General features: G+C 36.2%; 1 long non-coding RNA gene across 1 annotated transcript; it reads left to right on the forward strand.

The window, feature by feature from the left end:
- Positions 1–3,044: 3,044 nt before the first annotated feature.
- Positions 3,045–27,644, forward strand: LOC110742896. The gene is made up of 3 exons (XR_002521152.2): positions 3,045–3,078; positions 7,376–7,460; positions 27,038–27,644. It is a non-coding gene; the product is annotated as an uncharacterized LOC110742896 (long non-coding RNA).
- The last annotated feature ends 44,445 nt before the right edge of the window (positions 27,645–72,089 follow it).

Below are 72,089 nucleotides of genomic sequence, written 5' to 3' on the forward strand. Positions count from 1 at the left end.
CAAATAACCTCATGCTGCAAGTAACAACTTACGATGTAAATAACCACCTAAAGCTTCATTTCTGCTTTGTTTACTTCAGAAAACTATACTGCCTTTGTCTACCACATGCATTCCTAAGCAAGTCTAATTACCGTTCTTCAGGAAAAAATGTTTTTAAGAGACAAGCCAAAAAAAAAAAAAAACCAAGGAGGTGGACTCACTGCCGTATGCAAACGAACTAAAGTGATTAGGATCCTTGGGACTAAAAAATAAATATACTAAGTGCTGTGAATAATTCATGTACCAAATTCCTAAGCAGTTAGCAATGATCATATGAATTAAAACGAAGAACTAAGTTTTGGATGTAAAATAGCCTGCTCTAAGTTCTACAGTATATAGTCAACTTTAGAAAATGATCACAATAAGCAATACAAGTTGGGATTTTTCTGTTTCTTAAAAAATCTGTATTCAGTTTCTGTTGCTGTGTAACAAATCACAACAAACTTGGTGGCTTAAAGCAATACCCATTTATTGTTCTCATTTCTGTGAGTCAGAAGTCCAAGAGCAGCTTAGCTGGACTCACCACTTAGAAGTTCACACTCAAGGCATCAGCCAGACTGTGATTTTATCTGGAGGCTCTGGAGACTAATCCTCTTCCTAGCTCACTCAGGATGTTGGCAAAATCCAGTTCCTAGTGGTTGCAGGACTGAGCTCCCCACCGTCTTGCTGACTGTAGCCTAGCAGTTGCTCTAGGGTCCTGGGTCATTCCCCGCCATGTAGGCCCCTCCAGTCTCAGAGCCAACCACAGAGAATATCCCTTGCATCAAATCATTCTCATGCGTCCAATTTCTTTCCAGAAAGAGCCCACTCCCTTTTAAGGGCTGGCGTTATTACGACCACTAATTAAAATCTCCCTCTCTTAAGAACATCTTAATATTTTGAGACTTAATTACATCTGAAAAATCACTTCACGTGAGCACCTAGGTTCATTTCATTGCATAACTGGAAGAAGATGCACATACCGCAGGTGGAGACCATCCTAGGGGTTATTTTAGAATTCCATCCACCACAAAATCCTCATACACATCTCAGAAAGTTGGGGTTTTGTCAATGTTTCTAATCTTTGAGATTAATATCTAGTAAGAATAACCTTTTTACTAATCATAACATGGCCCTTTGTGTCTGTGTTAAAAACAAAACTGGGGCTGGAGAGGGCACAGTGGGAAGGATTGTTTATGTTCTCAAATTTCCTCCTAACTCTAATAACTTTTCTTCACATTTTTCTTAATGGCTTGATCAGCTTTACCAATAATTGATGTCTCTTCCTTTTTGTATTATTTTCTCCCCTGGTTTAATTAGTAATCAAACTTAATTGACCAAAATCCATATGGATAGCTCTCTAACACAAATAAGCATTGGGAAGAGACATTTTCAAACAAAATAAAGTGTAGGATATCCTCGTGAAGTTAGAGCTGTAGTAGGCAGTGAGGAAGATGCATTCAGAAATTAGAGTGACAAGTAGACTGCTCTCAGGGAGGACAACTCAACTATTCTTCTTAGTTTCAGAGAGGAGCTTTAGGTACCAGGTTTTGACAAAATTATAGAGTAATATTAGAGAAATGCCCAAGTACCGATTTTCTCCAATCTAATTATTTTGACAAGCACTTAAAACAAAACAGTAATTTTAATTTTTCAACTAGGTCATGACATGTATATTTTCTAGCTATGTCAGATAGATTTGTGCCTTCACTGTAAAGCAACAGCAAGGACACATCAAGAGTTCAGGTCTTTAGTCTCTTTAATTTCATCACCTTTAAATCTTCAGTAAAGACTAAAACATTCAGCACAGTTTGACTCACCAGGAAGCCTATTCTTTTTACCTAACTTTAAATTGGTCAGTCAAAAATTAAGTTGAGTGGTTCGCCCATGGTCTAATATTCGATGTCTACCCCACCATAACAAATGTATAAAACTATGACTTATCTATGTACCTGTGGACTTGAGTGCAAGTGAAGTCTAACAAATTATTTTCTATGTTAATTAAAAAATATATGCCATATAGATAAATTCTCACATGCCATAGCAAGACCTAAAGCAGAGTTTGCTGCCAAATTTTAAACTCTTGAAGGTAGGCTCCTTTGATAGAATCTAGGACACAGAGTACCATTTTGTTCTGTGTCTTCCCTTTTAATTCAATGTCCACAGCAAAAACTTCAAAAAGGACACTTTCTCCTAGAACAGGTCATGTTCTGCAAAGGAAAGCAGAGCAAAAATCAAGTTTCAGTGATTTTCATGCAGAAGTACAGATATGCAAAAGCAGTAGTAGAGTCGACCCAATTATTTTAAAGATTAGCAGAAGAAACTCAATGCTGACAAACTAGCTTTCTACAGCTTTCATTAAGGAACATGGACTGCAGGGCCAGATATTCCAACCACTGACAGGGATCAGTTTACTTAAATTTAATCTGTAAAATGGAAATAATACCTCTTATGTATTAATGTTGTAAAACTAAATAAAATATGAAAAATTCTTCACCGCAGTTTGTGGTACAGTGTAACTGCTAAATAAATATTACCATCCTTATGTCATCAGTAAAGAAAATGTCCTTAACAAATTGACACACAAGTTGCAACATTTTGTGGGGCAGCTAAATTTAACTATATTGCTATGTAGTGACCTGTAGTTTGTAAGCAGGTCAGCTGCCATTTTTCCTGAGCTTGTGTTTTCACTTCTAACTCTACATGAACCTGCTGACAATTTATGTGCTGATCATTTACTATGAGCTGTAATGTCAAGTCAATAATTCAATAGGGGAAAAGTGGATCTGCAAAGGTTAATGTTGAAGTAGCTGTTTTAGTTTACCCATTTAATGTGCTGGGCAGTGTGGAATGATCATCTCTATTAAGAAGTTTTGGTACTTTATCCTTAATTCTGTCCCAGTTTAGAACTTCAACCTCTGGTTCCCTTTATTCATTTCCTAGTGCTGCTATAATAAATTACTACAAACCAGGAGGCTAAAACAACACAATTTTATTATCTTGCAGTTCTTAATGTCAGCAGTCTGGCATGGCTCTCAGCAAGCTAAAATCAAGATGTTGGTAAGGCTGTCTTTTTCTGTTTTTGTTATTCTAATATTAGAATTATTTTCTTTCTATAAGCAAATATCAGCAAACAGGGGCTGGAGAAGAAGTAGAAATGCTTCCCAAACTTTAGAAAAAGACATACGTGTAGACTAAGCATTTATTAAGATGGTTGTTCATCTCTCCACGGGCAAGGGCTCACCATCATATCATTTCAGTGGAAGAAATTAGTAACTGTCTTTGCGCCTGAGAGTAACATACTTGAACTAGAATCATGATCTCTGAAGACTGCTATTTTTTTCTTCATTTACAAAAAGAGGTTTCTGTACCTTTCGCCTTAGACTCTTTCTTCTCAGCTATAGCTGAAGTGTGGCTTCATGTGTGGACACTGCATGTTAAAGACATAAACAAAACCAAACTTTTGCAGCAGAGTGTTAGTAGGGACAGGAAGAGACTCAGAACAAAATTGTATCTGGAGAAGTTGGAGAAATTTTGAATATTTAACCAAGAAAAAAAGTACTTAATGAGTCTGGAAAGCAAGAGAATGAAAATAACAACTTTTAATTGTTTCAGTATAAACATTATAGGTGCTTACTATGAGCTTGGGATGCTGCCTTGGCCGTGAGAATACTGCAGTACTTAAGACTCAAAATCCTCTCTCTTGTAGAAATGGAGACATAATTAGATAATTTTAAAACAACATAGTAAGACCTGATTTCAAGTTATGTTTATGATAGTTGCTTTTGAAGTTTACATTCAGGCTGTCACGAAGGTGTAAGATTCACTGGCTTAGTGCCATTATAATTTTATGATCTCTAACCTCAAAAGGATCTTTCCACCAGTTCTCTAAAACCCTTCTTTTTTTCTCTTTGGACATGAATCACCTTTGATCCTTCCATCTCAGCATAATCTTTACCATCAACATGTGAACACGTTCAAGTCCCACCCTTCTTAAAACAAAATCCTTTCTGAATTCATGTTCCTCTAACTTATTGTCATTCTCACTCCCTTCTACTTTATACGCCAAATGCTCCAAAGCATATTCTACACTCCATGTGTCTATTTTTCACCTCTGATTCTCTCCTCAACCCATCACATTCCAGCTCCCAACCTCAGCAGTTTCTACAAGAAATTGAGCCATTACCAGACTCATTAATAATTATCTCATTGCAAAATGCCATGATTAAGTCTTAATTTTTACTGTAGTTGACCTCTTTGCAGTAGTTGACACAATTATCTACTCCTTCCTTTATAAAAACAAAACAAAACCAAAAAACTCTTTTCCCCTTTATTGCATGACATCACCCTACATGGAGCTTCCCCCACCTCAGTAGCAGGATCTTTTCTTAGTATTCCTTTCCATCTCTTAAATTGGGTGTCCTGGCCCTCCATTTTTCTCACTCTATAAAGTATCCCAGAAAATGCCCATATATTCTTATATCTTTCATTATTATCTACATGCGGAAATTGCCAAACTCAAAGCTAATGCCAAGAAAAATTATATGAGCTCCAGACTCGTATATCCATCCCATTACCTTTGATATCCCATAGAGAGCTTGAAATGAGTATGTTCGAAACTGGACACATTATCTTCTTCCCACTTAATACCATATCTGCTCCTGTTCTCCCTAACTCAGTGAGCAGGATGACCATCTACCCAGTCACTCAAACCAGAAACCAGAGTATTATCTCTGAGGGCCCACTCCGTGGCTTGCTTGTGGCTATGCAAGGACAGTCTCTCCAGCTGTGCAGTACACAATCTGCCTTCCATTCCCACAACCCCATATATCCTCAGACTGTCCTATTGATTGTCCTCCCAAGTATCTTCCACTTTCCTTGCATCCCATTACCACTGCTCTGGTATTATTTTCCATCATTTTTGGGCTGTACCACAATTAATCATAATTGGTTATTCTCCTTCCTTTTTTGCACTCAACTAAATTTTCCACTGAAATAAGTTTGTTTCTAAAATGTAAATATGGGCCGGGCGCGGTGGCTCAAGCCTGTAATCCCAGCACTTTGGGAGGCTGAGACAGGCGGATTACGAGGTCAGGAGATTGAGACCATCCTGGCGAACACGGTGAAACCCCGTCTCTACTAAAAAATACAAAAAATTAGCCGGGCGAGGTGGCGGGCGCCTGTAGTCCCACCTACTCGGGAGGCTGAGGCAGGAGAATGGCGTAAACCCGGGAGGCGGAGCTTGCAGTGAGCTGAGATCCGGCCACTGCACTCCAGCCCGGTCGACAGAGTGAGACTCCGTCTCAAAAAAAAAAAAAAAAGTAAATATGATTATGTCCTCTTCTTAGTGATATTCTCCTTTAAGTTGATCCTTATTTTCATAAAAATATAGTCTGAAATCCATCAAGACCTACCTCTCTTTGCTTCTCTGGTCCCCAACTCACATATTCAGCTATGATGAACTATTATTAGTTCACCATACTTTCTTTTCTCTGGACCTTTGCATATTTTCTTCCATTTCATCTGTCTGCGATACTTTCATTTGCTTAGCTATTACTGCCTTCAAAGAGCTGAAAGGACACTCCCTATGATTAACCTTATATTATTACTATTAGACTCTGTGAGGGCAGGAAATTTGTCTGTCCATTGCAATATTGTGTCTCCAGTGTTTAGCATAGCCCCTGGAATTTAATATATGTTTTGTGTATATGTGTGTGTGTGTGTATATATATATATATATATACTGATTTTAAATAAATTTTTTAAATTAAAAAAGATGAACCCAATAAGTGAAACAAAGTACATGTTTATATTATGACAGACATTCACTGGCTTAATATAAGAGAATTGGATTCTCTTGAACAACTCGATTGTCCAATACTGGCATAAATAAATAAATGGATAAGAGATAATGTATTCAGTACTTTAACTGTTGCTGCACACTTGAGGATCACCTGGGGGAAATAGGGGCCTGGAGAAACCTCTTTCTTCTATGAATCAGTCTTTCTAAGTTAAAAGGTTTACTAGCTGAATGAATGTATTTTAAAACTTTATAGTCTACCTTTAATTATAAATTATAAATATGTAATTATAAATTTCCAGAGAGTAACTGAAAATCAAATGGGCCCTGTGTAGTAATTAAATTTATGACATGGTTAGTAAGCATTTTAATGCAGAAAATGTGTTTAATGCACTTTAAAACTGGCCCCTAGAACCCACAAATAAGAGAACATATAAAATTTGTCTTTCTGTGTCTGGCTTATTTCACTTAACATAATGACCTCCAATTCAGTCCATGAAACATAGACAACTATAAATGAAATTGTTTAAGTTCTAAATTCTCACTGTTGAGAATAAGTCTTTTAAAATAGTTTTTACAAGGTAGAGATAAAAGTTAAGGTAGCCTCTGTCCCCTCGTAATAATAAAAATTGCTCTATTGCTTCCTAATATTTGTATTAGTAACTGAGATATTTTCATAAAGATGACAATTAGATAGGAGTCAGACCTGGAGGTAACATGTGAACATGCTCTGCATTATCCTAAAAAAAAAGGTTTATGCTTGTTTAGCAGCAACTACTGTAATTTATAATATATGGTTTCAAAAGAGCCTTTGCAATTTTTCCTCTGTATGATCTCTGTTGAGTAATTATTTACGTGCATTAAAATGGTCAGAGGATAACACAAGCTAACAACTAACTTGCAGTGATAAAAAAAGAAGTGGAGAGCTGACAAAAATAAGATTTTCAGGTAGAAAATATCATCTTTTTTTTCCTTTCTCAACAAAACATGGTACAGATCACCCCACTGTCACTGTACAAAAAATTAATGTATTGACTTAATTCTTTTCAAGCAAAGGATGTTCTGTGCATAAACAAGTGACTTGAGCATTTTTATTTTTAAGAGTCAAAATGACATGCCTTTAGCAACTTTACAGATTTAGATATATATAATCATTTGCAAAGATAGAGATAATTTTTCACTAGTTCAAATTTTTTGTTCAATGAAAATGAGTGAACTTTGCTTTCAGAGAAACAATATCTTTGGGGGAATCAGGTGGGGGCTTAAACAATAGTCCACCTTCTCACTGGCTTTGCAGGCAGAGATCTTCAGTCTGATTCTGGCAGAGGGTAGGCCTAGAGGTCCCAGCAAAGGGTGAAGGGATGCTGATGTTTACTTCCTGTAGATGTTGATACCTAGAGAAGCAAGAGAAAACTTGAATATTGATCCTGAAGGTCCTTTAGAAGGCAAATTCAGGAATCAAACAAAAGTAAATGAATCAGAGAACCAGCCAAAGATTTGGAGATTCCTTAGAAGGATCATAGAAAGACTTCTGAATTGTAACTATTGCCTACATAGATAGCATACTGTGGAAGGCTGCTATTGAGGATGAAGATGCAAAGAATGAAGAGAAGTAACGCCGAAACTTCAAGACCAACTAGAAGTAAGTATACAAAGATGAATTAAAGATGCCTGGCTTAAACAATGGTGCAGGTCACAGCAGGATACAGAAAAATGAAGAGAAACAAATAAGGCAAAAAAAGGAAGTGAGTTTAGTTTGGTTAAATAAAGCTTATGTTTCCTCTAAGACAGGCAGGTAAATTCCTAAGGGATGATAAAATTTTAGGGTCAGTAGGGGCAATAACAGATACTAAAATTGTTAAGAAAGGTAAGGTAGGCATAGGATACTAGAGTCTCATTAGAGAAACCATATGAAAAAGTTTGTCCAATGCAGCAAAGGACGATTGGCAGGTTTCAGATTATAAGAGGTCAACTAAATTGACATAGGCTGATCTCTGGTGACTTGTGAGAGCAGTGACAGGACAGTGATGAGTGGCAGTCAATCATACTGTGGTGAAGAGCAAAGAAGGAGCTGAAAAGTAGAGGCAAAGGGTGCACATTGTCCATTAAGATGATTGACAGGAAGAAGTGCCTTGGTAGCTTGAGATATTGACAAAATTAAGAACATATCTCTGAAAATTGACAAAATTTCTTGAGCAGGTTTTATCTTAAAGTTTGAGAAAAAGAATAGGTAGAAAAAAATTAAGGTACAAGAATATGATTGACAAGTCTCAGAGAAGTATAGAGATTGGTAACAAGAATCTAGCAAATGAGGTCAAGATAGAATAAGAATAGGAGAAGCTCCTGCCCTGAGACCAAAATAAATGTTATGGAAATATACATAAATGTAGGATCAGCCTCTAGTTCTTTACAATGATTTGTCAGTGATAAAGAATATCTACAATGTTTAATTGATTTAACCCTTTTATTTTTTCCTTTATTAACTAACAGTTAAGACATACTATGTTTTATTTCAGTTTAAACAATGAACATATTAATAGATGTATGATTTTATAATGGTTGCCATAGGTTAATTTCCCAAAATAAACAACCATTCTGGAACCTTTGAAGTTATTTTAATCTCAATAGTTCAAGGCTTTTAGAATAATTTACCAGCTATACCTTAAATACAGTTTTTTTTCTGTTAATGTAATAGAATTTTAAAATAAAGAGAAGAATAGCTTCACTTCCGTAAAGATTGCAAAACTAATTTCCTCATTACTTATTGCCATTGAAAACTCTCATTCTCTTATTCCTTAAGTTAACAATTTTTTTCCAATAAAAATACAGATAATGAGCAAGACTTTATTACAAAGTACAAATACCAGGAAAACAACCTAATGCTGAACTCTACTCAGTGCTGCGTGAATTTATTCAGGCCTGGCTAATTAACGGATGGATTTTTCTATATTCAATGTTTGTTATACTATTCTGTGTGCTAAAATGCATCAATATTATACCTGCTATTCCAACTAGAAATATAACCAAAAAGTAAAAATTCACTTAATTTATAGTTAACTAAAATTCCACACAAACACTAGCTTTCTCATTTTTAAGAGTAAATGAACATTTTAAAGTCTGTATGGATTAAAATTAGCATATTTCCCATGTGTGTTTTATACACGTTCGTTTCATGAGAAAGCTCTTAGATGAAATACTACATAAATCAGATTCTAGAAAATATTTTTAAATTGCCAGGCACTTTACTCATTAACTCACTTACTCTTCATAAAAAACCACCTGAGGGAGAGCCTATTACTATCTCCATTTTACAGATGAAAAAGTGAGAAAATAAGTTAACTTCACCAAAGTCACACACAGCTGGGTGGAAGAGGAAAGATCTGAAGCCAGGCTATCTGGCTCCCAAGTCCAGCATCAGAACCACCTTGCTATTCTGTCTTCACTGGTTTTGACTAAGGGTGGAGGTTTCTGGCTTAAGTTATTCTCAAATACCATCAAAACAATGCATTAAAATTGAATATTTAAATAATAAAACAATCTGGTCTACATAATTTCAAACAACCTGTTTGAGTCGAATTACCATATACTCTGAAATTGTGTAGACAAGACTTTTTCTAGACCACAACTACTCAAGGAAAGCTTCCCATTTCAGTAATTTTATGTCCCTGTGAGAATTGCATTCACTCCTTCAAAACCTAAGGAGTATCATTTAATAGGTGAACACACACTTCCCTGACTTTTTAATGATCACCATTCTAACTGGCATGAAATGGTATCTCATTGTGGTTTTGATCTGCATTTTCTAATGACCACTGATTGTGAGCTTTTTTTCTTATGTTCGTTGGCTGCATAAATGTCTTCTTTTGAGAAGTGTCTGTTCATATCCTTTGCCCACTTTTGATAGGGTTGTTTTTTTTCTTGTAAATTTGTTTAGGTTCTTTGTAGATTCTGGATATTAGCCCTCTGTCAGATGAACAGGTTGCCAATTTATTCTCCCATTGTGCAGGTTGCCTGTTCTCTCTGTTGATAGTTTCTTTTGCTGTGCAGAAGCCCCTAAGTTTAATTAGATCCCATTGGTCAATTTTGGCTTTTGTTGACATTGCTTTTGATGCTTTAGTCATGAAGTCTTTGCCCATGCTTATGTCCTGAATGGCATTGTCTAGGTTTTCTTCTAGGGTTTTTATGGTTTTAGGTCTTGCATTTAAGTCTTTAAACCATTTTGAGTAACTTTTTGTATAAGGTGGAAGGATGGGATCCAGTTTCAGTTTTATGCATATGGCTAGCCAATTTCCCAACACCATTTATTAAATAGGGAATCCTGTCCCCATTGCTTGTTTTTGTCAGGTTTGTCAAAAATGGCAATCATTAAAAAGTCAGGAAGCAACAGACACTGGAGAGGATGTGGAGAAATAGGAATGCATTTACAATGTTGGTGGGAGTGTAAATTAGTTCAACTATTTTGTAAGACAGTGTAGTAATTCCTCAAGGATCTAGAACCAGCAATACCAGCTGACCCAGCAATCCCATTACTGGGTATATACCCAAAGGATTATAAATCATTCTACTATAAAGACACAGGAACACATATGTTTGTTGCGGCACTGTTCACAATAGCAAAGGCTTGGAGCCAACTCAAATACCAGTCAATGATAGACTGGATAAAGAAAATGTGGCACATATACACCATGGAATACTATGCAGCCACAAAAAAAGTATGAGTTCATGTCCTTTGCAGGGACGTGGATGAAGCTGGAAACCGTCATTCTCAGCAACCTAACACAAGAGCAGAAAACCAAACACTGTATGTTCCCTCTCATAAGTGGGAGTTGAACAATGTGAACACATGGATGCAGGGAGGGGAACATCACACACTGGGGCCTGTCACGGGGGAGGGTGACTAAGGGAGGGACAGCATTAGGAGAAATACCTAATGTAGATGACAGGTTGATGGGTACAGCAAACCACCATGGCACATGTATACCTATGTAACAAACCTGCACATTCTGCACATGTACCCCAGAACTTAAAGTATAATTTTAAAAAATTACCTTCCCTGTCCTCAGGAGTATTTGAACAGAAAATCTAAAACCTGGTTCATTGTATATCCACACCATTGTAACTCCTTTCTAGGGAGAAGCTTTCGAAACTCTCAAACACTATCAACTTTCAATGGCAGAATTTTTTTTTTTAATGTACTCAAAGAAAGATCCCAGCTCACTGTTGCCCTGGTAACCATGGACCCCAATGTAACATATTCTTGAGGAGAAAGCGCAGTACTCTGTGGCATTTTCTTTAGCTGGGATAGTGCTGCACTCTCCGAGCAAGTTGATTCCCCTTTACATGTGGTCTTAAGAACATGAACAACCAAACTCTCTTAAGAATTTCCCACCAAACAGCTGTATCTCAGGTCTCTATTAGTCCTGCACATGTGTCCTATTATTCAATTTTCCAAGAGTCCTGAACAAGGTCATTGTTATTTAATCTTTTCTCCAGTTGTTTAAGGAACATGAAAAGAGCTGCCATGTGTCTCTAGCTCTGAACCATTTGATTGAATTTCCCAGATCTTTTTCTCTTATCTTCACCATTTATGGTCTCATATTGACAGCACTACCATCACTTCAACTAATACTGTTTAATACAACAGAAATGCTATTAGGTTGGTGCAAAACAATTGCAGTTTTGCCATCAAAAGTAACGGCAAAAACCACAATTACTTTTACACTAGCCTAATATTTAAATCTATGAATTTGCCTGTAGTAATTCTCTCTGTTGTGGGAGATAATTTAACTCATATTAATGGCATAAAATCTCTATATAGTCCTTTCTCTTTATAGAGACAAATCGGAAAGAAAGAAAATATGGGACTCCAGGCTAAAAAGCTGATGTTGAGCAAAGCATTTCACCAAATCTGAATATAGAAAAAGAGGTCAAAACTGAGCTTGAAGACTGGGGGTTAAGGGTTCTGTGTTACTCTGATAAGAATAAATGAGGCTAGATAATAAGTTGGCAAAAAAAAAAAAAGACTGCTTTTTTTTAAAAATAGAAATGTCTGGTACTCGATTACAAGTTCCAAGCCCTGTGGTTTAAAACCCTTTCCACCTCTTCAAAATGTCAGTGTTCACTCTCTACATCTGAAAACCTCATCTAAAGAAAATATGTCAATGTATGTGTGTAATGTAAGGAAAGGGCTGAATATCTTTCTGGGCATGTCATACAGCAAAAAAAGGAAAGCATATGTGAGATTTCAAATAATCCAGAACAGAGTAATCCATTAAGAAAAAGATCTTACAGCCAGAGATGTCTAAGAAAAAGATGAACAGTCCCTTTGAGATTCGGGCACATTAAATTTGGATTTTCAAGACCAGATCCTCTTGGAAGTTATCTAAGTGACCTCACAAAATTCTATGTTTATAGCGTTACTCTCACCTGCTACAAATTCGAACTATAAAAATACTTGTGTGACCAACAGCAGTATGACAAACAGGTATATTATATTTGTATTAATCAATTCTGATTGTCTATATTCTTAAAAGAATATAGAGCCACATTATATAAGAATAAAAATATAAAGTTATATTACATTCATTTTAAAATCCATTTTAAAATGGATTTTATTTCTCTAGCCTTTAATATTACTTCTTTCTTTCATATAGAGTTTTGGAAATCAGAAACAAATAATTAATCCTAAGTTGTATAATTTAGCTATTTTTAGACAAATTAAACACATTCCTTCTGAAGCCTCAGCTTAATTCACATATATTTATGAACCATGTATTGAAAAGTAAAGCTTGGAGTGACCTAAGCACTAGTAGTCCCTTCCCCTAGTTTTATTTTTTTAATTTTATTGTAGAAATACTCATTAACTACAAACTATATGTCAGGAAGATTATACATCACTGTAAAATAGATCCAGAATTGGTTATCACTGCATGTAACCAAGACAGAACTTACCTCCCTCTCACAATCTTGACCCTACCTGACTCCACCAAGGTGGACCTCACACCTCCTGTACATTTATCTCACGTTATCTTAGGTTTCTACAAAAATCTCTCTAAAAAAGTGTAGTGTAAATGTCTTAAACTACCTTTCCCACCCCCTTTGCTTAATAACTATGATAAAGATTTAATACTTTTGTGTTTAATCTTTATGAAAATGTACCCTTCTTATGGCCTTGATTTCATTTGGTTCCCAAAATCATTGAATTATTTTAGTACCTACTTTCAGATATCATTTCAAAACTGAACAGTGACAATAGAATAATTACATGTTTCTATAAGAGAGCCATTTAAAACTGTGGACTATTTTACTTCTAGGTAAAGGAAAAAGTAAAACTCTTTAATCGTGTTCGGCCGAAGGTCGTTATTACAGATGCTGCAATGAGTTGCCACAGTGGCAGAGACATCGTCAAGGTTTCTGAAAATACCAATTACCAGATATAGTTGGATCATTTAAAAATGTTGTTTGAAACATTTTCAGAGGGCTGAATGTTTTTTCTGGTTCATATAATTACCCAAGGCAAGTGCTTCCTTTAGTGGTCAGTCAGGTGAGCACAATCCTGCCCACACGAACAGGGTGGTTCGTGTGTATAGAACTCCATTAAGACAGAAAAAAAGTCAATATTTTACAAAACCGAAATTACACTCATTTCTTTCCCTCTGGAAGTAGTCAGCCTGTGCAAGTGCCTTTTGCTTCTAGTCACTGTGTAAAAAAAGTGACAAACTATTCCTTTATGATATGCAAGGCCTGGAATATGCTAACATAATTATGTCTTTTTCCCCTAATCTTATTCATCAAGATTGATTTAAATAAAATTGCTTTTGCCTCAAGTTGTTACTACAATGGTCTCAGAAAAAGGAAAGAAGAAAGGTTTTTACATTTTGACTACTGTTTTTGACATATCAGTGGTGATTATTTGAAATAAAAGTTTCCCTCTTAAATTTAGTGTTATGCATGGACACATAGTGGTGAATAACACACACTGGGGACTACTGAAGGGTAGAGGGTGGGAGGAGGGAGAGAATCAGGAAAAAATAATTAATGGGCACTAAGCTTAATACCTGGGTGATAAAATAATCTGTACAACAAACCCTCATGACATGCTTACCTATATAACAAACTTGCACACTTACCCCAGAACTTAAAAGTTAAAAAACATAAAAATACTAAAAAATAAAAAATTAGTTATCTTTTGTAAACATACATTTTTATTACCATTGTGGTAGACAGAGTAATGGCCTCCAAAGATGACCGCATCATAATCCCAAGAATAGGTGAATATCTTACCTTACATGGTAAAAGTAACTTTGCAGATGTAATTAAGAACCTTGACATGGAGGGACTATCTTGGACTAGTCCAATACAGTCACAAGGACTTTCATAAGAGGAAGGCAGAGGATCAGAACCAGAGAAGGAGATGAGACAATAGGAAGTAGAGGTTGAGGTAATACAAGTACATGAGCCAAGGAATGAGGGTGGCATTTACAAGAAAAGGCAAGGACACAGATATTCCTTTAAAGTCCCAGATGGAACAAAGCCCCACCAACCTATTTTAGATTTCTGACTTCCAGACCTATAAGAGAACAACTTTGTTCATTTAAGCCATTAAGTATGTAGTAATTTGTTAAAAGCAGTCATAGAAAACTAATAGAACCATACTCAATATTTTTTTAAATACAAGGATGAATTCTGCTGTCACATTTCTAGGAAAATATTATAGATTAATATTTATGACAGAATAACTATTGACATCATAATAGATGAATTACTTTTACCTAGCCTAATTTAATAAATCATCTGATCATCTGTATCAGTCACAGAAATGAAATACAAGTCCAATCGGTACCATTTCTCTTCATTTTAAAGAAGAAATAATAGTAAACTAACGATTTCAGATGCCCTATTCCTTTCTCCAGGTCTAGTAGGAAGAAAAGGTTTTCATTTGAAAGGAGGGAAAAATTTATGATTCATTGGGGAAAAAATTAAAGCATTTGTATATGACCACTTATTTCTTTAGAATGAGTGTAATAGCCTCTCATGAGTACAGTAAATGCATAAATATGTCTTTACAAAAGGAACCAAGATTGGTAGCCCTTTGAAAAAGTTTGCATTTATTGCAGTGACAGTAAAATGTTGCATAGGCTTGCAAGAGCTGTGATAATATTGCTTTACATGTGTATGTTAAAGCGCTGTGAGCATGGACAGCATGAAGGGAGTCATGATCACAAGAGCAGACAGCATTTATCCCTCGAATGCTCCAAGTCAATTAAAAAGAAAAGAGATTCTTACATCTTGAATGTGTGGGGATATTTTTTCGGGGCAGCATAGGAAAACGTTAGAATGATGATACAAATGAACAAAGATGGGATAATTCCTTGCCATTCGTAAGGGAATTAAAAAGTACTCTGTTAAGAGAAGCAAGCGAGTTTCTCAAAGTGAATAATAACTCTGAAACTGCATAGTCAAGCTGGCAATAACCAGAACGGGCCACAGAGAGTGGGTAGAAAATTAGCAATACTTTGAAAGGCTACTATATTTTTTCCGATTTTTAAAAATAAATGTAACTCAGTGCTTTTATAACTATTTCTTTGGTAGCAGATATACTGTTGCGACACAGGGGAATGCCCTTATGTTTCTGCAAGAGGAGAACACATTCTCTCCCTAGTAACCAAAGAAAGAGTTGATCTTTAAGGTTCTTTCCTTGATTGACATTCTACAATTCTATGCTTTAAGTTACCAGTTAAGCAAAGATCATCTCAGTGGAAATACATTACCTTGGTCAAACAACAGAATTTGAGAGTGTAAGTTAGAAAAGGCTTAGCCATAAATATTCTTTTGTATTTACCCTTAGAGAATGGCCCCTTTTTTGTCCTTAGTCCCTATTAGAAGGAAATGCAGAGATAATCAGGACATTTGGAATAAATACGAAACTAACATGGAAGTCAACTTCTAGAGAAAGGGAAAAAATCTAAAATCTTAAATTGGTATATCACCATTACAGAAACTGTTTGCGACCCTGAGCAGAATTACAAATTAATTATGGGAATTCTCTCGATTTACCTCAAAAAGTGCATATGTATGTGAAATACAGGAGTCAACCAAGCTGCCAAAGATAATTCTTTTTGTTTACACAGCATTTTCACCTGCGTGATTTCAACAGATTCTCATAACTGCCTTCTTAAATGAGTGTTACTAAACTTAAACCAAGGCCCCAAGATGCTAAACAAAAGTCACACATCCAGTATTTGGGAGAATCCAGAGGTAAACTCATGTCTTTGTATTTCAGAACCAGTCTTCAACTTTCATCCATTTTTTTCATTTGACTAACAGGTTATTTTGATCTTGAGAGACATAGCCAGAACTACCAAATGAAAATGCCAACAAAAACCACATAATCCCAAAGTTACTGAACCTTACAGAAACATTGTGAGAAGAAGTAAACAAAAGAGGTGAAAATGATGTGAAGGTTATAATGCCTAACATAGTAGCCCAACTGTCAGATGGACTCAAGATCAGAAGCAGAAAACTGATTTGAATAATAAAGACAGGTTGCTTTTTCATAGGTGACCTGAGAAGAATGCTACATTCTGATATCACAATAGCTCTTCAGCCTAACCTTAAGCCCCATCCATGACATTGATAATGGCATTGAAAAGTGAAAAACAACAGAAAAAGTTTATTCTATGGAAGGACATATTCTACTGAGTAGGATTGATGCTCTGTTATTAATATTCATTGGAAGGTCAGATGGATCAATTGTGGAAAATTTTGCTGTGGGTCAGCGCCAAACCTGCCGGGTGACATTAAGATAGTGACCAAAAAACTTCACAAGAGGGAGTAGAAACTGTGATTGGGGATGGTGAGGGGGATAGATCATTTAGAAATATAGTTATTTCATCCATTTTTCTCTATGCATTGTCAGGATAAATAAAAATGAATGTCACAACTGATTTTACTCAACTAGTTTTAAAATAAACACTCTATTCTGAAAATACTTGCAGAAGGAGCCTGCCAATTAGTGAAAAAGAAAGAAATTAAAAGGGTCATTTGATAGGAAAGCATTGCAGTAATTATCACAATGCATATAATTATCTTTTTCATTACTAATCACTGTTCATTCTGGCTGGTTCACATAACTGGCTATATTCAATCACTACATCTTTTTTTAAAATTAATTTAAGTAAATGTAGTAATGTCAATTATAAGCAGTGAATCAGGGAGAAACTAATGATTATAGATAATGCAATCATCCTGGTTAGTTGCTCTGAGAGAATGTCCTAAAGCTTATGAAAAGGAAAGCGTGAAGGCACCAGTCAGTGGACATAAATATGCTAGTATCATTTCTTTTCCAAGTCTTATGTTTTATTTAACATTGATTAAGTGTACAGAGGGTACTAGTATCTGGTCAGAACATGTAAAATTGCACAATCTTCACCAGTAAGGACCACAAGGTACCGAAGTCACAGATAGCTATCGGTTTTAAGCTTTTATTTCTAAAAGTTAATGCAGGCCAGGAGTGGTGATTCAGACCTATAATCCCAGAAATTTGGGAGACTGAGGTGGGCAGATCACCTGAGGTCAGGAGTTCAAAACCAGCCTGGCCAATATGGCGAAACCCCCTCTCTACTAAAAACACAAAAATTAACCAAACGTAGTGGCAGGTACCTGTAATCCTAGCTGCTTGGGAGGCTGAGGCATGAGAATTGCTTGAGCCCAGGAGGTGGAGTTTGCAGTGAGCCAAGATCTGCCATTGCACTCCAACCTGGGCGACAGAACAGGACTCCGCCTCAAAAAATAAATAAATAAATAAATGAATAAATAAATAAATAAATAAATAAAATAAAAAGTAAATGCAGTTACAAATGTCTATTGGGTGTGGTTAGCATAAGAGCATAGGGACATTAGCATAAGATACTACTAATTAACAAGGGCATCTGGCATAAGTAAAGAGCTGAATTTTTCTGAGAGAAAAAAAATATTTTAACACACTGGCTTCAGTCACCACACAGATTCTCTATTGTTCTACTTCAATAACTTGCCTCAAATCTCAAGTTAATCATTTGATAAAAGGGGGAATCCCTGCTCCCTGCTGTCCTGATAATATTTTGCCAGAGCTGGGGTAAGGTTGGCTGAGTCCTCTGCAAGCTGGATTCATGCATATATATTGGCTCCAATAAAGCCTTCTCAGTTTGGGTCATTAGTAGCACCCTGTCCTTTATATACACAGCTGCAGTTCTGATTATTTATCAGCAGAGCAAGCTCTCAGAATCGATTTTCTAGTAGAGGCAATACATTTGTATTAACCCTGACTATACTTTCTCTCCCAAGCAAGGCAGCCAACCAGGGTTGGAAACCCAATTCGTGGTTCGCATCAAGCCAGCAAATATGTTTTGACTGAAGTGCCAACTGAAACATCTCAATATCAATCCCAGTTGGAAAATGCTCCATAACTGATTATCATTGTCTGCCAGAAGCTCAGAAGGGGTGAATGATGGCAAATGCACAGCACTACTTTTTTACCATTCCTGCTGAGAACCCAAATTGCTACACTGTTATTTTTATACCGTTTTAATCAGCTGAACGTAACAGTAACTTCATGAAATAAACAACTAACCAGGAAAAGACAAGAGGTTTCCCTGAGAATATTGAAAACCTAATCATGATTAAAACATCATTTTTAAGATGTTGATTTAAGATTTTAAACAACTCAAAGGAGACATAACCTTAATTTTTTACAGAAATACTAGGGAAAACAAGAGTTAATTTTGATCAAATGGAAAGAACAATCAAATTTAGTCCTAAAGATCACCCCTTCATTAACAATACTAGCATTACTAATATTTTTTTAGTTACTTTAAGTTCCAAGACACATGTGCAGAACATGCCGGTTTGTGACATAGGTATATGTGTGTCCTGGTGGTTTGCTGCACCTATTGACCCATCCTCTAAGTTCCCTCTTCTCTCTTTCCACCTGCCAACAGTCCCTGGTGTGTGTTGTTCCCCTCCCTGTGTCCATGTGTTCTCATTATTCAACTCCCACTTACTAGTGAGAACATGTGGTGTTTGGTTTTCTGTTCTTGTGGTAGTTTGCTGAGGATGATGGCTTCCAGCTTCATCCATCTCCCTGCAAAGGACATGATCTCATTCCTTTTATGACTGCAAGGTATTCCATGGTGTATTACGTACCACATTTTCTTTATCCAGCCTATCATTGATGGGCATTTAGGTGGGTTCCATGTCTTTGCTATTGCAAATAGTGCTGCAATAAACATACCTGCACATGTGTCTTTATAGTAGAATGACTTATAATCCTTTGGGTATATACACAGTAATGAGGTTGCTGGGTCAAATGGTATTTCTGGTTCTAGATCCTTGAGGAATCACCACACTGTTTTCCACAATGGTTGAACTAATTTACATTCCCACCAACAGTGCAAAGTCTTCCTATTTCTCCACAGCCACACCAGCATCTATTGTTTTGTGACCTTTTAATAATTGCCATTCTGACTGGCATGAGATGGCATTTCATTGAGGTTTTGATTTGCATTTCTCTAATAAACAGTGATGTTGAGCTTTTTTTCATATGTTTTTTGGCTGCATAAATGTCTTCTTTTGAGAAGTGTCTGTTCATGTCCTTTGCACATTTTTTGATGGGATTTTTTTTTCTTTGTAAATTTGTTTAAGTTCCTTGTAGATTCTGGATATTAGACCTTTGTCAAGTGGGTAGATTGCAAATTTTTTTTCCCATTCCATAGGTTACCTGTTCACTCTGATGATAGTTTCTTTTGCTGTGCAGAAGTTCCTTCATTTAATTAGATCCCATTTGTTGATTTTAGCTTTTGTTGCAATTGCTTTTGGCATTTTCATAATGAAGTTTTTGCCCATGCCTATATCCTGAATGGTATTTCCTAGTTTTTCCTCTAGGATTTTTATGGTTTGGGGTTTTACATTTAATCCATCTTGAGTTAATTTTTGTATAATGTGTAAGGAAGGGGTCCAGTTTCACTTTTCTGCATACGGCTAGCCAGTTTTCCCAGCACCATTTATTGAATAGGAGATCTTTCCCCATTGTTTGTTGTCAGGTTTGTTGAAGATCAAATGGATGTAGATGTGTTATTTCTGAGGTCACTGTTCTGTTTCATTGGTCTGCATGTCTGTTTTGGTATGAGTACCATGCTGTTTGGTTACTATAGCCCTGTACTATACTGTGAAGTCAGGTAGCATGATGCCCCCAGCTTTGTTCTTTTTGCTTAGAATCATCTTGGCTACTTGGGGTCTTCTTTGATTCTGTATGAAATTTAAAGTAGTTTTTTCTAATTCTGTGAAGAATGTCCATGGTAGTTTGATGCAAATAGCATTTAATCTGTAAACTACTTTGGGCGGTATGGCCGTTTTCACAATATTGATTCTTCCTATCCATGAGGATAGAATGTTTTTCCTTTTGTTTGTGTCCTCTTTCATTTCCTTGAGCAGTGGTTTGTAGTTTTCCTTGAAGAGGTCCTTCATGCCCCTTGTTAGCTGTATTCCTAGGTATTTTATTCTCTTTGAAGCATTTGTGAATGGGAGTTCATTCATGATTTGGCTCTCTGCTTGTCTATTGTTGGTGTAAAGGAATGCTTGTGATTTTTACGTATTGATTTTGTATCCTGAGAGTTCGCTGAGGTTGCTTCTCAGCTTAAGAATTTTGGGGCTGAGATGATGCGATTTTCTAAATACACAACCATGTCATCTGCAGACAGAGACAATTTAACTTCCTCTCTTCCTTTTTTTTTTTTTTTTTTTTTTTTTTGAGACGGAGTCTCGCTGTGCTCCCAGGCTGGAGTGCAGTGGCGTGATCTCGGCTCACTGCAAGCTCCGCCTCCCGGGTTCACGCCATTCTCCTGCCTCAGCCTCCCAAGTAGCTGAGACTACAGGCGCCCGCCACCACGCCCGGCTAGTTTTTTGTATTTTTAGTAGAGACGGGGTTTCACCATGTTAGCCAGGATAGTCTCGATCTCCTGACCTCGTGATCCACCCGCCTCAGCCTCCCAAAGTGCTGGGATTACAGGCTTGAGCCACCGCGCCCGGCCCCTCTCTTCCTATTTAAATATGGTTTATTACTTTATTCTTGCCTGATTGTGATTGCCAGACTTCCAATACTACGTTGAATAGGAGTGGTGAGAGAGGGTGTCCTCGTCTTGTCCCAGTTTTCAAAGGGAATGCTTCCAGCTTTTGTGCGTTCAATATGATATCGGCTGTGGGTTTGTCATAAATATCTCTTATTATTTTGAGATATGTTCCATCAATATCTATTTTTCTGAGAATTTTTAACATGAAGAGATGTTGAATTTTATCAAAGGCCTTTTCTGCACCTATTGAGATATTCATGTGGTTTTTGTCATTGGTTGTGTTTATGTGATGAATTATGTTTATTCATTTGCATAGGTTGAACTAGACTTACATCCCAGGGATGAAGCCGACTTGATCATGATGGATAAGTTTTTTGATGTACTGCTGTATTTGGTTTGCCAGTATCTTATTGAGGATTTTTGCATCAATGTTCATCAGGGATATTGGTCTGAAGTTTTTTCTTTTGCTATCTCTTCCAGGTTTTGGTATCAGGATGATACTGGATTCATAAAATGAGTTAAGGAGGAGTCCCTCCTTTCAATTGTTCGGAATAGTTTCGGAAGAAATGGTACCAGCTCCTTTTTGCGCCTCTGGTAGAATTTGGTGGTGAATCTGTTTGGTCCTGGGCATTTTTTGGTTGGTAGGCTATAAATTGCTGCCTCAATTTCAGAACTTGTTATTGGTCTATTCAGGGATTTGACTTCTTTCTGGTTTGGTCTTGGGAGGGTGTGTCAAGGAATTTATCCATTTCTTATAGATTTTCTAGATTATTTGTGTAGAGGTGTTTACAGTATTTTCTGATGGTAGTTTGTATTTCTCTGGGGTCAGTGGTGATATCCTTTTTATCATTTTTTATTGTGTCTATTTGATTCTTCTCTCTTTTCTTCTTTATTAGTCTAACTAGTGTTCTATATATTTTGTTAATTTTTTAAAAAAACAAGCTCCTGTACTCACTGATTTTTTTGGAGGGTTTTTAGTTTCTCTCTCTCCTTCAATTCTGCTCTGATCTTAGTTATTTCTTGTCTTCTGCTAGCTTTTGGATTAGTTTGCTCTTGCCTCTCCAGCTCTTTTAATTGTGATGTTAGGGTGTCAATTTGAGATCTTCCTAGCTTTCTGATGTGGGCATTTATTGCTATAAATTTCCCCCTTATCACTGCTTTAGCTGTGTCCCAGAGATTTTCGTACATTGTCTGTTTGTTCTCATTGGTTTCAAAGAACTTTTCTATTTCTGTCTTAATTTCATTATTTACCCAGGAGTCATTAAAGAGCAGGTTGTTCAATTTCCTTGTAATCATGTGGTTTTGAGTGAGTTTCTTACCCCTGAGTTCTAATTTGATTACACTGTGGTCTGAGAGACTGTTTGTTGTTAATTCCATTCTTTTGCATTTGCTGAGGAGTGTTTTACTTCCCATTAGGATTATGTGGTTGATTTTAGAATAAGTGCCATGTGGCACCAAGAAGAATGTATATTCTGTTGATTTGGGGTGGCGAATTCTGTAGATGTCTGTTAGGTCCACTTGATCCAGAGCTGAGTACAAGTCCTGAATATCTCTGTTAATTTTCTGTCTTGTTGATCTGTCCAATATTGACAGTGGAGTGTTAAAGTCTCCCTGTATTATTGTGTGGGAGTCTAAGTCTCTTTGTAGGTCTCTAAGAACTTGTTTTATGAATCTGGGTGCTCCTGTATTGGGTGCATATATATTTAAGATAGTTAGCTCTTCTCGTTGCATTGATCCCTTTACCATTATGTAAAGCCCTTCTTTGTCTTTTTTGATCTTTGTTGGCTTAAAGTCTGTTTTGTCAGAAACTAGGATTGCTTTTTTTTGTTTTGTTTTCCATTTCCTTGGTAAATTTTCCTCCATTTATTTTGAGCTTATGTGTGTCTTTGCAAGTGAGATGGGTGAATACAGCACGCCAATGAGTCTTGACTCTTTATCCAATGTACCAGTCTGTGTCTTTTAATTGGGGCATTTAGCTCATTTACATTTAAAGTTAATATCATTATTTGTGAATTTCATCCTGTCATCATGATGCTATCTGGTCATTTTGCACACTATTTGATGCAGTTTCTTCATAGTGTCATTGGCCATTATATTTTGGTGCTTTTGCAGTGGCTGGTACAGGTTTTTCCTTTCCATACTTAGTGCTTTCCTTAGGAACTCTTGCAACACAAGCCTGGTGGTGACAAAATCCCTCAGAATTTGCTTGTCTGGAAAGGATTTTATTTCTCCTTCTCTTATGAAGTTTAGTTTGGTTGAATATGAAATTCTTGATTGAAAATTCTTTTCTTTAAGAAAGTTGAATATTGTCCCCTAATCTCTTCTGACTTGTGGGTTTTCTGCTGAGATGTCCGATGTTAGTCTGATGGGCTTTCCTTTGTAGGTGACCTAGCCTTTCTCTCTGGCTGTCCTTAACATTTTTTCTTTATTTTGACCTTGGAGAATCTGACGAGTATATGTCTTGGGGTCGATCTTCTCATGGAGCATCTAGTGGTGTTCTCTGTATTTCCCATGCTTGGAGATCTTTGATCACTCAAGGAGACTGGAGAACAGCAAAGATGGGTGCCTGCTCCTTCTTCTGGGATCTCTGACCTCAAGGGACACCAACCTGATGCCAGTAGAATGGCTCCTGTATAGGGTGTCTGACAACCCCTGTTGGAGGGCCTCAGTCACTTGGCTGGCATGGGGATCAGGACCCATTTAACAAAGTACTTTGACTGTCCTTTGGTGGAGGGGGTGTGCTTTGCTGGGGGAAACCCACTCATCTGTGTTGCCTGGATTCCTCAGAACTACCAGGAGGAAAGGTTAAATCTGCTGGTCCACAGAGACTGTGGCCACCCCTCCTGCTGGCGGCTCAGACCCAGGCCCTGGCTGGAGTTGTTGGAGTTCCTGCAGGGAGGTCCTACCCAATGGGAAAGGATGAGTTGGGGCAGGCCTGAAGAGGTGCTCTGGCCACAGTCTGCCACAGCTGGTGTGTTGGGCTGTGGGGGACACCTCTTGAGACCAAGCTGACCTGCCTCCCTGGCTCCAGCAGGGGGAAAGCTTGACCTGGAGCTGCAGACATCGCTGCCACCCTTCCCCTGCCCAGGGAACTTAGTGTATTGGGCAGTTAGCAGTTCAAGTGCTGGCTGCTGCTCCTCCCCTAAGGAGCTCAAATGGCTTAGATGGCAGGCAGCCACAGCTGTGGTGCTGGTCGCCCCTCCCCCTGGGAACATGGCAGGCTTAAGCAGATTCTAGCAGAGAGGCTGTTGAGAATCTGTGCAGGTCCAGGCTTGGGACCCTAGGCCTCAGTGGCATGGGTTCACGAGTGGGATTTTCTGATCCGTGGGTTGCACAGTTCTGTGGAAAAAGCACAGTTTCCCTGACTGGGTAGCACGCTCACCCACCGCCTTCCTTGACTTGCAGGTGGGGGCTCCCCTGCCCAATGTGGCTCTCAGGTAGGCTGCTGCACCACACTGATCTTCCTTCCTGTCCTTAGATCACGCCAGTTGCCTAGTCAGTTCTGATGAGAGGACCTAGATACCTTGGATGCTGGTACAGGATTCACATACTACTACGGTTCTTTTCAATGGCAGCCTCCTGTCGTGGCTGCTTCCAGTTGGTCATCTTGGCCCTACCCCACTAAATTTTTATTCTTGTTTGTGTATGTGTGTCTGTGTGCTTTTCTAAAGCTCAGATCATCACAAGTAGCACATATCACAGTCAGGTAAAGTATTATAATTCTATTCTAAGTAAGGATTTTGAATTCTTAGGAATTAAAAAAAATAGTAAATGTTATTACTACACCTTATAAAAGTATACAATCTGAAATGGAGAAATGTAACAACCACCCAAGGGTTTTTTTCTAAATACAGAATTATTTTTGTAATAAAATACAGATAATACAGATAATTTTAAATACCTGTTTCAATTTAAATTTGAGAAGGAAATAGAAATTTGTGTTTTATTTAAAGCTAAATGAGTCTTTCAGAGATTTAAAACTTTCTCTGCTGCCTTCCTTTGTTGCAACCCATGTAAGTAGTTGTGTGTGTTTTACTTTCCAGTTATCCATTTTTTTTCAATTTCCACAACCCCGTAAAATTGCTCAAGGCAAACAAGATCTTTGTACATCCAAACAGACTTCAATTCTCAAATTTTACTCCTAAGACTATCAAAAATTAAAAACTACAGTCTGAGGACCTAAAGAATTTGCCAGTACTCCAGTTTGTTTACATGAATGATTATATGAAAAGTATAACATAAAAACATGTATCTTGTCTATGATGATGAAAAATCATAAAAGCGTATTTCATAGAAAAAAACACTAGGAAATATACAAATGACATTAGTTGCATTAGATATTAAGATGTAGCACCTTAAACATGTCTTGTCTTTGTAAAGAACCTATTACACAGATTTCTAATCTTCCAAGACTCTTCATCAACTATTAACTGAGGTGTGTAGCTTTTAATGTAGTTACACTTTCCTACAATGATTGAATAAAAACAAATTTTGTTTACATGCCCATATGTACGCATGTGTGTGTGTTTGTGTGCATGTGTCATTTTCTATTTCTACAGTGTTTTTAAGAGTTTGACAACATAACACATAGGCTACCACATGTAAAAATTTTAGCCAGACAAAAACAATGTCTAGTTAGAAAAACAAAAAGGCAATATGAAGATACTGAATGTTATTATATTTAAAATCATTCACTCCAAAGAATTCAAGACTCTCTAGATCAGTAACTTTTTAACCTGTTAGACCACCTTATGATTGATTTTGACTCTTTTTCTAAAGCAATTTGACTGCTAAAATTGCAACACTGTGTTACCAAACACATTTAAAATTGTAAAATACATTCTAGGTAACACTATCTCAGAAATGCTACCAAGTTGAGTCTGTTTGAGTTTCTTTTCCCTGCATATTGACTCATTAAAGTGACATACTTTACTTCTCCCTGACCTCATGATTTAATATACATGCTCCTAAACCTATAATGGTCATCCTGATAAACCAATTATAAGTATAAAATATTGTTAAGTTGAAAACGTTCTTAATACACTGAATCTACCAAACATCATAGTTAGGCTAGCCTACCTTGAATGTACACTTACATTAGCCTGCAGTTGGGCAAAATCATCAAACACAAACTCTATTTTATACTGAAGTGTTGAATCTTATAATTTATTGAATACCATACTTAAAGTGAAAAACAGAATGAGTGCATGGGTATCAGGTTCCTATTGCATGCTTATTGCTCTCACTCTACTGTAAAGCCAAAAAATTGTAAGTATAACCCATAGAGAAGTTGGGGACCATTTGTATTGTTGTTTCCTATCCAAACCAATGTCATAAAGTCACCAGATCTCAATAGGAAGCAATTGAGTTAGTTGACTGTCAGAATAGGTTCTGCTGAAAAATTAGGATGGATCTATAAGCTCTTAATTAACCACAGTCTACCTATAAGGACTTTTCTATCAGAAAAGGTATCACACACTAAGGGGAAATGAGAATTATAAGGAAACTAGCTTTCATTTCAGGTCAAGAAAACCACATCTCTTTCCAGGGAATGCCCAAGTCCTCCATTCATTTATTAAACAAAGTTTTCTTGGGAAACTTACTCTGTGCCAGGCATCATGCAAGATATTGATGAACAACAAGACTGACACAATTCCTGCTCCAACACGGGTGAGACTAGTTGAGAGAGACAGACGTAGGGAATAACGATATCAGCAGATGCATGAAATAATGAGGGTACACAGTAGGTGCATCTTACTTGGAATTACAGAGGTAGGCTATTCTAGAACATTTTTAAATGCCTAAGCTGAGAATTAAAAGATAATTAAAGTTAGCCAATCAAGGAAAAGGGATAATTGTTTTCAGAGAAAAGAAACAGAATATCCAAGGGCCTAGATAATAGAGAAAGAAAATGGAATCTCAGGACTCCAAATTCACTATGCCAAAGGGAAAGTTAAGCTTGGGAACAAAATCTCGCAAAAACTGCCTTCCTTTGTCCAAAAACAGATAGCTGTAATTTCACATGTTTACTTTGTCTTATGTAAAATGTAGACATACTGTGTGCAAGATGACTGCATAATTGACTTTTTCCTCTACTTTGTCTTTTCACATGTAGAATGTAGATTCACCGAGCACGAATCAGAGCCTCTCAAGAATGCAACCACTTGCCTCATTGCCTACCCTCACTCCTTTTTCTTCTTCCCCTCCGGCTTGCTCTTTCTCCTTTTTAAATATTGAAGTTCCCAAAAGCCTCCTTGGAAAAAGCACAACTCACGGACCCTCCTGTGACGTGTATTTCTTTTTCCTCAATGTGTCTACAACCTTGGCAGAACACACCTCAAATCGATTGATACCTGCTTCAGTCACTTTTTGGTTTACAGGATCATGGCACAATCAGGAAATTTCCAAATTCTAGAAGAGCTCATGAAAGTGGGCCACCCAGGCTTTCATGATATTCAGAGGTTTGTGACCTGATAGATTAAACAAAGAACTAGGCAACCATGGCAAGGACGTGGATGACACCTGACCCTTCCGTATCGCACTAGCTAGAACAAGTAAGGCTCTTCATGGCTGGAGCAATTTTTTTATTGGTTCGACAAATGAAAGGAAACAGCCTAGAGTTAGTAAGGGACCATGGCTTGGGTAAGTACTAAGGAATGACGACAGAGCAACATCAGCAATCATTCATTAACCAAAGGAAGCAAGTTGTTGGTGTTTTCAGTACTGAGGCAGAAATTTGAGAGGTACAGACCAACCATAAACATGCCCCAGAAATAATGAGTTCATTTGTTCCTTTAAAATGCCAGAGTCCTTAGAGAATCCCTTAGCTAGCATGCCAACAGCTAGGTTAGTTTCAGAAGCCATGGCATTTCAAACCTCAATAGCGCTCAGAAAAGACAGGACAAAGTCTCTTTTCTTCCCTAGTATTTGGAACCACAGACTTGTAGGCAAGCTATGAAATTTTAAAAATTAAGTATCTTAAGTTTAAAAAAAAAATTGATAAATATACTAAAATCATTTCCAGAATGAAATAGTCCATTTCAAGGGAAAAAAAACACAACAAACATATTCTCTTTGTCACTATTTAGCAACAAAAAATAAGATAATGACATATTGAAATACAATTTAGGCTTTGGGTTTTAGTCATCTAAATAAATATATAAATATTAAATATAATAAAAGCATACATTAAAATATAAAACTCACAATACTTCAAATTCATTTTTATATACACACATGTAGTTATCAAAAACATTATCAAATAAGATGTCTTCATAAACTTTTATCACCTCACAGAAGTAAACCAAACACTTTAGCGACGTGTTTACCTTTTGAGAGACGATTGTTAATTTTAAGAACTTTCTCATGCTGGTTAACATCAGCCATAGAGGAGCAAAATTGTCATATGCTACAAATCAGAATTTTCTCTACCCTGAGAGCCAGATATTAAACATTTACTAGCACATCACTAGTAACATTCGTGAAAAAGTATAAAAGAAAGCAAATCACTCTAATATTATAAAGTTGTTTATAAACACACATATGGTAGTGTATAAAAAGTGTATTCTCAATATCTTTCTGAGGTCACATTGTAAGATTGAATCCAATTATTTTCTTACTGACTGATGCTCCTCCCCATAATTATGTGATATGGAAAATAGATGATAATAGTTAAAGCTAAACAGCTTGATGCTCAGATTTGTTTTTTCCAAATACTGACCAACGTGATTATCACAGTTTTGTGTAGTTCAACCTATGTTTATCTATAGTTTTAAAACTATTTAACTGCCTATGAAACAAATATGAGCTCAGGAAAGAACACCGACTTTTTTGCCAGCTTGCCATATATATGTATTTGTGTGTGTGTGTACATATATATATAATTTTATATATATTAAAAATTATATGACTATACACAATCTAAATTTTATAGCTTTAGAAGTTATTTTATGTATACAAAATATATGTATGTTTTTATATACTCTATATATGTTTTTATATATAAATATGTATATTTTTTATATACTATATATTTTTATATACATATATTATTTCATATAGATAATAACTTCTGAGTAAAGAAAATCAAGCCAACTCTTAGTAAAGCAGTTGAGTAATTTTTAAGCGACAAAGTTTTGAAATGATGAGATGAGCTTATAAAACTTTTTTACTAAGTTTCAAGGTCAGTCAAGGAGGTAGCATTGCAGTTGAAACGTACATTATACATAATAACACAAAGCATAGAAAACCAGCTATTCAGCTCGCCTGGACTCAGGCTACTTAGAAGTGCAACAAATATTTGATGGAGAAACTCAAGTCTTCATTACTTTAGTTCCATTCATTCCTCACAAATTCATAGTGTGGGGTTGAGATCAAGCTATCAAGGTCACATTCAATAGAAATATACCAATTCTTAGAATTATGAGTTTTAGAAATTCTCCTGGAGATGAATTGCCCCTGGAGTACAGTGAATAAAAGTTAAGTGCCTTGCTACCTATAATTTCAAAGGCTCCTTTTCCTACATGAAGCTCTTTAAAGCAGGGCTTTTAAAAACATGATACATTGGCCGGGCGCGGTGGCTCAAGCCTGTAATCCCAGCACTTTGGGAGGCCGAGGCGGGTGGATCACAAGGTCAGGAGATCGAGACTATCCCTGGCTAACATGGTGAAACCCCGTCTCTACTAAAAACATGTTCCAGCCACAGTGCTATAGTCCGCAGCTACTGGGAGGGCTACTGGGAGGCTGAGGCGGGAGAATGCATGGAACCTCCTGGGGGCGAGCCCAGAAAGAGTCAGAGATCGCACACACTGCACCTCCAGCCTGAGAAACAGGAGACCCTGCCTCAAAAAAAAAAAAAACATGATACATTTAAGAAGCCACACCTATACTGCCCTGTAATACTGACACTGGATGAAAAGGTCACCTTAATATATACCAATGTTCAAGGATCAGCTCCTGTGAGACACATTTTGCACACACGTTCTCATTCCTTTGGTCCATCTTGTCAACAAAGAAATGTACAGGTCTTCCTAGCAGGTCTTTTTAAAGACCATGTAAATATAGAAGTAACCCCGTCTACAGGTTCTCAGAAACAAAGGGAACACTTACAATTTGACCCAGATTCACTCTTCAAGTTTGAATGCCATTTTAGGGGAAAAAAATCCACCTAAACTTTGCTGAGATAAAATAAAATGAGATTGACAAGTGTGGAGGAAAGAGTTAACATCAGAAATAAAAGGGAAAATTTATAACTGTTAATGTATACATGATTTTCTTTACTCCTCACAACCTCATGAAATAAGTATTTTATCACCATTTAATAGATGTTAATAGATTTAATAGTAATTAAGAGTAAAAATACTGAGGCTTACAGACTTTGGGCAAGGTGACAGAGGTAATAAGTGAGGAGCCAGGTTGAGCCCAGGCCTTTCTGTCTTAAAACCCTGTGCTCTTTCCACTATTGTGCTATGATTTACAAACAAAAGTGAATGAGGAAGTAAATATCAAGAGTTATTCTACAAGATTTTTAAGGAACTCCCTCATGTTTATTATTTTCCTTATTCCGTTTGTTTCCCTAGAACAGTTAATAACAAAGTCCCTTAGAAATCAAAACACATGAGCTTTGTTTTGATTACAATAAGAAATCTTTGTTTTGCAGCCTAGGTACTATTCTGTAGTTAAGCTTATAGAAAGAGGTCTTACCAAGGTGAAAAGTAGAGGATAGTATAAATTAAGAGGATTTTTAAAAGTAGGCCCATTTCTTAGGGAATATAGCAAGGAAGCAGAAGAATTTGGGAATTTCATTGGATCCTAGATAAGAAACCGAGTCAGGAATTAAAGTCCTATGTAAATTCCTCAGCAAAAATTTTACTGGTCCTTGTTTCAGCATCTCAGTCTATATTTAAGCTATTGATTTATGATTTGATCTGTGCATGTATCCATTTCTCCAAATCATTGCCTCTGTTATCCTCCTGATGAATGTATTTGTCAATAGGCTTCTTACAGCCGTGGAAACCTCACTTACAAAATTATTTCCTAGGATATCCCTCCCACCAAGTCTGTTCTGGATTCACAGCTGGGATACAAACAGATAGGTAGTAATACAGAAAGTCCAACACTGGACTAAGGGACCCTGATGCTCAGAATCTTAGATTTAATACGTTTCCAATTAGCCATGTCTCCTGCTTTCCTCCCTTCCTCCCTCTTCTTCATTCCATTGCAACCAGTAGGAGGAAAGGTAGAAGAGAGGAAATGAGGGGTAAGAGAATAAGAAAGTTACAAAATACCTTCTCTGTTTTAGCTGCTGTATTAGACGTGTTTATGGAATTTAATTTCATTTAATAGTCACAAAGCCTCCCTGACTCCCCTTTTGTAATTTCCTTCCCTTTGTCTTCAAAATTGACTATAGTTATTTTAAGCACACCCCTGTTGTACAAAAAAGTGTAAGTAGGGTAGGTGCTGATCAAGATAATAGAGTAAGTTTTTGCTTTGGTAGTCCCCTGTTCTATAATTACATAGCAATGATGGGCAAACTAGAAAAGGGAAAATTGAAAGGCATAACTGAGATCAATTAAAAGACAAACATCTCTGAATTAAAACATAGAGCAGAAACACAGTGGGACAGGACATGTAACCTGCAGAGTTATAGAATTCAAAAACAAGCAGGGTTTTCCAAAAGTTCTATTCCCATAATTGGTGCAGACCAACATGGGTAAAACCAGAGGCATTAATGGAACCCCCATCATTCAAGAAAGGGAACTAGGCGCCAAAAACCCACGTCCAAATACTAGCTAAGCCAGTGGCTCCTGGTGAGCTCTTTAGGTCTTTAAGACCATGCATTTGGTAGGTCTCATTGTAACATTGGCTTAACCTTCACCCTAATTAATACTGCAATGGAAAATTATTCAAAATACTAAGGAAAAATAAAATCAACCAAAAATTTTATACAATGCTAAACTCTCGAGAGTGAGAGAAAATTAAAGACATATTTAGATACCAAAGACCAAACTGCTCGCCACACACAGCCCCCCAGCTAAAATAAGTTTTTTTTGTTTTTGTTTTTGTTTTTGTTTTTTTTTTTTTTTTTTTTGAGACGGAGTCTTGCTCTGTCGCCCAGGCTGGAGTGCAGTGGCCGGATCTCAGCTCACTGCAAGCTCCACCTCCTGGGTTCACGCCATTCTCCTGCCTCAGCCTCCCGAGTAGCTGGGACTACAGGCGCCCGCCACCTCGCCCGGCTAGTTTTTTGTATTTTTTAGTGGAGACGGGGTTTCACCATGTTAGCCCATGTTGGGATGGTCTCGATCTCCTGACCTCGTGATCCGCCCGTCTCGGCCTCCCAAAGTGCTAGGATTACAGGCTTGAGCCACCGCGCCCGGCCTAAAATAAGTTTTAAAGAATGAACTTCACCAAAAAGAAAAATGAACCCAGATGATAGAATATAGTAAACAAAAGTATTGATTGTTCAGACACTACATCTTTTTGTCTCTTAAAAAAACTGATGAAATATAAATTTTATTTTATTTTTTATTTTTATTTTTCAAGTGGTAGGATATTTACTTTTTAAAGTTTTTTAGGATCATGACTGAGGCCCAAGGAGGTTAAAAATACTATAAAACTTAAAAATTTGTTGGAAATAATTATATAAGTACATATATCAAAATTTTAAAGACAACCACTAAATGCCTAGAAGTACCATGTATTTTTTTCATATCACCATGCAGGAAAGAAATGAATAAAATGATATAAATCAAACATTTAGCAGGAAATAAGTAGCAAAAAGCAAAGAATAAGCATGGTAAATAGAAACCATGAGCAAGATGGTTGAAATAAATCTCAATATATAAGTAATCATAAAAGATAAAAATCACTTAAGTTTATTTATTAAGAGATAAGGACTATCAAATGGTATGGAAGATACAATTTAGTTTATTAAAGACCCTCCAAAAATGAAGGAATGAAAGTGAACAAATGGAACACATCTATATTTAAAAAAAGAAAGCTGCTACGGTAAAACCAACATTCCAGAAAATTGAATTTAAGGCAGAAATAATTAATACAGATATATAGGGATACCACATAATAATGATGGGAACAAGCCATTAAGAAGAGATTTAAACTTACACATAGCAAACAATGTATCTTCAAAATATAGTTTGCAAAAACTTTTAGAATTATCAGGAGAAATTTATAAGCCCAAAATCATAGTGCATTATTTTAACTTATTTCAGAAGATAACTCAAGCACACAAAATGACTAAGGTTATAGTAACTTTCCACAACAAAATTAAGGTGTGTGATCAAACAGATAATTATAGAGCACAGTATCCCAAAAATACAAGTTATATACATGTTTTCTAAGTACACTTGGAATACTTTCAAAATATGATCATGAAATTAATTCATAAAGAAACTCCCAATAAGTCTTTAAAAAATACTAATAGTATATACAGTATTTGGAAGCTTAAAAATGACTCTCTAAATTGTTATCAGGTTAAGGTACAATCACAATAGAAAACTAAACTATTTGGAACTGAAAGACAATGAAAGTAATGTCTATCAAAATTTATAAAATGCATGTCATATAGTTTTTAGAGGTGAATTTATACCCTCAAAGGCAATTTTTACTAAATAGAAACCACTGAACATAGAGTTAAATATACATCTCAAAACACCAGAAAATATATTTAAAGAAAGTAGAAAAAAGAAAACTAGAAAGGTATAGCAACAAAATAGAAAGAAAAACAAAGAACCCACGAGAACAAATGCTAGTGCTGTCAAAAAATAAAATAAAATCAGCTTACCTCTGACAGACTAATGAATTTGAAAGTCATAAATAATGAATATTAAAAACATAAAAGAATATAATTATACATGCAGTAGTGACTAAATATGAGACTAATACTATGAAACTTTTTATGTAAAAATTGAAATTGTAAGTCAACTTTATTATTTTCTAGAAAATTATAATCACTAAAATTGAAATGAAAAGAAATTTTTAAAAATGAATAAACATAATTGTCATGAACTCTCAAGTATCTGAGCTCTTACCCTATTAACAAACTAATTAGTTAGTCTGCCAGAGTTTCATAAATGTTGGCAAAAGACATGAGACTCCTGAGTCAGAGACAAGGGACAGTTCATTGCTCATAGCAATAGCAGTTGCCAAAGCATCATTATTTTCTTGTACCAGTTTCTTGAGTGATCTTTTCCCACAGAACATCTAAAGACAGCCAAATAATACCTGTGTATGCCGTGAGTTATAAGAAATAAACCCCTAGCTTAGGGAACTTGAAACTTGTATAAGGATTGCAAAGCAGGCTAACTCATGGCTCTGGAGGGAGACATGATTGTTATTATACTTGCAAGTGGAAAACATGAACTTTGCTCCAGAGGAAGACAATATGTTTGCCTTCCAAAGATGTTTGCTATATAAACATCCATGAAAATATAATCTGGGACAAAAGGGTAGTCAGTGTCTCACTGAAAGATGTACAAACACATGACAATGAAGAGGGGAAGCAGACCAAGTAACTAGTCCACTGAAGGCAGCTGATGAATCTGTAAATATGTAACAAGGCTTCTCAGAACAATGTGGGCCCGGGCCGGGCGCGGTGGCTCAAGCCTGTAATCCCAGCACTTTGGGAGGCCGAGACGGGCGGATCACGAGGTCAGGAGATCGAGACCATCCTGGCTAACACGGTGAAACCCCGTCTCTACTAAAAAATACAAAAAAAACTAGCCGGGCGAGGTGGCGGGCGCCTGTAGTCCCAGCTACTTCGGAGGCTGAGGCAGGAGAATGGCGTGAACCCGGGAGGCGGAGCTTGCAGTGAGCTGAGATCGCGCCACTGCACTCCAGCCCGGGTGACAGAGCGAGACTCCGTCTCAAAAAAAAAAAATAAAATAAAATAAAAAATAAACAATGTGGGCCAGAGCGATAAGAATCACCCTGAGTTCTACCCGCTTAGTGGAACAACTACATTCACTTTTAGCAGCCACTGAGACTGAACAGGAACAGCCACAGCAGCCCAGTGGACAATATTGAGTTGCAGCTTAGCTGAACCACAGTGAATCAGGCTCAGGCATTTATCAAAAAACCTGTCAACTGATGACTCCACCCAGACAGTGAATTTGGTTCAAGTGGTTGAATGGGGAATAAAATTTCCTCCTCAGGGATCTCTGCCACTTTCATGTAAAGCCAAGATAGTTCCAGTGTCATCTTGCTATGCTCTTGATTATATCATTCCCATTTGACAAGCAGAGTTTCCTGGGCCCTTGCCATGTTCTTATCAGATGAGTTTGAGTTAATCCACCCCAAAAATGGTAACATGAGGCCAGAGAGTTACCAGGCCTCCATAGCCAGGCAATCAGTTTCAACAAGAGCCTAGTAGAAAGCTAATAGCTGCTTTTCAGAAAGGGTGAACCTGACAGCCATGTCAGGGAGATAAAGATTTCAAACCACAAGAGGTGCCTCTATTTGAAATCTGCCTCTTTTTTACCCAAGATTTTAATCAGCAAAATCATCAGTCACAGTAACTTGTAGTTCAAAGAAGTCATAGCAGTTGTGGGAGTTCCCAATATAGAAACCATGAAACAATTCACAGGACAGCTTCCAATACAACCTGTAGTTTGGGTCCCACTTAAAGGAAGCTGATCTGTGTGTTAGTTGATATAAAATACCAAGTAGAATATCTAAATGAGGTATATACTATTCCTAATATCCAAATTGTTCAATAAAGTGTAGGGCTTTCATTTGCAAGGGTTTTCTTTCAAAGACCTGAAAAGATCGTAGTTTTTTCATGAATGTTAAAGAAATTGCGCATTTTGAATCTACCCGAACTGTCTCCATAAACTGCTTGGCAAGAAGATCCCTGAATTTTCTCAGGCTTTATCACACTGGCAGAGGTGTGATAATACTATATAGTCTGGGGCATTTAGGCTGAGCCCTATTACTTACCAACCAACACAATGTCTATACAGTAAATTTTTTTTGACATTAGAGAGGAGAGGCAGTCATGCTAAACACTCAACTACTCACTGGTCACAAACAGCAAGGGAATTCAGATGTCCCCAGGAAGTAATGAAAACATATACTGGAGACCTTGCCACATGACCATGAATTGGTCTTGGTCCTTTGGTCACATCTGAGATGATATAACTAGTGCCATCAGTCTGTGCAATGGGTCTGGTACACCTGGGCATTGGGAGCAACAGCTGAATACAGTTGGTGATAAGCCTCTATCTCCTGTTAGTCTTTTTGAGCGGCCACATAAGGCTGATATATTGATATATTGCGTTTCTTGCTTTCAGTGTACTTTTTCACTCTTAATTAACCAAAACCTTAATTAAATAAAGGAGTCCCTTTATCTTCCTAGGATTCTGTATCCTTCATGTTGGACCACAATGGAAGGAACAATAAGACAGTTTGGAAAATGATTTAAGTGCCAGAGTGTCAACATTTTTGTGCTGGTTCCCTGAGCTCAGATACTAATAAGGCAATGCAAGGACTGCCAGATAACACTTGAACATACAATGGATTGCATTACAGGGGAGGAACCCTGTGTTTTGGGAGTCAGAATTCTTTATGATGGGTAATAAGTCTGTCTGCCCTTTACTCCACAGGGAACTAGTATCTGTCTTTTAAGTCTGATCTTTACAAACATCTTTTAAAGCAGAGCCCCAAGCAGGGACGTCAGAGCCTTGCTTGTAGGATATTCAAAACATGAAGATCTTTGACCCATGTAGAATTTTCTCCCAACAAATATATGAAAGTTTCTCTAACTCATAACTTGTTGGGTAAATGAAAATAGAATAATATAGTGTACCTATTATGTTGGGTTAAAAAAATAGAAGTCTAAAAGTAGGAAGAGTTGGCTAAGATACGGAGAAATAGAAACCTTCAAACACTGCTGGTAAGAATATATATAGATCCTCTCATATTGGAGAGTAATCTGACAACATCTAATAAAGCTGAATATACTCATATTCTAGGATCCAGGGATTCCTCCTATTGATCTATATGTCTGTGAAAATTCTGCAGATGCTGACAGTAATAAAAGTTGTTGTCAGTGTCCCTTGTATGCATGACAGCATTGTTTGTAATACAGAAAAATTAGAATCAACTTATTTATCATAGGTAAGTGATGAGGAAAATTTTGATCAATCCATAAAATAGAAGACCCTACAGAAATTAAAATGAATAAACAAGTACTATAGGGAAAATCATGTACACTCCTCAAAAGTATTTTAAGTTTAGCATGCCATTTATATAATTAATAATAATAATATCAATTTATATAAGAAGTTCCAGAAAGCTTTAACTATACCTATAATATTTTCTTTAGTTTTGAAATAATCTAAAACAAATATAATACAAGATTAAATTTTCTAAAGGCTAGGTGTAAGTAATTATTAAAATACTCTATATTCTTACTTATGCATTTGAAATATTTTATTCTAAGAATGATTAAAGCAATGTGAGTTATAGGATGCTAATTAATCATTATTCTTACATACTATTATTTAGTCTTTTAGCTGAGAGAAGCAGTGTAGCTTTATGATTAAGAATCTGTACTCAAGCTAAAAATGCCTGAGTTCAATTACCAGTTCTATCTCTCCCCATTTTTGTGACCTTCAGCAAGTTAACTAACAATTTTTTAAGATTTGGTCTATATGTAAAACTGGGAAAATAATATACCTTACATTCTGTGGTTGTTAAAAAGTGCTACATGAGGCAATAAATGAAAGTGGCCACCCTAGCCTGTAGAAAGAACTTTAAAAATTTTGACTGATATTTGACATGGGGAGCAATTTAATGTGTATTCCGTCAGTTCCCTCTTTTATTTTTGGTCATAGGAATCTAATGTATCTTTACAACCTCTTTAGAGAAAAGGTCTCTTTAATCAGAGATGTGGCATATATTTTCTCACTTCTTTCAACACACTTTTAATGCCAGCTGTCTATCCATCTCACTGTCCCCCAAAGACAATCTGCTCAGTTCAGCCTAAGAGGCTATGATCATTCCGTTTCCTCAGCCTTTAATATCTTTCCATTCTCTGTGGCTTATCCAAGTCTTATTTTCTTTTTTAGCCTATCTGAGGACCCAGGTCCACAGTGAAACTTTGCTACATCTTACCACTGCATTTTGCTCTAAATAGCCTTGTCTGAGCAAAAACACATTACTATTAATGACCAACAATCATTTCTGTGTTCTACATTGTATGGCACTCTATAATTTTAAATCACTTACCTATTATGTCACTCATGTGATATTCAGGTGAAGATCATATGAGAACTGCACCGTTCTGCTACTGTGCAGAACTAAGATTATAGCTGCGGACTCCAGGCTTAACACTTTGCATCACTTCACCTGTTAAGTACCAAGACCTTTTCCAAAAGTTCATTTTTAAAGATACACTTCACTATTGTTTTTAAATAAGTATTTCTTCTATATAAGACTTTCTTAAAAAGTGAAACCCAAAAACTGCTTTAATTGCAAGCATAAACTGGTTAGTAATAATAAGTGAACTATTAACTTCTTACGGCTTGTCTGAGCACTGGGTTCAGAAGTCCTATTCTGTCCAGATACAACAGAATTCTGTTGTCCAATAGTGAATAAATGTGTAACAGATAGTTTCCATAGAAAAACTTGGAGAAGGTAAAAACATAGAAAATTTGTAAATTTATCTTTGCTGCATCCCCTAACATCAAGAAATGATCACTCAAACAAAGTGTCCATGCAAGCTGATGGGAAGCTCCTATACAGAACGATAACAGAAGACTCTGAGTCTCCAACGGAGACCTGTTCACATTTAAATCAACTTGTAAACCCATAAAGTAGATAACTCGCATCAGTCTCAGAAGAACTAATCCTCTTCCTACTCACTGTTTCTCTATCTGTTGGACTCACATGACCAAAAGCCCTGACCCTAGGGAGTTCTACTTGGCCTAGGATCAAAAAGTGGAGGTGATATGGACAAGGGAGAGATGAGAAAACCAAAAACAAAGTCTTTCTTTGTGGTTGCTTAAACCCTACATATACACTTTGGTTGTAAGGCCCACATGTTAAACCTGCTTAATTTTATCAATTCTATGTAGGTTAGGACAGACATTACAAATTTCAGCAAGTAGAGAGACCTAAAAATTTCCATTATCAATAAGGACGTAGCCAGGGGCCATTTCTTAAAAATATCTAGTCCTTATTCTGCTTTACATTGTTGTTTGCCTAATCAGTGTGTTTGCTTTATGCTATTTCTAGCTAGTTTGCAATTTACTCAATGGTAAATCATATCTTTTATATTACGTTAGCATCATCGATATTGCTAATGTAAAATTATTTTAAAATGTATAAATTTTTTAAATCTTTATTTTGTCTATACAATTTTGGTTGTAGGAAGAGCATGACAATGTTTAATGTCAAGTTAGCCATGTTTCTAATGGCTAATTTGTGATGATTAAGAGTGTGACAGAAGAAAATGAAAAATGAGTGGCTATCAAGTTTAATCCATGTCCCAGTGAAGGGTATAAAGAAAACAGTAAAGAAGAAAAAGGAAATAGGTAAGTCAGGAGGAAGAAAATAAATAACAGAGAATTTAGTGAAGCAAAACTGATTACAAAAATGGATTCAGCCAAGTTAGATGTAAACACAGACCAGAAAGCTGAGATATACTGTTTTAATAAATTCATCATCTTGAAACAGGAAAAACGGATCCAGTTATGTCTAACATACTCAGATACAGTTGTACTCTTCCAATAAGTGACAAAGATTTGTAAATTATAGTTTCTTTAAAAAATAACAGAGATTCAGCTGTGAATCCATCTGGTCCTGGACTTTTTTTGGTTGGAGGCTATTAATTATTGCCTCAATTTCAGAGCCTGTTATTGGTCTATTCAGGGATTCAACTTCTTCCTGGTTTAGTCTTGGGAGGGTGTATGTGTCCAGAAATTTATCCATTTCTTCTAGCTTTTCTAGTTTATTGCATAGAGGTGTTTATAGTATTCTCTGATGGTAGTTTGTATTTCTGTGGGATCAGTGGTGATATCCCCTTTATCATTTTTTATTGCATCTATTTGATTCTTCTCTCTTTTCTTCTTTATTAGTCTTGCTAGCTGTCTACCAATTTTGTTGATCTTTTAAAAAAACCAGCTCCTGGATTCATTGATTTTTTGAAGGGTTTTTTGTGTCTCTATCTCCTTCAGTTCTTCTCTGATCTTAGTTGTTTCTTGCCTTCTGCTAGCTTTCGAATGTGTTCGCTCTTGCTTCTCTAGTTCTTTTAATTGCGGTGTTAGGGTGTCAATTTTAGATCTTTCCTGCTTTCTCTTGTGGGCATTTAGTGCTATAAATTTCCTTCTACACACTGCTTTAAATGTGTCCCAGAGATTCTGGTATGTTGTGTCTTTGTTCTCATTGGTTTCAAAGAACATCTTTATTTCTGCCTTCATTTCGTTATATACCCAGTAGTCATTCAGGAGCAGGTTGTTCCGTTTCTATGTAGTTGAGCGGTTTTGAGTGAGTTTCATAATCCTGACTTCTAGTTTGATTGCACTGTGGTCTGAGAGACAGTTTGTTATAATTTCTGTTCTTTTTACATTTGCTGAGGAGTGCTTTACTTCCAACTATGTGGTCAATTTTGGAATAAGTGTGATGTGATGCTGAGAAGAATGTATATTCTGTTGATTTGGGGTGGAGAGTTCTGTAGATGTCTATTAGGTCCGGTTGGTGCAGAGCTGAGTTCAATTCCTGGATATCCTTGTTAACTTTCTGTCTCGTTGATCTGTCTAATGTTGACAGTGGGGTGTTAAAGTCTCCCACTATTATTGTGTGGGAGTCTAAGTCTCTTTGTAGGTCTCTAAGGACTTGCTTTATGAATCTGGGTGCTCCTGTATTGGGTGCATATATATTTAGGATAGTTAGCTCTTCTAGTTGAATTGATCCCTTTACCATTGTGTAATGGCCTTCTTTGTCTCTTTTGATGTTTGTTGGTTTAAAGTCTGTTTTATCAGAGACTAGGATTGCAATCCTTGCCTTTGTTTGTTTGTTTTCCATTTGCTTGGTAGATCTTCCTCCATCCCTTTATTTTGAGCCTGTGTGTGTCTCTGCACATGAGGTGGGTCTCCTGAATACAGCAGACTGATGGTTCTTGACTCTTTATCCAATTTGCCAGTCTGTGTCTTTTAATTGGAGCATTTAGCCCATTTACATTTAAGATTAATATTGTTATGTGTGAATTTGATCCTGTCATTATGATGTTAGCTGGTTATTTTGCTCATTAGTTGATGCAATTTCTTCCTAGCATTGATGGTCTTTACAATTTGGCATGTTTTTGCAGTGGCTGGTACTTGTTTTTTCTTTCCATGTTTAGTGCTTCCTTCAGGAGCTCTTGTAGGGCAGGCCTGGTGGTGACAAAGTCTCTCAGCATTGTTTGTCTGTAAAGGATTTTATTTCTCCTTCACTTATGAAGCTTAATTGGGCTGGATATGAAATTCTGGGTTGAAAATTCTTTTCTTTAAGAATGTTGAATATTAGCCCCTGCTCTCTTCTGGCTTGTAGAGTATCTGCCAAGACATTCACTGTTAGTCTTCTGGGCTTCCCTTTGTTGGTAACCTGGCCTTTCTCTCTGGCTGTCCTTAACATTTTTCCCTTCATTTCAGCTTTGGTGAATCTGGCAATTATGTGCCTTGGAGCTGCCGAATTCTACCAGAGGTACAAGGAGGACCTGGTACCATTCCTTCTGAAACTATTCCAATCAATAGAAAAAGAGGGAATCTTCCCTAACTCGTTTTATGAGGCCAACATCATCCTGATACCAAAGCCTGGCAGAGACACACACACACACAAAAGAGAAATTTTAGACCAATATCCCTGATGAATATCAATGCAAAAATCCTCAATAAAATACTGGCAAACCAAATCCAGCAGCACATCAAAAAGCTTATCCACCATGATCAAGTGGGCTTCATCCCTGGGATGCAAGGCTGGTTCAACATAAGCAAATCAATAAACGTAATCCAGCACATAAACAGAACTAAAGACAAAAACCACATGATTATCTCAATAGATGCAGAAAAGGCCTTTGACAAAATTCAAAAGCCCTTCATGCTAAAAACTCTCAATAAATTCGGTATTGATGAAACGTATCTCAAAATAATAAGAGCTATTTATGACAAACCCACAGCCAATATCATACTGAATGGACAAAAACTGGAAGCATTCCCCTTAAAAACTGGCACAAGACAGGCATGCCCTCTCTCACCACTCCTATTCAACACAGTTGTGGAAGTTCTGGCTAGGGCAATCAGGCAAGAGAAAGAAATAAAGGGTATTCAGTTAGGAAAAGAAGAAGTCAAATTGCCACTGTTTGCAGATGACATGCTTGTATATTTAGAAAACCCCAACATCTCAGCCCAAAATCTCCTTAACCTGATAAGCAACTTCAGCAAAGTCTCAGGATACAAAATCAATGTGCAAAAATCACAAGCATTCTTACAGACCAGTAACAGACAAACAGAGAGCCAAATCATGAATAAACTCCCATTCACAATAGCTTCAAAGAAAATAAAATACCTAGGAATCCAACTTATAAGGGATGTGAAGGACCTCTTCAAGGAGAACTACAAACCACTGCTCAATGAAATAAAAGAGGACATAAACAAATGGAAGAACATTCCATGCTCATGGATAGGAAGAATCAATATTGTGAAAATGGCCATACTGCCCAAGGTAATTTATAGATTTAATAACATCTCTATCAAGCTACCAAAGTCTTTCTTCACAGAATTGGAAAAAACTGCTTTAAAGTTCATATGGAACCCAAAAAGAGCCCACATTGCCAAGACAATCCTAAGCCAAAAGAACAAAACTGGAGGCATCATGCTACCTGACTTCAAACTATACTACAAGGCTACAGTAACCAAAACAGCATGGTATCGGTACCAAAACAGAGATATAGACAAATGGGACAGAACAGAGCCCTCAGAAATAATACCACATCTACAACCATCTGATCTTTGACACAGCTGACAAAAACAAAAAATGGGGAAAGGATTCCCTATTTAATAAATGGTGCTGGGAAAACTGGCTAGCCATATGTAGAAAGCTGAATCTGGATCCCTTCCTTACACCTTATACAAAAATTAATTCTAGATGGATTAAAGACTTAAATGTTAGACCTAAAACCATAAAAATCCTAGAAGAAAACCTACGCAATACTATTCAGGACATAGGCATGGGCAAGGACTTCATGTCTAAAACACCAAAAGCAATGGCAACAAAAGCCAACATTGACAGATGGGATCTAATTAAACTAAAGAGCTTCTGCACAGCAAAAGAAACTACCATCAGAGTGAACAGGCAACCTACACAAAGGGAGAAACTTTTTGCAATCTACTCATCTGACAAAGGGGTAATATCCAGAACCTACAAAGAGTTCAAACAAACTTACAAGAAAAAAAACAAACAACCCAATCAAAAAGTGAGCGAAGGATATGAACACACACTTCTCAAAAGAAGACATTTATGCAGCCAATAGACAATGAAAAAATGCTCATCATCACTGGCCATCAGAGAAATGCAAATCAAAACCACAATGACATACCATCTCACACCAGTTAGAATGGCAATCATTAAAAAGTCAGAAACAACAAGTGCTGGAGAGGCTGTGGAGAAATAGGAACACTTTTACACTGTTGGTGGGACTGTAAACTAGTTCAACCATTGTAGGAGACAGTGTGGTGATTCCTCAAGGATTTAGAACTAGAAATAACATTTGACCCAGTCATCCCATTACTGGGTATATACCCAAAGGATTATAAATCATGCTGCTAAAAAGACACATGCATACGTATATTTATTGCGGCACAATTCACAGTTGCAAATACTTGGAACCAACCCAAATGTCCATCAATGACAGACTGGATTAAGAAAATGTGGCACATATACACCATGGAATACTATGCAGCCATAAAAAAGGATGAGTTCATGTCCTTTGTAGGGACACGGATGAAGCTGGAAACCGTCATTCTCAGCAAACTACTGCAAGGACAAAAATCCAAACACCACATGTTCTCACCCATAGCTGGGAATTGAACAATGAGAACACCTGGACACAGGGAGGGGAACATCACCCTCCAGGGCCTGTTGTGGGGTGGAGGGAGTGGGGAGGGATAGCATTAGGAGATATACCTAATGTAAATGATGAGTTAATGGGTGCAGGACACCAACATGGCACATGTATACGTATGTAACAAACCTGCACGTTGTGCACACGTACCCTAGAATTTAAAGTATAATTAAAAAAAAAAAACAGAGATTCTAATGGAGATGAAGATACTATGTATATAAGAAGGGAATTATTCCTAGAAGGACAATTGGAATACAAACACCAGGCATAATAGGCTTTTTTCAAAGTCCATAGATTAGAATTATTGCAAAGATAAGAAGATAAGAAAATTCACTTTGGGGGAGCCACAAACACTCTAGACTAAGATCGCTTAGCCTTGGGATACTGAACAGAGCCACCCACCACTGAAAAAATCTAAAACTTACTTGAGAAGCTATACAAAGGTGAATTACATAACTATGCAGTTTTCCAGTCCCTTTCTCTTATTTTTAGATTGCATCTTATGATTCCTCTTTTCATGTGATTCAGGGTGTGATGATATTTACAACTGTCTGTTATGGAAGGAGCAGAGAGAAGTGCCAAATGATTATAGTTCTGAGTGCTCAAAGAGGCTTCACCCACCTCTGTCTTCACCTCATTTTGAGTCTCTGATTTTGGCAGAAGAATAATGAAAAATCATTAAATTAGTATGGTGTTGTTAAAAGAATTTATTAAAAGATAAGGGACTTGGATTTTAATGTATGTAGAGGTCCTAAATACACCTATTTCCTGGTGTCCAGTGGGTCTAAACTTTTAGAGAAGAGACTTTGATGAAAGAGGAACTCAAGGACGCAAGAAAATAGACCTACCTTCTTCTCAAGAACATTAACATTACCTACATTCAGTTATAGTGTCCATGAGCTCCCCTGGGAGTAGCAGGGCTCAGTCTTTGGCATGGCTTCAAAGGTAACATTATCAAGCTTGCCTCCATATTAAAGGAGGCCAGGGACATCAACAAAACAGAATTTTCCGTGGCCCTGAATTTTTACAAAGTCTCTACACGTAGTATACCAGGGATGACTGGCAAACTAAAGAGATAGAATGTACAGAAGTTAACAAATATGACAAATTGTGATAATTTAGATAGGAACATAATCAAAGAAAGTAGTAAAGATGGAATGGGGGATGTGGTAAAATAAATTTGTTTCATACCAGGAAAATATTTTTTTCCTGTAGACTCTTGGGGGTTAGTAATTTTTCTGAGTAGAATTATAGTATGATAAAAGTGACATTTTAAAATGTGTAATTTATTGTTAATATCCAGTACAAATTGTGATAATTATGCTTTAAATCATATAATTTATAAGAATATAACCTATTTTCAGTAGGACCTTTATACACATCAACTTTCATCCCTTATGAGCCTGGAATTCATCCACAAATGTTAAGCTTCCAAAGGATTTGTTTTTATGATATTCTTACCTGTGCGGTCTCAAATTACATATCACCAATGATACTTGTACTTAACAGTATTAAAATTATTCACTTTAGTTTTAAGAGATTTATTACAACGTGTTTCAGAGTATATTGACCTGGCATAAAGATTCATGATAAGGACAGATACATAAATAGACATAAATATGCATATATATGGATATATCACTTATGTTCCTTATAAGTGAAAGAATTAAATTATCTATGTATTTGTTTTATAGTGCTGCTTCTCAAAACTTGGATAGTCAAGAGACCTTTTGGCAAAGTTAAAAAATAGTGATCATGAATATCTCTTTTTCTGATCTAATGACAGTTTCTCCCTTAGATTTGGAATATTTCATAACTGAGTCTTTGAGGGAAAACTCTTAATTTGAAAAAAATGTCCTTTTCTTATTTAAGATTGCATAGTAAGTCAGCCAATCCAGACACTGTAAGGATAATGTGATGTCCTTTATTTGTTATATAATGGCATATACGTGTGGCAATGAATTCATCTTTTCTAAGTTTCAAGTTTCATTTCAGTAGATAAAAGTCTGATTTGGGCAACGTTCCCAGAAGCTCCTTTGGGGAAAGTGACACATTTCAAAACTGCAGAATTCCAGTTGTATTTGGTTAAAATAATTATTTTGAAATGTTGGTTTTCTGTGTCTGTGTTTAAAGAATTGTTCTGTGTACATGGGCTGGTATTTGAAAGATGACAGATTATGTAGAACCCAGGATGTATAAAGCTGCAGCTAATAATTAGCATAGCTGTTGAGCCCTAACATCATACATTTGGTATCACATGACCTTATTTGACTTTAGGACACCACTCTGCTTATCAAAGATAGCATAAACCAGATACCTAGGAAGCACAGCTGGATCTAGGACAAATATGGCACTGAAAAATATCTACTTCTATCCTGAAGTGGAAAGTAATCTCTTCCTAAAACTAAAAGCCTCTTATAGCAGCAAGATGTACAATTATATTGTGGTCTTAGTGCTGTATCCACTTCCACAAATGAGTTAAGTGAAACAGGAATGACTCTAGACTGAATCTGATAAGTGAGAATTGTCTTTTTACATGACACCAGCATTTTTCACAGAAAAAATATTGAAATATTTGTCAAAGATAAACAATGTTAGTTTAAATTCAGTGTTTGGCCCAACATTGTTTTCTTTAAAGTTACGTGTAGAGTGTGACATTTCCCTGATAAAGTAGAATCATGATGTTAGAAATGCCCTTAAAGCCTTTTACTACACATGCAGAAACATTACTTAGAATGTATTATTAAACTTTGAACTCTTAACAGGTTCCAAATAAGACAAAAATGGCAAAGCATTAGATTCATTTATAGATCTATTTAATCAAAATTCAGTTAAAATGATATTCTCTATTGCCAAGGGAAAATGATGGTAAAGGAAAAAGTGAAAAGAATGAATGACTCATGATGTCTTAATGAACTGTTGGCTGCTTAGACATAGTTTTAAAAAAATGCAGCTAAAAGGAGGTTGACACCAAACTTCATAGTATTAACAGTGTTTAGTCTTCCCATTATGGATTATGTTCCAACATTAGTGATTTTTTTCAACTGCAAAATAAAGGCACTATTGCCACTGAAAAAGAAAAAGAAAACTTTAAATCATTTTAACTTTTCTGTTTGAAATAATGAGCAAAATAATTATATTATATTATATATGTTCTTCTCTAGTCCACATAAATAATACAATGAATATCTTAACTTCACTCAAAAGATTTTTTAACCAAGCTCAACCTCGGCATCAATTCTCACCAAAGTGTGTATTACACATGAAGATCAAGGTGTTTTTGTTTGTTTGTTTGTTTGTTTGTTTGTTTTGGGACAGGATCTCACTCTGTCACCCAGGCTGGAGTGCAGTGGGGTGATTTCAGCTCACTACAACTTTTCTCTCCCTGGTTCAAGCAGTTCTTCTGCCTCAGCCTCCCAAGTAGCTGTGATTATAGGCATACACCACCACGCCTGGCTAGTTTTTTGTTTTTAGTAGAGATGGGGTTTCACCATATTGGCCAGGGTGGTCTTGAACTCCTGGCCTCAAGCAATCCACTCCACTCACCTAGGCCTCCCAAAATGCTGGGATTACAGGCGTGAGCCACCACAGCTAGCCAAAATCAAGATTTTAAGTACATATCTATTCAACTTTATGAGTTTTATAATTTATTTTAAAAAATACACTTCGTTTCAAATGCAATAAATTTGGCCTTCGTGATTTTATGGCTGTCAAAATTAATTTGGGTTGTTTCTTTTCCATTCTGTACTACAGATTTTTAAAATACATTTCTCTTTCCAACCTTTCTACTACTGGTGTTTCTGGAAAAGGCCAATAGATACTAGTATAAAATCTTGTCAGTACAGGCTAAAATTATTCTGTCTTTTATCCTCTCAATAAGCCCTAATAGTGACAGGGAAGTCTATTTATTAGTAAAATTCCAAATGGAGATATTTTGGTGAAATTTTTACACAATTAGAACACATTCTATTTAGAGTAAAACTTTGTATAAGTGAAAGATGTCATGAACATTATGGTGATCAAGCAAAGGTGTCATGAACATTATGGTGATCAAGCAAGCATTTGTTGACTATCTTTTATGTGCCTTGCCTTGAAGAAATCACAAAATGAGTAAGATATAGTCCCTGTTGTCTGGGGACCAAAATATTCTACAGACATAAGAGAGGTAAAAATAGAGTGTTTTTACCCATAATTCCAAAACATTTTAGACATGGCAATAGCAAGATTTTTTTCTGTTTCTATTAATATTTAGATATATTTTAAACATCCCTAGGAGTGGAAAAAGATGGTGGTCATCATTTGTTCATTTTAACATATCTTTCAAATTATTGGAAAAGCTAAGGAGAGTTTTTATTTGACTTTATTTGTTTCTCTTTACCATTCCTCTCCCAGAATTAAGACATTAATTTTAATGGGAATACCCCACTAAACACCGACTCACCTCACTAAACAGCATCTCAAAAGAGTATTAAGAGCTTATCCTCTTTCATTAACATTTAAATTTATAAATGTAAGCTTTGGTTTTTAAACGTTTCTTGAAATCACTTAAGTGAAAACATGCCAAGAGATTTTGGTCTTTAACACAAATTATAATGCCAGTGAAAACTACCAATGTGTTAACTAGAAAACCCTGTTAGAAATGATTACCATATGAATACCATATTAGAAATATATCCACGTTGTGGAACCTGGATCACTGAAACTTCTTGAACTGGATAAAGGTTAGGATTATTTTTCCCCTCCTTTTTATCATGAGATGAACTTTTAATTGTATGCAGATTTGTTAGCTTTATTCAGAGCAAAATAAGCCCGTGCTTTCAACTGCACTTTTGATTTTAGGCAGTAAATTATTTTTCCTTAGGGAGATCATGTGCAATATTCATTGCTGAATAATCAGTAGTTAAAACATCAAGCAATTACTATGCGTCACAGACTGTGCCAAGCATACTTTGTGGATTTTTTCATTGAAATCTTACAACCAACCTATTTTTAGGTAGCATTTCTCTTCCTATTCTAAATGTGAAGAAACTAAGACTTAGTAAGTCTAGGTAACTTGTCTATGGTTCAAGCTAACAGCAGACCCGGGATTGGAAGCCAGGCCATCTGAGAACTAAGCTAACACTCCTAACCACTAAAATAGGATACTTCCCCAATGAAATGAGCATCCCTTTAATTTAATAAACATTGACTAATTGCCAATATGTCATGCAGGAGTAGGTATTGTTCTTATTTCATTACAAAAGAGATATTGCTTACTTTGTGTATACAATTGCTATAGACTCTAACCAATCCAGTTAAATTGCTGAAAGATTCCCTGGAATAATTTTTAAAAACAAAGATTTAGTTGAGAAAAACATATCCTACATTGTATAAATCTGTATTTTATAGTTTTATGATATATAATTGAAATACACATGCTCACACATAATAACATTTTTGAAAATAGGCTGTGAGTCTGTTCTGAATCATAAGTTAATGGCTGGAGAAGTTTGTAAAATGACTTTTCTGCTCCCTAATGGAGCCTCCTTAGTGATAACTATTTCTACACTATGCCCATACCCACTTCAGTACAACATACTACTCCATGGCTCATTGTAATCACTGCCAGTGCACACAGATCTAGTTATTCTGTTACATGAAACTTCATATCTAACTACAGTGAGGTATCATTCTACTGCTTTGTGATTGCTCTAACTTAAGTCATTAAATACAGACGTCAGTGATTTCTGTTCCTGTTTGAAGAGCCGTAAAAGTGCAATAGCTTCCAGAGGTATTGCTCTTATCCACCTTAAGTCTTGAATAATACTTATTGCAAAAAATACTTTTGTATAATTGCAGTGAAACAAATTTTTTAATGTTCTTGTGTTAGGGATGTAAGAGAACAAATTCCACATTGAACACGACCTGAGAGTTCCTCCGCACTCACAGCTCAGGTACCGTGACTACCTGATTGTGATAATCAGTTGTAAGGTTTGTCACAAGCAGAGTGTACTTTTTAACAGTGAAAGTTCTCAGAGAGTCCTTTCCTAATCATTCTAGCTGACACTCTTCCCTTCATTCAGTTTGCAAACTCTAGAGTATTTATTTGCATAATTTCTGTGCATCTCTTCCATTAGACTAGACTCTACTAGGTAGGAACCTGGCTAGCCCCTTGGTGGTATACTCCTAGTGCTCAACAGAGTGCCCTTTCTCTAACAGTGTTTGTGGAATAAAGAAAGAATAAATCTTGTGCCTTCTAGTTCTACCTTTCACAGGGAAGCCATAGTTGTACTTTTGAAATGCAAATCTAATCCTTTTGATTTTTCTTAAAACTTTCCAATGGTTTCCTACTTTCTAAGGTTGAAGCTTTAAACTTTTAGAAAAGTATGTAAAATCTTTCATTACTGCCTATCCTTTTCTCCCAGCTCTGCATTCAACTTCTGTTCCACGATTACAGAAATACTGGTGGTTGCCACCAAACTTTGGACATGCTAACCCATATACCTTGAAAGCTCTGCTTTCCACCCAACCTTTAGCCTCTGACACGTGACTAGCAAATATCTACTCCCTCTTTAATAGGTTATTTAATAGTTCTGTGCTAATCCTCAAGGACCTCTTCCCTAATACTTTGTCTTCCTGAATACTCCCAAGTAGAATTACATTATCCTTTGCATATGTTCTCACTGCATTTTGTTCACACTCTCATTATAACGATTATTATATTACATTCATTGTTTATTTTGGCTTCTGGCTTCCTACTGGACTATAGTCACCTTAAGATCAGGAATGAATTTTTCATCTGTATATTTTCAGTTTTTAACAGAGAGCCTACATCAAAGAAGGCCCTCTATGAAAATGTAGTTAGCAAGTGAATGAATGAATGAATAAATGAATGCCTCATTGTTACTTAGTGCCCATGCTAGGATAGAAGAAAAAATCTTTCTTTACTAATTTTTCTCTGTAGGATGGAAATAAACTCAACCTAACTCAGAGTATTATTCTAAGAAATGAATTTAAATGCACCCTCTAAATTGAATGTACTACAAATGCTTGCTCAAGACATTTACATATTAAAGGCAATTTATAGTCAAGAATTCAGCTTAGAATTCTAAATCAGAGAGCTTGCAAACAGTATTATTTTTAATTGTTCATCACACTACACAATAGAGAAATGATTCTATTTTTTTCTTCCAGAAAACATGCTACAAAGGACAGTGAAGCTTTATCACATCTCACTATTCTTGGTTCCACGCTGGAAAACTGCCTCATACTAACACTTCAGTTAGAAAATCTTCTGGGATGGGATTTAAGATAAATTCCTCATCTACTAACTCCTTTAAGAAAACTGATACTAAAGAGGCATTGAATTTTAGAGCTGGAGGGGTCTTTTAAGAGAAGGGCAAGCTTCCAGTATTCTTTCTTAAAGACAATCCAGAATATGAAGGAAAAAACCCAAAGATTATTTCTTTTATCTTAGGCAAGGAGTGGTGAATGTAAATACCCTCTGAGAATTAAACTGTGAGAATTAATTATATCAAGTTCCTTATCACAACTATCAACTTATCTATACAAAAATGACTTTGTGGTACTGTAGCAACATATTTCTCCATTATTCCCATAACAAAATGGCCTCAAAAAAGTAAATTACACTTACTGTGTTTTTGAGCTGTGTAGCACAAACATGAAAGTGTAATAGATTTTCACGGCACTTAAAAGCAAAGGTCAGAAAATATATTTTTTCACCCTAGGAAAAAAGTACTAAAACATTCTTCCATTCAATAGAATAATCTGCCCTTAATGTTGGATTTTTTTTTTTTTTTTTTTAACTAAAAGTTCTTGAGGCGCTAGTGGTGAATGACAGCACTAATAATGATTAGCCTAATCAAAATGCAAGTCCATTTCTCCAGTGTAGACATTAAGGGAAATGAAAAACTTCTTCACAGAAGAAAATCTTGTATTGTTCTCTAGAAAAATCTGAATTTAGAAAATAAATAAATAAGGCAGAGTGTTTCTATCCAAGATGGTTCTCTGAAATAGCACATGGGTATTTTTTTTTTTTTCACTTGATGAAAAGTAGTATCATCATGTACTTTGCCTTTAGTTAAATTAGTCCAATTCTATGGGGTTTTTTCTCTAATGGTTTGGAAATTACACTGTGTTATTTACAATGTTCTAGTGATTATCCTTAAATATTTAACAATCCTATTTAAATACAGAGTTTTCCTACCAAAACCCCCTGAAGACCTTTCTAAGAAAAACAATTAAAATTCTAGATTAAATAAATAGAAAATATGTTTAATTCTTCATTAAGATGGGACAAAAATAAGCACCTATCAAAATTGATATGATTTCACTTGGGATGAGGATGTAAAAAGCCACAAGAGAATGCTGCTTTCACACTAGTAATGAGGGAAAGACAGATCATCAACAAAATCATAATTTTTCTAGAGCCTTTCAGACAGCTGAGGTCTCCAGGCAACCAAGAAAACTGAATTCCATAGAATGACAAGCCTATAAAAGGAGAGACAGTGCACACAAGTCATTTCCCTTGTCAGGGCATAGGAGAAAGTGGTGGCCATCAAACACACAGACAAAAATAAATGAGCTAAAATGTTAACAAATTGTCAAAGGACTAGAATGTCAGTGGTAATACTCGATGTCCCCAGAAACAAGGGTTTCTGCACTCACTCATAAGCTCTTCCATGCCCTTCCCCCACCACCCAAGTGCTCACAAAAAAGACTGGTGCAAGAAAGGACAGTACCCTTCCTGCTAGGCTTCTTTGCACTTTTTATTCTATAAATGAAAAGTTTTAAGTCATTTGAGGAAGAGCAGCAAACTCTCATTCCCCAGAACCTATGTAAAAATCTATTGTTTGGATACATGTGTAGAATGAAAACTCACTGCCACTAGCACTGGGGAAGAAACACTCATCAGCTTCAGGACACAAGCAAAGATCCTTTGCTGCTGGGAGATGTATATAAGCAAAAACTCTATGCCCATTGGGAAAGGGCAGAAAACCTTCTTGACTCCAGGATCCAATACCAATAGCAAGCATGATCAGCTAACACTGTTCTCTCTCACAATCTCATGAGAACAGTCTGTTCTCATGCTGCTAATAAAGACATACTTAAGACTGGGTAATTTACAAATAAAAAGAGGTTTAATAAATTCGAAGTTCCACATGGCTAAGAGGCCTCACAATCATGGCAGAAGCTGAATAAGAAGCAAAGTCATGTCTTACATGGCAGCAATAAATAGAAAGCAAGTGCGGGGAAACTCCCCTATATAAAACCATCAGATCTCATAAGCCTTATTCACTATCACAAGAACATTATAGGAAAGACCCCTTCCCATGATTCAATTACCACCCACCAGGTCATTCCATGACATGTGAGAATTGTGGGAGCTACAATTCAAGATGAGATTTGGGTTGGGAAACCATCAAACCATATCACACTAGATAAGGGGCAAAAAAATTATCCCTGTCCTAGATCAACCACAAGCACAATACGGAGTTCAGCTACCATGAGAGAGAAGGGGAAGGAATGCAAGCAAAGCTCCACCTTTGAGGCCTAGGCGCACAGAGCTTTCCAAATATTAAAGATAGACAAGAAAAGCGAGGGGTCAGGGGAGGAGGAAACATGACCTGATTCTTAACATGATACTAATACCAAGTAACAAGCAATAGCAGTCTACTGCTAAAGAAAGAACAAGAGCATCAACCAAGTCTCTACTCCTTGGCTCAGATGTGAAGAAATTTCTAAAGCTGACAGTGGAGTAAAAACACTGATCAAAACACAAGGTAACCCCTGCCAACCACTGGAGAAATATGAAACCTGTGATGCACTGAAGGTGAATTCCAATATTACAACAACAAAACTCAAACTCTGCTCAATTGATGATTTCTTTGATTCATACTAATGTTCTGATGGAAGAAGAGGCATTTCCACCCTAAATATTGTTACCCTAAGTTTCAACTATTCTATATATTATGTCAGCATTTAATAAAAAATTTATGACAAACAAAAAATGTGAGAACAATGACTCATTGGAAAGAGATAAAGCAGTCAATAGAACCAGACTTAGAACTGATCCATAAGTTGGCACTATCAGACAAGATTTAAAAGTAAACTTAATATAATATATATGTTAAAGGATCTAGAGGACATGATGGACCACATGCATGAACAGAGAGTGGATTTGGAATGGAAACTATAAGGAATGGAATGGAAACTATAAGAATTAATGATAGTAGATTTCATCAGAGGAATGGAAACTGTAAGAATTAGTATAATAAAAATGCTAAAAAAAATTTAAATCCCATGGTAACGGAGACAAAAAAAATCCTTTTATGTTCTCATTACAAGACTGTAAACAAGGAATGAGTAAATTTGAAGATAGAGCAAAATAAATTATTGAAACTGAAATAAGAAGAGGAAAACAAACATGAAAAATACAGAACAGAGAAATTAAGAGCTGTGGGAAAATATCACACTAACATGCATTCCAAAAACAAAAGAAAATAAAACTGGAAATGCTACAGCCACACTGCTGAAAACAAAAGATAAAGAGGACACCAAGAAGTCAGGCAGAGACAAACAAAGATTGACCACGGACTTCTTATTGGTGCTAAGCACATCAGAACACAATGACATAACATCTTTAAAGTGCTGAAAGAGAAAAACCTCTTGATTCTGAATTCCACTCCCAATAAAAGTGTTCTTCAAAAAGGATAGCAAAATAAAGTACTTTTTAAAGGTAAATTAAAGAAGAATTCATTGTCAGCATGCATATACAATAAGAAATGTTAAGGCAAATTCTTCAAACAGAAGAAATATACCAAATGGAAATTTGGTTGCACAGAAAGAAGTGAAGAGCACTGGAAACGGTAAAGTAAGGGCAAGCATAAAATATTTGTTTTCTTATTTTCAATCGCTGTAATTGACTATTTAAAGCAAAAAAATACTAACATGATTGTGGGTTTATAAAATGTGCAAAAGTAAGATGTATAATTGTACCACAAAAATGAGAGGGAGCAATGTAACATATGTTGTAATCTGCTTAAACTACACACTAATTGGTACAAAAATATTTGGAGATTATCTGTGATAAGTTACAGATATACATTGCAAATCCTAGAAAAGTCACTAGAAAATAATGGTATTACTAATATGCTTCCAATAGTGGAAATAAAAATAAATCATAAAAATAATGACAGAGAAAGAAAAAGAGGAAGGAGACAGGATAAATAGACAATCACCACCAGCATGGTAGATTTAATTTTTTAAACAACATAAATAACAGCAATTACAGTAAATTTTAATGATCAAAAAATAACAATTAAAAGGCAGAGATTTTCAGTTTGGATTATAGGTAAGGATGACAGGTAAGGTAAGAACTGACTATAGAAATTGGAAAACATTTCAAATATGAAGTCATAGAAAGGTTAAAAGTAAAAGAATGAAAACTATATGTCATGGAAGCAATATGCAAAAGAAAACTGAGTGGCTTTATTAATGTCAGATAAAAATAGACTTAAGAACTAAGAATTTTACCAGGACATACATAATTATAATTTATAAAGAGGACCTAACATTCCTAAATGTTTATAGGTACTTAAAAATAAAACTTCATAATACAGGAAGGAATAAGTGATGGAACTGAAAGGAAAAAATGGACCAATCAACAGTTACAGTGGGAGATTCAAAGCACTCCATGGCTCAAAAATAAAACCTTTAGAATATAATGTAAGTAGAAACCCAATATATCAAACTTGTGGGCTGCAATAAAAGAATAAATGTATAGTATTAAAAGCCTGTATCAGAAAGGAAAAATGGCTTAAATAATTAATCTAGGTTTTTATCTTGAAATAAAAGAGCAAAATAAATTCAAAACAAGTACAAGGGCAGAAATAAAAATAAAAGCAGAAAAACCAATGAAATACAAAAAAGAAAAACCATAAAAAAACTCAGTGAACTATATTGTGGCAAAAAAATAATTTATTTTTAATATCATAGTGCTTAAGAAAAGATTGCACTTTACTATTGGAAGCAAGACTATAAAATGACATAACATTAATGTATTATTTTAATTTTCACATATACTAGAATGTGCTATTTCTGCAAGACATACTTTGCAGCAATGTCTACTGACATTTTTCCAAACAATTATTTTAAATTGCCTCCAGAGAACTTATCTTTTATCAGCTTCTTTCTACTGTTTTTATAATTACAATGTGTAATACAAAAATAAATATGGCATCCACCACATTATTCATAGACAAATTGGAGTTTATCTATCATTTAGTCATCTCCTTTTGCCTTGATTCATTTAAATTTTTTCCTTCACCATCCTTTAGTCTTTTTACTTTCCTTTTTTTCTAACTACTTTCCAGTACTTCCTCTCAAGTAATTCTGAAGTTGACTCTTTCTTGGTTCTGAAATTACAATATAGCATCATGAAAATAAAAGGTGCTGGTGGCTAGGTTTCTCCTTTACTAGTTCAGAGAATTTCTCTGAGCAGTCAACTGTTAATACCTCTGATAATGATTTGCATTTAGAATTCACTGTCAATAAACAACTGTAACCATTGTCTACAAAGATTGATGCTGTGTGCCTGAGAAAAGCAAAGCAAGTGTGCATATTGGCTCTTTTTCCAAAACACTGGAATTTTCAAGATATTTTTCTTCTCAAAGGAAGACATACATATAATACATGTGGCCAAGAAACATATTTAAAAAGTTCAACTTCACTAATCATTAGAGAAATGCAAATCAAAACCACAATGAAATACCATCTCACACCAGTCAGAATGGCTTTCATTAAAAAGTCAAAAAATAACATACTGGGAAGATTGTGTAGAAAAAGGAACGCTTACATACCATTGGTGGGAGTGTAAATTAGTTCAATCATTGTGGAAGACAGTGTGGCGATTTTTCAAATACCTAAAAACAGAAGTTCTATTTGACCGAGCAATCCTGTTACTGGGAATATACTGAACCCCAGAAATTCTGTTTCACCCAGCTATCCTATTGCTGGGAATATATCCAAAGGAATATAAATCATTCTATTATAAAGACACATGTACGCATATGTTCACTGCATCGCTGTTCACAATAGCAAAGATATGGAATCAACGTGAAAGCCCATCAATAATAATACACTGGATAAAGAGAATGTGGCACATATACACCCTGGAATACTATGAAGTCATAAAAAAGAATGAGATCAAGTCTTTTGCAGGGACATAGATGGAGCTAGAGGTCATTATCCTTAGCAAATGAACACAAAAACAGAAAAAGAAATACCACATGTTCTCACTTATAAGGGGAACAACACACACTAGGGCGTACTGGAGGGTGAGGGGTGAGAGTTAGGAGAGGATCAGGAAAAATAACTAATGGGCACTAGGCTTAATAGCTGGGTAATGAGATAATCTGCACAACAAATACCCAGGACACAGGTTTATCTATATAACAAACCTTCACATGTACCCCTGAACCTAAAAGGATTTTAAAAAATAAATAAATTTAAAAATTTCTAAAATAGAAAATGTAAATGATGGTTCACCTTGTATTTGATTTTCATGAGTTTGACTATAACATATCTAGATATGGCTCTTTTTGTCTTTACCCCGACTGAGGATTATTTAGAGCCATTATATATGCAAATCTGTTTCTTCTCCTTTCTACTGTTGTCTTCTTGGAATCTCATTAGCTATATGTTGGATGTTGGATGTTTTCCTACATGTCTTTGTATTTTTCTTTCATTTTCTTTAAACTTTTTGTCTCTGTTCTTCAAACTGAATAACTTCAAATGACTTAGGATTGAAGTCACTGATTCTTTTGCATCTGTTTTCGAGTCTATCTAGTGAGTTTTTCATTTTTAAGAATTCTTTTTTAACTTTGGAGTCACCTCTCTCCTGGAGACTGCTGCTAATCCATGTCACAGCAGTCAATCTGTTACTTTCTACCACCCTCTTACACAAATAGTAACTTCTCCAAAATAGGGTTATATAAGTAACTTTCTTTCATTAAAAAGAAAATCAGTAAATTTAGAATAAACCTAAATTCTTATGAAAGAAAAGAATCTAATGTTTACTAATAACGTATTATGTGTCATACATTTAGCAAAATCCATTCACAAGCTTCCTTTTTTAGAACTTTTCCTAAAAATAAAAGTCATCTACAACTGGCTGCTGACTTGCCTTTCTCGCTTTGACTTTAGCTACCTCCACTCTTGAAACATGACTTAAAACTAGACTGGAGTTTCTGCTCACCCAAAATTAAACTTTATATCTTTCTGACTGGTCAGGATTCAGTCTTTCATATTCTTACTCATATTTAAATGCTCATATTTGTGTATCTATACTTTCCTAGTTATTACCTTCAGAATTAATCTCTATTTTTTGAATCCCCAAACCATAGTTTATGTCAGTCTTACAAAGAGTAATGATGTTCTTCCTTGTATCTTAGTCATTTTTCAATACAAGTTATATATCCCTTCTGGCAATATTCTCGCCATCTACCTTAAGTATTATTATATTTGAATGGATTATATTAATCCCAGCTAAATACTGCTTTCCCATCTCCCATTGACTATTGGTGTGGTCATGTGACAACAACCTCACCAATAAGATGTAAACAGAGTTGATGTGATCAATTTCCAAGTCATGACCTTAAAGAGAGTAATGTTCTCCTTCTGTCCCTCCTTTTAGCCTTCCATCACCCACAATGTGATGATATTTGAGGAAGACTTTGGACCAAGGGTTGGTAGAGCAACTAGATAGAAGAAAAATGGGTCTCTGACATTGTAAATTCACCATACCAACCCTGAATCATTTATGTTATATTGTAACCTTAAAAACAAATGCTGTTTTATCTTGCTTCAGCCACTGCTATTTTGGAGCTTGTTATAGTATCTAAATCTCCATTAAAATTAATATGACCTAGATTTATAAATTCTTTAGGAGCACGAATCACAGCCTGTCTGCAATTTTTATATCATTGCATTGTTTAGCCAAATACCTTGTATATACAAGAACTTAATAAATGTGGTTGCATTGAACACATTTCCCAAAAAGTACATTGAGTAACATCTTATGTAAGGGAACTGGCGTACAAAAGGATAAAATGAGATCCTTTTTCTCCATGTAGTAGAGGAATGGAGATAATCCTTGTCTAAGCCTCGCCCAAATTGCAGATTTGACCCAGGGCAGTGGGTAGAGAAATTAAAAAAAAAGAAAAGAAAAAGAAATGGTCGCTGTTTTAAGTTACTGAGTTTGGGGAGTTTGGGGTGGTATGTTAGGCAGCAATATATAACCAGAATAATCCTAATATTACCCCTTCTTTTTATCTTCTTATTAAATAAAGTGACTTTTAAACGTAAATACAAATGAATAACATGATTATTTTAAAGGTTTGTAGTCTACAGTTCAAAATCATGAGTTTGTAACAAGTGGTTTCCTGGCATGCAGAGGGAGGGGCAGGGTTGAACGTATGAAGCACAGGGGAGCTTTAACTATTTTGGATGATGCTGTTGTGGTGGATATATGACAGTACACATTGTCAAAACCCATAAAACTTTTCAACATCTTAATGTATGCTACTTAAAAACAGAAACAGAAACATTTAAGAGGTTTGAAGATTCCAGGAAGGAATGCAAACTGTGACAGAAGGGTCCAACTGTATTACAAAAGTAAAAAAGATGCATACTGAAAAAGGGGCAAGATGTCCTCACTTAAGTAACACTGGGAATGAGTGTAATCAGAAAAATTAAAGGTAAAAGGTATTATATACAAGAACTATACTTTGGCGATAAATTCATATTCCACAGTAATACAGGTTAACAATTCTGAAACTACAATACATGTATACTGGAATTGAATAAATAAATGGATGGTGGATGGTGTGAGCTAGATTTCTCCCTGTTGGAGTGGGAAATAGCAAAGGGAGATACCTAGAATGATCTGTGTGGTTGGTATGTGGTAATGAATTCAAGGTCGAGGCATAAGTGTGAACTCATGTTTAACTTAATATATAGATAGTTGTTTGTACATAAATACACATAGATTTGCATATATACATATGTTAGTATACACACATATATTTCCTTGCCCTATCAGCTGAGAGGGCCTAGAAGCAATGACACCCCAAAAGCAATGAGTGCACCTGACACCTAGATCTTGGTTTCTAATACATTCTCCAGTAAGGGAATTAGAGCTCATTAGATAAATGGCTGATTCTAGGACTAGGGCAAGAAATAAAAAAATAAGCCTAAAGCATTTTGCAGTGCCAAAAAGTAAGAAAGTGCTAAAAACAAAAATGATAAAAATATGTCAAAGAGACACAGGACCCAGCTGAAGGAATTCCCAATGGCTAAAGCCAGAACAATTTGAGCAACAACAACAACAAAAAGTAATATTAGATTTTAACCCAAAGTATAAAGTAAATGTTCATCAGTTCATACAAAATAAATGAATAAATAAAGATAAGAGACAAATGTCTCATACAGAAGAATTCCAAATAATTTATGTAAATACTCTTCCCTTAAGGATATGAAGTATAACTCCTCATTCCTTAAGTGTGGGCAGCACATTGTGGCTTTTTTCCAAAAAGTACAATATGAAAAGGAAGACAGGAGAGTAACCTGACAGTGGTACAACTTTATGAACACTACCCTAGCCCGGTAGTCAAGCCTAACATCAACTGTGGTAAGTCATGTTCATCATATGTATCCTTCATATGCTATAATGAGAATTGCACTGTTCCTCTGACCTGCCTCCCAAAAGTTCATATTCAGTCTAATGAGAAAAAAAAAAAATCAAATCCATCCCAATGAAGGGACAGTCTTTAAAGATAAGCACTCTTCAAAAGTGCCAAGGTCATCAAAAACATAAAAAGTAAGAGAAATGGTCACATCCAAGAGAAGCCTGAGGAGATGAGACAACTAAATGTAATGTGGTATCCTGGGTGGGATCCTGGCACAGAAAATGAACACCAGGCAAGAATTTTAAAAAGCTAAATAAAATGTAGACTTTAGTTAATAATAATATGTAAATGTTTGCTCCAGAATTATGAAAGAATAAATGTCTGTGATTTGAAGCCACCCAGTTTGTGGTACTTTGTTTCTGCAGCTTTATGAAACAAATACACATGGGTTTCTTATGAGAAGTATGCTGTAATTCTTCTGCTTGTTCCTCTATAGGTGAAATTCCCTACCCACACACCCACCCGTCCCTCATCCCCTTGGCTTCTTTCAAGATTTCTCTTTGTCTTTAGCTCTGCAATTTGAATACAACATGCCTTTGTGTCCATTTTTTTGGTGTTTATTCTTCTTGGTAGTCTATGAGCTCTCTGGTCTGTTGATTTGGTGTCTGTCATTAATCCTACAAAATTCTTGGCCATTATTTCATTAAATGTTTCTCCTGCTCTATTATGTCTTACTTCTCTTTCTGGTATTTTGTCTTGTTTTGTCTTGCCTCTTGTTTTTGGGCTTCCCTAAGTACCCACCTTAAAGAGAGTCTGCAACTCTCATCCTTTACAATTTAATCTACTGTTGTTACACCAGATCCCTCTTAGTAAAGTAGTAAGGTGTAAGCAAAAGAAAGCATTCCAGAATGTTATCATTGAATATCCATTTTTTAGTAGGTCAATGTATCAGAGCCGTCACTTTCGTATATGCTTCTTAGCTTTTTTCACCGCTTGGGAGATACAGGAAAACTAGAGTCTTTTCTTGTTTTCTGAGGAAAGGCCTGGAGTGAGAACTCTTCTGGGCAGGGATTTTTAAATACTGGCAACTCATTCAGATTAGTTGTCTATTTCTACACTGTTCAAATAACTCCAAATGCACTTTAGTTTAGACCTATGTTATAACCTATCAGTTGATTATTTCCCCTCTAAATATTTCTACAACCACTCAAGTTGTAGCAACTTAGGGCCATCTGAAAATGTCTATCACTTGAGTAACTAGATACATATACAATACCAGATATATGGTCAATATCAGTGAGATATTACTTAATATTACTTTCTATTAAAATAATAAAAGACTTCAGTCTAAAATAAGTCTCTCTTGCTAAAGTTGTTAGAGTTTACTATATCTCTAGTCAGTCTTGTGGAAATAAAAATAGTTCACTTTATTCGAGTAACTGTTTATATCCTTAAAATAATTTAGTAACTCCTCTCTAAACCCCAATCCCTTTAACTTTTGAATTACCAATCTATTTCTTCTACTTTAACAATTTTGTACTTCTTAATAAGCTTCCTTTTCAGAAAACGGGGAATGACATCAGGATTCACATTATGGGTCCCTATTTCCCAGCCTAATACTGATAGCAATAGGAGACAGAGAAATTCCTAGGCAGACAGGGTCTGGTCACCAGCAAGCCTCAACCTTCAACCTGAGGACGGAGCTGCTTGTTCCAGATAGAGTCCACGACCAGACTGAGAACTTCTATCACCATCTTACTCACTCTCTCTGGATTGGTTCCTTCTGGATGATGCCTTTTAACCAATCAAATGCTGCTTTTTCCAAGACCGCCCATGGACCAATCAGCATGCACACTCCCATTCTAAGGCCATAAAAACCCCAGAGTCAACCTCACAGAGGGCAACCCACTTTCAGGGTCCCTTTTCACAGCTGAGAGCTTTCCTTCTGTTGTTCAATAAAATTCTTCTCTGCCTTACTCATTCTCCAGTGTCCATGTACCTTATTCCTCTTGGGCATGGAATAGGAATGCAGAACTTGCCAAGCTGAGGTCTGTGGGAGCAAAAAAGCTCTAACCCTCGTGTTCGCTGAGCTGTGGATGATGGAAGTAAAATGGCTATAATCCTCCCATTCATTGAGCTGTGGGTGGTGGGAGTAAAAGAGTTGTAACCTTCCCTCTTACTTGCTGAACTACAGGAGTTGCAACAATACCATAACTGGTTCTACATTGCAATGCTTTTAACCATACCATATGCATTTTAAATAAGCTGATACTGGACTTCAAAAGACAGTGAGAGAGCATCTTTATGAATCAATGAATCCTAGCAACCTTAGCAAGAGAAACTTATTTTTTATAAAGATGGGGTCCTACCATATTGTCCACGCTGGTCTCGAATTTCTGTGCTCAAGTGATCCTCCCACCTTGACCTTCCAAAGTGCCGGGATTACATGTGTAAGCCGCCACACTGGGCCACGGGTATCATTTTAGCTAGCTCTTGACTTTTAAGTTAAAAAAGGCAGAATAGTATAGTGGTCATATGCAAGGGCTTTGGAGTCAAGCAGGCCTTTGTTAGAATCCTTGGTCTGAACCTGGGCAACATAGTAAGACCCTGTATTTACAAAAAATTTTAAAAAAACAGAATTAACTGGACATAATGGCAAATGCCTGTAGTCCCACCTACTCAGGAGGCTGAAACAGAGCCTAGGACTGAGGGTTGCTTGAGCCCAGGAGTTTGAAAATGCAGTGAGTTGTGACCACACCACTGCACTCCAGGCAGGGCAACAGAGTGAGACCCTATCTCAAAAAACAGCAAAACAACAACAACAACAAAAGCCTAGTTCTGGAGAATACTAATAAATTACCTTCACAAATTAATTAACTATATTTCCTTCCCTATAAAATGAAAACATCGACTTATAGAAAAATATATAAATGAGTTAGCAGAGAGTCTGGCCCATAATACATAATAAATGAATAGTAACTATAATTAGTTATAAGAGTTTTATTTTGTCCATAAATTCATATTAAGATGCTATAGGGGACTTCTGTGAATTTTAATCTGACTAAAGCAAAAGAACTTGCTAATTACCTTCTGTTTTACCCCAATGACATATATTCTATTTAATGAGTATAGATTTTGAATCTTGGTTTCGTGCTTAAAATTTTATTGCCTTGAGAAAGTAGTTAACCTCACTGAGTCCAAGTTTTTTCATTAATAGTAGACATTACAAACTGATTTCCTATGTTTAGATTAGAGATAGTGTTAATTCATTTATTTAATATAAACTTTTTTTATTCTTCTACTATATACCAGACCTTATTTTAGGAAATTTTGATACAAAGGAAATCAAAATAATCAAGGATTCTAATGTCAATTAGCTTATAATCCAGCTATAGGAGAAAGACAATAAATAAGCAAGACAATTTCAAAGTGGGATAAGTAATAGGAAGGAACTAAGCAGAATGATATTAGAATATGACTGGGAGTGGAGGAGGCACTTAGTTAAAGCAACCTGCAAATACCTCGCTGAGAAGGAAATTTTCAGTAAATCTCCTGAAGGGTTAAAAAAGAATTAGCCACTATAAAAACAAGGACAATTTTTTTTTAAAGATGAAGAGAGCTTTTTAGGCAGAGGCTACAACACCAAAACCCAAATGCTAGCAATATCTTCCATGTTTAGGAACAGAAATGAGCAAGGGCTTTGGAATGTTTTCAAAGTCAAAAGAAGACTAGTCAGCTGGACTGAAGTAAAAGAAACTTAGAAGATGACGGGGAGAGGTAGACAGGGCCATATGGCATAGGGCCTTGGCAACAGTTGTTACATTTGATTCTATTCTAAGTACAATGAAAAGAGTTTTGGGCAGGTACCTTTAATGATGGACCTATATTTCTAAATGTTGCCTGTATTGATAAGAGAGTAAAGGCAAGAATAAAAGCAAGACCAGTTAAAGGCAACTGAAGGAGTCCAGGCAAGAGGTGGTGGTGGCTTTTATGGCAGTGGTAGCTATGAAATGAAGAGAAGTGAAAATATTTAACATATTTTGAAGATAAGATTAACAGCATTTGCTGGATGGGAAACAGTTAAATCAAGGATGACACTTAGGCTTTTTGATAGACGGTGGTACCTTACACTGAACTGGGAAAACAATGAAAGAAGTAAGTTTGGGGTGAGGAGTAACGAGCAGTTTAGTTTTAGGCATGTTGAGTTTAGATGCTTAAGACAAACCCAGATGGAAATATCAAGGAGATCCTGTATTTCTAAAGAAAGACCTGTACTGGAAAGACACTTAGGAGGTCTTTGGCACATAGATGATATCTAAATGGTGATGAATGTGATCAATCACCTAGAAAATGCATGTTGCTCAATAAAGAACCAGTATGACTTCCATCCAGGACTTTCATCCAGCATTTGGAGCTCTCGTAAGGAGAACGTGCAGCAAAGCATATGGTGAAAGCGCCACAACTAAGAGCAGAAGAAAAATCTAAGTGGCTGACGTCCTAACAAATGAGAAAAAGGTGAAGAGAGGTCTCATGTATGGAATGCCACTGAGCGGTTTCCACTGAATTAAACAACTAGGAATCACTGGAACATGGAAAAAAACAGTTTCAATGGAGTGATGGGGCCAGAAGATGCAGTGCAGTGAGTTGAGGAGCACTCACAGACGGAGAGTAAAAATTAGATCTCTGATCTCTATTGCCAGTAAACTTTCATGTCTAGAGAACACTGTGTACTTGGTTTCAAAATTACTAACCTGGTAGCAATTCCACTACAGTGAATATTAAAACTGAAAATATATGATCAATTTCTAAATTCAAGATGACTCTCCTTAAAAGAATTCTAATTCTTCCTATATAAAGCTATTCATTACAAATAAAAAGAGATTTTTATGGAGTCCTCAATCCTATTATTCTATTTTTATGAGAGGCTATATTCTAAATTAGAAACATTGCTTCTTCCTGCGGGGGGTATGGGGTGGGGTGAGAAAAGATGTAAGTTGTTCTTGAAATCTTGTCATCTCTGAAATTCTTAATCACTTCATTTGTGTGAGATTAAAGCAAATATTGGGGTAGGTTAAAAAAGTCATTATTGCTAAAAATGATAAAGGGGATATCGCCACCGACTCCACAGAAATACAAACTACCATCAGAGAATACTATAAATACCTCTACACAAATAAACTAGAAATTCTAGAAGAAGTGGATAAATTCCTGGACACATACACTCTCCCAAGACTAAACCAGGAAGAAGTTGAATCCCTGAAAAAACCAATAGCAGGCTCTGGAATTGAGGCAATAATTAATAGCCTACCAACCAAAAAAAGTCCAGGACCAGATGGATTCACAGCTGAATTCTACCAGAGGTACAAGGAGGACCTGGTACCATTCCTTCTGAAACTATTCCAGTCAATAGAAAAAGAGGGAATCCTCCCTAACTCATTTTATGAGGCCAGCGTCATCCTGATACCAAAGCCTGGCAGAGACACAACAGAAAAAGAGAATTTTAGACCAATATCCCTGATGAACATTGATGCAAAAATCCTCAATAAAATACTGGCAAACCGGATCCAGAAGCACATCAAAAAGCTTATCCACCATGATCAAGTGGGCTTCATCCCTGGGATGAAAGGCTGATTCAACATACGCAAATCAATAAATGTAATCCAGCATATAAACAGAACCAAATACAAAAACCACATGATTATCTCAATAGATGCAGAAAAGGCCTTTGACAAAATTCAACAGCCCTTCATGCTAAAAACTCTCAATAAATTCGGTATCGATGGAACGTATCTCAAAATAATAAGAGCTATTTACGACAAACCCACAGCCAATATCATACTGAATGGGTAAAAAATGGAAGCATTCCCCTTAAAAACTGGCACAAGACAGGCATGCCCTCTCTCACCACTCTTATTCAACATAGTGTTGGAAGTTCTGGTCAGGGCAATCAGGCAAGAGAAAGAAATAAAGGTATTCAATTAGGAAAAGAAGAAGTCAAATTGTCCCTGTTTGCAGATGACATGATTGTCTATTTAGAAAACCCCAACATCTCAGCCCAAAGTCTCCTTAACCTGATAAGCAACTTCAGCAAAGTCTCAGGATACAAAATCAATGTGCAAAAATCACAAGCATTCTTATACACCAATAACAGACAAACAGAGAGCCAAATCATGAGTGAACTTCCATTCACAATTGCTTCAAAGAGAATAAAATACCTAGGAATCCAACTTACAAGGGGTGTGAAGGACCTCTTCAAGGAGAACTACAAACCTCTCAATGAAATAAAAGAGGACATAAACAAATGGAAGAACATTCCATGCTCATGGATAGGAAGAATCAATATTGTGAAAATGGCCATACTGCCCAAGGTAATTTATAGATTCAATGCCATCCCCATTAAGCTACCAATGACTTTCTTCACAGAATTGGGAAAAACTACTTTAAAGTTCATATGGAACCAAAAAAGAGACCTCATTGCCAAGACAATCCTAAGTCAAAAGAACAAAGCTGGAGGCATCATGCTACCTGACTTCAAACTATACTACAAAACTACAGTAACCAAAACAGCATGGTACTGGTACCAAAACAGAGTTATAGACCAATGGGACAGAACAGAGCCCTCAGAAATAATACCACACATCTACAACCATCTGATCTTTGACAAACCTGACAAAAACAAGAAATGGAGAAAGGATTCCCTATTTAATAAATGGTGCTGGGAAAATTGGTTAGCCATAAGTAGAAAGCTGAAACTGGATCCCTTCCTTACTCCTCATATAAAAATTAATTCAGGATGGATTAGAGACTTAAATATTAGACATAAAACCATAAAAAACCCTAGAAGAAAACCTAGGCAATACCATTCAGGACATAGGCATGTGCAAGGACTTCATGTCTAAAACACCAAAAACAACAAAAGTCAAAATTGACAAATGGGATCTAATTAAACTAAAGAGCTTCTGCACAGCAAAAGAAACTACCATCAGAGTGAACAGGCAACCTACAGAAAGGGAGAAACTTTTTGCAATCTACTCATCTGACAAAGGGGTAATATCCAGAACCTACAAAGAACTCAAACAAATTTACAAGAAAAAAACAACCCCATCAAAAAGTGGGCAAAGGAGATTAACAGACACTTCTCAAAAGAAGACATTCATATAGTCAACAGACACATGAAAAAATGAAATGCTCATCATCACTCGCCATCAGAGAAATGCAAATCAAAACCACAATGAGATACCGTCTCACACCAGTTAGAATGGCAATCATTAAAAAATCAGGAAACAACAGGTGCTGGAGAGGATGTGGAGAAATAGGAACACTTTTACACTGTTGGTGGTACTGTAAACAAGTTCAACCGTTGTGGAAAACAGTGTGGTGATTCCTCAAGGATTTACAACTAGTCATCCCATTTGACACAGAGGCCCCATTACTGGGTATATACCCAAAGGATTATGAATCATGCTGGTATAAAGACACATGCACACATATGTTTACTGCAGCACTATTCACAATAGCAAAGACTTGCAACCAACCCAAATGTCCATCAATGACAGACTGGATTAAGAAAATGTGGCACATATACACCATGGAATACTATGCAGCCATAAAAAAGGATGAGTTCGTGTCCTTTGTAGGGACATGGATGCAGCTGGAAACCATCATTCTCAGCAAACTACCACAAGAACAGAAAACCAAACACCACATGTTCTCACTCATAGGTGGGAATTGAACAATGAGATCACTTGAACACAGGAAGGGGAACATCACCCTCCAGGGCCTGTTGTGGGGTGGGGGGAGAGGGGAGGGATAGCATTAGGATATATACCTAATGTAAATAACGAGTTAATGGGTGCAGCACGCCAACATGGCACATGTATACATATGTAACAAACCTGCACATTGTGCACATGTACCCTAGAATGTAAAGTATAAGAATAAAAAAAAGATTAAAAAAAGAAGTCATTATTGCTTTTAGTAAAGAAAGCAATAAATGAATACTAAGATTAATTAAGAGCAGAAGAGAAACTGAATCATTTAATCAAGATCTAGGGTTAATCGATGTGAATATATTCCAAAATGATCAAAATAATACAAAGCAAACACTAGAAAAATCATTCTTGGTCTAACAAAATCAGAATATTGTACACTGTTTTACCAGGATTTACCTAGGATTTAGGAGTTTGATGGTGTTTCTTTGTTTTGCTGATGGGCCAGCAATGGGGTAACTAGAGGCAATGACACTCCTCTCTGAGTGTTCTCCAAAAGGTGGAGTCCTCACTGCCACTTAATCTTGTATAAACTTAAACTCCTTATGTAATCTTTTTGAGCCTGTTTCCTCAGTTAAAATGTATATTTATGCAACTGACATTTGTTGAGTCTCTACAGTGGATCAAAAGTTGGTATCTACATCATGATACTTACGTTATGGGGTCACTCTGAGGGTAAAAGCTCCTGACTCAGTACTGAGGCATCACTGTTGCCTCTTATTTCGTTCTTTTTCAAGGTCTTTGCTCATGTTTCCTCTCCCTGATGTACTCTTCCGCTCCTTAGCGTTCAATTTTGCTGGGCTAACTCTTAGGTATCCTTCTAATCCCAGCCTTCCCTGACACTCTCACACTCTATGAGACCCCTCAGTTTTACAGTCTTCTAGCATACTATGCTTTTCTTTCATAACATTTACCACAATTAAAATTATTGGGGTGATAGTTTGCTAATTGTCTGCCTCCTCATTATTTTGTTGACATTGCTGAGGACATTATCTGATACCTAGAGGATGTTTAATAAATATTGTTGAGTGAGTAAGTGTGTGAATTGGAATTTCACTAGAAAAAAAGGATAAAGTGGGAGAATTTAAACATGACTCCAGGATTTTTAGCTTGAATAATGGTGCCATTAATAAAAGAAAGCAGTAGATAAGGGATAAAAGATAATGAGTTTTTTAAAACATGTTAGAACTAAAGGTATTGCAAGAGATGAGAACTGAAATACGTTTAAAAGTACTTATTCTTTATGTGAATAAGTACTTTTAAATCAGCCTTGGAGATAGCTGAGGGGAGCTAAGAACAGTATCCTAAAGAAAACAATAAAGTACAGGGAAAGAGCTATGGATAGTTAATTTTATGTGTCAGCTTAACTAAGCCACTCTAACCAGATATTTGGTCAAACATTATTCTAGCTGTTTCTGGATGGGCATTTTTTTTTTATGAGATTAACCTTTAAATCAGTGGATTTTGAGTAAACCAGATTTTCCTCTATCACATGAGTGGGCCTCATACAATCAGTTGAACCACTTAACAGGAGCAAACTGACCTCCCCAGAGGATGAGATAATTTTACCAGTGGACTGCTTCGAAATTGAACTACAATTTCTTCTCTGCATCTGCAGTCTCCAGCCTCCAGCCTGCTGGTCTATCCCATTGTGTGTGTGTGTTCACATCTATACACACACACATACACACACACACACACACACAACCACAGATTGAAAATAAAATAATTAAAGAGATAATTGATTTAACATAATTCCAAATCACAAAAGAGGCAGAAAATAAAAGTCAAAACATTGACAATTAACCCTCTGTGGCCTTGCTGAAATAAATTATGATTTTCTATGCATGTTTTCTATACCTAGATGCTTTTACTTTACTGCTTTTGTGTAATTTAACATGAATTCGCTTAATCTGTCAAAATGACAAGATGTTACAGAAAGCATGAACAATAGTTGTAACGTGAAATAGGATTGTGATAGTTTGGGAGTCATGGTTCTTTCAAACACAGAATGATTGTTTCTTGGAATCTTTCTAGTTTTACCCTCAGAAAGCTATCTGCGGTTCTGAATTTTGATTTGCTGATGGTCTGTATCTGTGACAACATTAGTATGTAGGTGCTTCTTCAACGGGTGTTTCATGAAAAGAGACAAAAAGAAAAAGAAAGGGTTAGTTTAAGTGTTAGTTCGAATGATGAAATATTTACACGTATCTCTGCAAGCCTCAGGCAAAAACAAGCTAGAATCCTGATGACCATGATATAGAGTACTTTGTACCAGAATCTGTAATGTGATGATAAACTGAACAGGAAAGTCAATAATGGAAAAACCTCAATTATATTCAGCCACATTCCAACAGAAAATGCTGAGTCTGAAGGTCCTTTCTGTGCTGACCTTACCAGATTTCAACTCAAAGAAGGAGGCGGGTGAATGTAGTAGGCCATTTTAAGACTAGAATGGAAGTTAATAATCATCTAATCTAATTCCTTTATGTTCCTATAAACCAGTGTCCCAGAGAAGTTAAGTGACTAACCTAAGGTCTGACAGGTAGAACTTTTAGAAATAAAAGATAGGATACTAGCCAGATCTTCAAAATAGCAGCCTTGTATTACCAATAACTTCAGGTAAATCCCATATTAGCCACCACAGCACACAACTAGAAGAATTTATTTAACATGTTGTCAAGCCTAGAACCCCAATGTCCTAATTCCAGTCCAGTACTTTTCATTGGGAATATTTTGTTGCTTTAATAATATACACCTATTCTCTACTATTGAACAAATATATCAATGTATAATCTACTTTACAAAAGACTTTATTTTACTTGATCTCACAGCAATGTCCTGAGGTGACATATACTGATTCTCTTTCTAAGGTCACACAGTTCCTAAGAGCTGAATTGGAACCCAGCTTTTCTGACCTTTTCCAGCACCTTTGAACACAATCTTATTTAGTCCTAAAGTTATATAATTAATTGGTATGTCAGGATAAGAACTCAGGCTTGAGCAGTGTGGGCAAGTAGTTTACTTTACTGACTGATTTGATAAGAAGACACAGATAAAAAAACTACAACCACCAGAGAGTTTCATCATCTGGGTTTTGAGGTTTTCAACATCATTAAACAATTAAATACAAGACCCAGGGCTCTGTGTTTCTGATTATAAGAAGCCAAGGAGGAACTTAAAAAAAGAAAGGTAATGAATAACGGCAAAAGCAAATTTGTGACATGGAAGCATGCATTTATTATAGCATTCAAAATCTCATTCCAGGTTACTAGGAAATGTGAATTCATTTTTAAAAATTATATTTAATATAAGTTCTTCCTTTGTTTCCTAATGAAGTCATAAATCCTTTGGGACCAGGCATCCCGCAGATTATGACACATTGCCTTCAGACTCCCTGGCATTCTGATAAAACTGTCAGTATGTACAGTGATGACAGATGTGATAAAGAGATTATTGTGACTCTCACTGCCCATATTTTATTGTTTGTTACAGCCATCTTCTATTTCTGGAAAAAACTCCCAGCTGCCTGCAGCAGAGCTAGGAGCCAGAGATGGAAAATATGTTGTTTTTCTCACAGTTTACAACCTAACTTGC

Source organism: Papio anubis, chromosome 4 (assembly GCF_008728515.1).
Source record: "Papio anubis isolate 15944 chromosome 4, Panubis1.0, whole genome shotgun sequence".
Lineage (NCBI taxonomy): Eukaryota > Metazoa > Chordata > Mammalia > Primates > Cercopithecidae > Papio > Papio anubis.